This window comes from Salmo salar, chromosome 03 (assembly GCF_965601325.2).
Source record: "Salmo salar chromosome 03, fSalSal1, whole genome shotgun sequence".
NCBI lineage: Eukaryota > Metazoa > Chordata > Actinopteri > Salmoniformes > Salmonidae > Salmo > Salmo salar.
The window spans coordinates 56,401,701-56,467,500 of record NC_138293.1 but is presented as its reverse complement, the minus strand read 5'-3'; the positions used below and the strand labels follow the sequence as shown (position 1 = coordinate 56,467,500).

The 65,800-nt window shown below is 42.5% G+C and overlaps 2 protein-coding genes and 1 long non-coding RNA gene across 4 annotated transcripts in view; all 3 read left to right on the top strand.

Annotated features, from left to right (window-relative positions):
• Positions 1 to 22,436, top strand: part of LOC106600905 (membrane-spanning 4-domains subfamily A member 12) — a 33,312-nt gene extending 10,876 nt beyond the window's left edge. Inside the window, exon 7 of one of the 2 annotated variants that reach the window (XM_082973612.1) lies at positions 22,154 to 22,436. In XM_082973612.1, coding sequence (XP_082829738.1) covers positions 22,154 to 22,195 — 42 coding nt within the window. In that variant the 3' untranslated portion in view covers positions 22,196 to 22,436. Of the gene's footprint in view, positions 1 to 1,575; positions 2,029 to 22,153 lie in introns of those variants that run through there. The other variant, XM_014192674.3, reaches the window with a different exon arrangement.
• A 4,158-nt stretch (positions 22,437 to 26,594) lies between these two features.
• Positions 26,595 to 36,891, top strand: LOC106600907 (uncharacterized). The gene is made up of 6 exons (XR_001327913.3): positions 26,595 to 26,697; positions 35,085 to 35,133; positions 35,363 to 35,569; positions 36,095 to 36,222; positions 36,350 to 36,467; positions 36,647 to 36,891. It is a non-coding gene; the product is annotated as an uncharacterized LOC106600907 (long non-coding RNA).
• Positions 36,892 to 49,228: 12,337 nt separating this feature from the next.
• LOC106600904 (membrane-spanning 4-domains subfamily A member 4A) lies at positions 49,229 to 63,340 on the top strand. Its single transcript, XM_014192673.3, has 7 exons — positions 49,229 to 49,537; positions 49,641 to 49,757; positions 50,193 to 50,249; positions 50,547 to 50,708; positions 51,025 to 51,147; positions 57,292 to 57,381; positions 62,883 to 63,340. Exons 1-7 carry the CDS (start codon positions 49,367 to 49,369, stop codon positions 62,976 to 62,978), a joined length of 816 nt encoding a protein of 271 aa, XP_014048148.1. The 5' UTR covers positions 49,229 to 49,366; the 3' UTR covers positions 62,979 to 63,340.
• Positions 63,341 to 65,800: the final 2,460 nt, after the last annotated feature.

Here is a 65,800-nt window from a genome sequence, read left to right as displayed (position 1 = left end):
TTGTTTTTTATGTTAGGCCACTCTGGTAGGCCTACATTATGATCAAATAGCCACACTAGCCTACTTGACCACTGTTAGAACTGTAACTTAAAGCAGGTACAGCCTCAGTGTTCACAGTAAACATGCGGCAGAAGTTGCAAAGAACTTTCAGAAGTTCTGTGCAGCAGACCTGAAATTTGTCATTGCCGATTTGAGGGAGCATTCCTGGACATTGTACTTGCAAATATAGTTCAGATGTTGTACTTGTAGTTTCATCTGACTGGTAGCTTAGCAGGTAGAGTAGGGGACTATAGAACTTTCAGGGACATGAGGGCATGAGGTCAAATTCTGGTAAAGGCACCACTTTTTTTTGTGAAACCACACTGTCTGCAAATTTTTGTTAAAAAATGTGTTTATTTAGTATACAGTAGTATAAGCTTCTGTCTTAAGCATCCTAAATAATGCCATAGATTCCTTTTTTTTTTTTTAAATGGTCAACTGGAAGGCAAAAAATGGAAGCATGATGTGAATCTGGTTTCCAACTGATTTGTAAGCTACTAAAGCCAACCATTTACTGCTGCGCCACAAGAGTTTTGCTGAAAATAGTGGAGGGAAAAACATCTGTTAATCAAACTCTGCTATTTATTGTTGACCAGCAGATGTCACTAATGTGCATTGTGAACCGATAATGAATCTCTGAGTAATGAACCGTTTATCTGCACAATTTGGTGAAAGCTTCGAAGCCTTCAGAAATCCTTGATTTCCCATCACTATTAATGATTGGCCTAGTAAGTGGCCTAGATTTACCCTAACGCAGTGGTGTTAGGAAACTCCTGGTTTACAGGCCACATCAGGCCTGCAAGTCGCATTATACTAATTATGTGTAATTCCTATTGGAATTCAGCCAGAGTTAGGATATCCAACAGCTATATTTTTTATTCACCCTCAACCGACATTCAGAATGACTGTCAGGATTAGGAAACCTGATTTTTTTTAAAACACTACCTAAATAAATCAAACCAGAACAACCATTTCAGTAATAGACTAATAAATCTAACTAACTGATTGGATTATTTCAGAAAAATGTATGTAATTTATCTTTGTGTAGCATAAGATTAATCAATCAATCAATCAATCAATCAATCAATGTACATGCAAAAACACATATGAAAATGAATCATAAAAAAAACATCCTGCAGAAGAGCATGCTTGGAAATATGATAATGATGGGTGTGGTTTTGATGGGACTATTTTACTCTCCACAGTGTAAAACAATAACTCTGGTTATTAACTCCAACACCGAGGGTTATTTAACACCACTGAGTGTTAATATCACTCTTACAGAGTGATTGTAAACACTACAAATGTTACACTGAAAAATCAACACTGGCCAATTTGCTGTGTAGTATGTCTATCATTTGATGCATCTCAAATGGCATCATATTCCCTATACTGCACTATATTTTTGACCAGTGCAGTATAGGGGATAGGGTGCAGGCTCTGGTCAAAATTAGTGCACTATATAGAGGAGGGGGTGCAATTTGGGACATAACCATAGTCAAGGTCATATGATGTCCTGTGTTGTTTTCTCTACAGACTGGGAACTACCCAAAGGGTCCTGAGGGAGATGGTATGGGTACAGGGTTTCAACAGAACCACCTGCCTCCTCAATACATTGCCTGAGAAACGGGCCTCAGTGAATCCATTGTTATTTTTCTTGTTGAAATCATGTTCTTATGTAGACCTATGTTTCCGATGCAAGCCAGGCAATGGTTAGCACCACCACATCACTGATCTGAATAATTTGACAGTTAAATACTGTTAGTGTATTGTAATGTTATATATGATCTTTTGGCTACTTTATGGTTAATATTTTAATGTGTTTTCTGTCTCTCATAATTTTCTATAGAAAAATAGTAGCCTTCATTTATCAACGAAAATCAACCACAGTGTATCCTTTGTCAATGTTTGTAAATGACACGGGCCTATAATGATGACATTTATTGCAAATACATATCACTGAATAAACGGGAAAAAAATTACAAAGAATCGTGTTTGGAGTCACTTTTGTCTTCTATAGGGTACAATGTAAGTAATGACAAAGTAATAAAGTAAATAAAATGATATTTTCGGAAGAGTGGTTGAAGGGTCTGAAACATCTTGATAAGGAGGGAGCGTTGGATGTTGGCATTGGGCATTAAATCCTTTCTGTACTGAGTTTGTGCAATATTAAGCCTGGAGCCGAGGCTAGTGCAATCAGAGCATGTTGACTTGAATGGGAATATATGTTTTAAATTATACTGTCAATCCTCCATAGACAAGCTATTGAAATCATAGAAATATAGATATTAGAATAGACATGACCATTTAAGTTGACATTCGATGGTGAGTGGACCAGCAGTCATCTTTGTAGTAGTAATTCAAACTTAAAATGTAAATTAAATTTGTATGGTGTACCAGCTAGGTCAATCCTATGGATTATATTTCTATGATTGAAATGACACCAACCCTGTATTAAGGAGCATGGTGTGTCCCAACCAATAGCGGGCATAATACAAAAACCTCCGATTTTTGAAAAAAAAATAAAGCTACTGTAGAACATATGCGAATATTTAAAAAAATCGGAGTTTACGAGTTTTTAGATAATTTACCTTAAAGACGCATTATGCAGAAATCGCTCCGCCATGTCCTGGTTGCTAAAATTCAAATAGTGTGCCTAATTTCAGTTTATGTGACGAAACAAGAAAATATAGTGTATAGAATCATTGTACCATGTAAACCGTTGTGAAATATATACTGCTCAAAAAAATAAAGGGAACACTAAAATAACATCTGAATGAATGAAATAATCTTATTAAATACTTTTTTCTTTACATAGTTGAATGTGCTGACAACAAAATCATACAAAAATAATTAATGGAAATCCAATTTATCAACCCATGGAGGTCAGGATTTGGAGTCACACTCAAAATTAAAGTGGAAAACCACACTACAGGCTGATCCAACTTTGATGTAATGTCCTTAAAACAAGTCAAAATGAGGCTCAGTAGTGTGTGTGGCCTCCACGTGCCTGTATGACCTCCCTACAACGCCTGGGCATGCTCCTGATGAGGTGGTGGATGGTCTCCTGAGGGATCTCCTCCCAGACCCGGACTAAAGCATCCGCCAACTCCTGGACAGTCTGTGGTGCAACGTGGCCTTGGTGGATGGAGCGAGACATGATATCCCAGATGTGCTCAATTGGATTCAGGTCTGGGGAACGGGCGGGCCTGTCCATAGCATCAATGCCTTCCTCTTGCAGGAACTGCTGACACACTCCAGCCACATGAGGTCTAGCATTGTCTTGCATTAGGAGGAACCCAGGGCCAACCGCACCAGCATATGGTCTCACAAGGGGTCTGAGGATCTCATCTCGGTACCTAATGGCAGTCAGGCTACCTCTGGCGAGCACATGGAGGGCTGTGCGGCCCCCCAAAGAAATGCCACCCCACACCATGACTGACCCACTGCCAAACTGGTCATGCTGGAGGATGTTGCTGCTTTGCTCTGGCAGTGCTCCTCCTGCTCCTCCTTGCACAAAGGCGGAGGTAGCGGTCTTGCTGCTGGGTTGTTGCCCTCCTACAGACTACTCCACGTCTCCTGATGTACTGGCCTGTCTCCTGGTAGCGCCTCCATGCTCTGGACACTACGCTGACAGACACAGCAAACCTTCTTGCCACAGCTCGCATTGATGTGCCATCCTGGATGAGCTGCACTACCTGAGCCACTTGTGTGGGTTGTAGACTCCGTCTCATGCTACCACTAGAGTGAAAGCACCGCCAGCATTCAAAAGTGACCAAAACATCAGCCAGGAAGCATAGGAACTGAGAAGTGGTCTGTGGTCCCCACCTGCAGAACCACTCCTTTATTGGGGGTGTCTTGCTAATTGCCTATAATTTCCACCTGTTGGCTATTCCATTTGCACAACAGCATGTGAAATTTATTGCCAATCAGTGTTGCTTCCTAAGTGGACAGTTTGATTTAACAGAAGTGTGATTGACTTGGAGTTACATTGTGTTGTTTAAGTGTTCCCTTTACACATATATATATATATATACATACACACACACACACACACACACACACACACACACACGCGCACACACACGCACACACACACACACACACACACACACACACACACACACACACACACACACACACACACACACACACACACACACACACACACATATATACACTGCTCAAAGGGGGGACTTTACCTAGCAGGGTCTTGTAGATGACCTGGAGCCAGTGGGTTTGGCGACGATTAGGAAGCGAAGGCCAGTCAACGAGAGCGTACAGGTCGCAGTGGTGGGTAGTATACGGGGCTTTGGTGACAAAACGGATGGCACTGTGACAGACTGCATCCAGTTTGTTGAGTAGGGTATTGGAGGCTATTTTGTAAATGACATCGCCAAAGTCGAGGATCGGTAGGATGGTCAGTTTTACGAGGGTATGTTTGGCAGCATGAGTGAAGGATGCTTTGTTGCGAAATAGGAAGCCAATTCTTGATTTAACTTTGGATTGGAGATGTTTGATGTGAGTCTGGAAGGAGAGTTTACAGTCTAACCAGACACCTAGGTATTTGTAGTTGTCCACATATTCTAGGTCAGAACCGTCCAGAGTAGTGATGCAGGACAGGCGGGCAGGTGCAGGCAGCGATCGGTTGAAGAGCATGCATTTAGTTTTACTTGTTTTTAGGAGCAGTTGGAGGCCACGGAAGGAGAGTTGTATGGCATTGAAGCTTGTCTGGAGGGTTGCTAACACAGTGTCCAAAGAAGGGACAGAAGTATACAGAATGGTGTCGTCTGCGTAGAGGTGGATCAGAGACTCACCAGCAGCAAGAGCGACATCATTGATGTATACAGAGAAAAGAGTTGGCCCAAGAATTGAACCCTGTGGCACCCCCATAGAGACTGCCAGAGGTCCGGACAACAGGCCCTCCGATTTGACACACTGAACTCTGTCTGAGAAGTAGTTGGTGAACCAGGCGAGGCAGTCATTTGAGAAACCAAGGCTATTGAGTCTGCCGATGAGGATGTGGTGATTGACAGAGTCGAAAGCTTTGGCCAGGTCAATGAAAACGGCAGCACAGTATTTTTTCTTATCGATTGCGGTTACGATATTGTTTAGGACCTTGAGCGTGGCTGAGGTGCACCCATGACCAGCTCTGAAACCAGATTGCATAGCGGAGAAGGTGCGGTGGCATTCGAAATGGTCGGTAATCTGTTTGTTGACTTGGCTTTCGACGACCTTAGAAAGGTAGGGTAGGATGGATATAGGTCTATAGCAATTTGAGTCTAGAGTATCTCCCCCTTTGAAGAGCGGCATGACCGCGGAAGCTTTCCAATCTATGGGAATCTCAGACGACACGAAAGAGAGGTTGAACAGGCTAGTAATAGGGGTTGCAACAATTTTGGCAGATCATTTTAGAAAGAAAGGGTCCAGATTGTCTAGCCCGGCTGATTTGTAGGCGTCCAGATTTTGCAGCTCTTTCAGAACATCAGCTGAGTGGATTTGGGAGAAGGAGAAATGGGGAAGGCTTGAGCGAGTAGCTGTGGGGGGTGCAGTGCTGTTGACTGCGGTAGGGGTAGCCAGGTGGAAAGCATGGCCAGCCGTAGAAAAATGCTTATTGAAATTCTCAATTATAGTGGGTTTATCGGTGGTGACAGTTTCCTATCCTCAGTGCAGTGGGCAGTTGGGAGGAGGTGTTCTTATTCTCCATGGACTTTACAATGTCCCAGAACTTTTTGGAATTTGTGTTGCAGGAAGCAAATTTCTGCTAGAAAAAGCTAGCCTTAGCTTTTCTAACTACCTGTGTGTATTGGTTTCTAACTGCTGGTTCTGGAGGTGGCTCTATGGCTGGTTCTGGAGGTGGCTCTACACACCACACCTCCAACTGGGCCACCAGCTTAGCAATCTGAGTACTCAGACCAAGCCACCACACCTCCGACTGGGCCACCAGCTTGGCAATCTGAGTACTCAGACCAAACCACCACACCGACAGGTAGCTGGATCAAATCCCCGAGCTGACAAGGTAAAAATCTGTCGTTCTGCCCCTGAACAAGGCAGTTAACCCACTTTTCCCAGGTAGGCCGTTGTTGTGGATAAGAATTTGTTCTTAACTGACTTGCCTAGTTAAATTAAAGGTTAAATAAAACAAACGTCAGAGTATCGTCAGACCATCTTCTGCCAACTTGCTACCCATGGTCCAGCTAGCTGTCTGAATCGCCGTGACCACAACCGACCTCACTACTCACTGGACCCTTTTGATCACCTGGCTAAGCATGCCTCTCCTTAATGTCAATATGCCTTGTCCATTGCTGTTCTGGTTAGTGTTTATTGGCTTATTTCACTGTAGAGCCTCAAGCCCTGCTATTATACCTTATCCAACCTCTCAGTTCCACCACCCACACATGCGATGACATCACCTGGTTTCAATTATGTTTCTAGAGACAATATCTCTCTCATCATCACTCACTGCCTAGGTTTACCTCCACTGAATTCACATCCTACCATACCTTTGTCTGTACATTATACCTTGAAGCTATTTTATCGCCCCCAGAAACCTGCTCCTTTTACTCTCTGTTCCGGACGTCCTAGACGACCAATTCTCATATCTTTTAGCCGTACCCTTATCCTACTCCTCCTCTGTTCCTCTGGCGATGTAGAGGTGAATCCAGGCCCTGCAGTGCCTAGCTCCACTCCTATTACCCAGGCGCTCTCTTTTGATGACTTCTGTAACCGTAATAGCCTTGGTAGCCCAAGTTTGTTTTATTCACTGCTTTACCACACTCTGCCAACCCGGATGTCCTAGCCATGTCTGAATCCTGGCTTAGGAAGACCACCAAAAACTCTGAAATCTCCATCCCTAACTACAACGTTTTCAGACAAGACAGAACAGCCAAAGGGGGCGGTGTTACAATCTACTGCAGAGATAGCCTGCAGAGTTCTGTCCTACTATCCAGGTCTGTACCCAAACAATTTGAACTTCTACTTTAAAAAATCCACCTCTAAAAACAAGTCTCTCACCGTTGCCGCCTGCTACAGACCATCCTCTGCCCCCAGCTGTGCTCTGGACACCATATGTGAACTGATTGCCCCCCATCTGTCTTCAGAGCTCGTGCTGCTAGGTGACCTAAACTGGGACATGCTTAACACCCCAGCCACCCTACAATCTAAGCTTGATGCCCTCAATCTCACACGAATTATCAATGAACCTACCAGGTATCACCCCAAAGCCGCAAACACGGGCACCCTCATAGATAGCATCCTAACCAACTTGCCCTCTAAATACACCTCTGCTGTTTTCAACCAAGATCTCAGCGGTCACTGCCTCATTGCCTGCATCCGTAATGGGTCAGCGGTCAAACGACCTCCACTCATCACTGTCAAACGCACCCTGAAACACTTCAGCGAGCAGGCCTTTCTAATCGACCTGGCCCGGGTATCCTGGAAGGACATTGACCTCATCCCTTCAGTTGAGGACGCCTGGTTATTTTTTTTTTTAAATGCCTCCCTCACCATCTTAAATAAGCATGCCCCATTCTCTCCAGACCTGACTGCCCTTAACCAATACAAAAACATCCTGTGTTGTTCTGCATTAGCGTCGAACAGCCCCCGTGATATGCAACTTTTCATGGAAGTTAGAAACCAATATACACAGGCAGTTAGAAAAGCAAAGGCTAGCTTTTTCAAGCAGAAAATGTACTTCCTGCAACACAAACTCAAAAAAAGTTCTGGGACACTCTAAAGTCCTTGGAGAATAAGAGCAGGGGTCTTCCTCCACCATCCTCCTTCTTTACTTACGGGTTACCAGGTGCACACAGTAGGGCCAGAGGCCAGACAGTGTGAGAGATCCCAGGCAGACGGGTAGAAGGCATAAGACATGGACAAGGGGCTCAAGGAGCTGTACACTCTCAGGCCCAGGGAGAGGGCAGGGAGTGGAGGCCTGGAGTCAGAGGTCACCAGGTCAATGAATAGGTGTGAGTGACACTGTCCTTCAGGGGGGCAGAGCAGGCAAATTAATGTAAAATCATGTGAGATGAAAATGGACAAACAAAAAGCGTGTGCAATGTGTAGGCCCAATGAGTGTACATTCTGAACCTTGTTTGAGGTCAGTAGGTCACATGACCAAGGAGCTATTGAAATGAAACATTTTTTAAAATTCATTTTAAATCACCTGAGATGAAAAGGGACAAACTAAAGGGTGTGCAATATAGAAGGGTAGTCAGTGGACATTCTGAACTGTGTTTGTGGTCAGTAGGTCACATGACCAAGGAGCTATTGAAAATTGAATGTAAAAAAAAGTTTGTACTTTGTTTACCCTCCATAACTAATTCAACTAGGAATACGGAATGCTGCTCACATTTCCTACTGTTTATTAGCTTTGGAAATTGTGAAAATAAGAATAAAATAAGGTAATGTTGTGCGCAATTTTTCCAACATCATGACGCTTATTTGGAGAGTGCGGCTCAAGTGGTTTGAAATCTATTGAGGTTTGAAAGCGCATATATCCAACCTGAAACTGTCTTTACCTCGGTCTAACTTGTTCAGTAATCGTAAGTAATTTAGTCAGTGTGATTATAGATAGCTGAGAATGGTCAACTATCAACTCCACAATTTCTATTTTTTTATTTCACCTTTATTTAACCAGGTAGGCAAGTTGAGAACAAGTTATCATTTACAATTGCGACCTGGCCAAGATAAAGCAAAGCAGTTTGACACATACAACAACAGAGTTACACATGGAGTAAAACAAACCTACAGTCAATAATATAGTAAAAAAATAAGTCTATATACAAAGTGAGCAAATGAGGTGAGATAAGGGAGGTACAGGCAAAAAAGGCCATGGTGGCGAAGTAAATACAATATAGCAAGTAAAACACTGGAATGGTAGATTTGTAGTGGAAGAAAGTGCAAAGTAGAAATAGAAATAATGGGGTGCAAAGGAGCAAAATAAATAAAGACAGTAGGGGAAGAGGTAGTTGTTTAGGCTAAATTATAGATGGGCTATGTACAGGTGCAATGATCTGTGAGCTGCTCTGACAGCTGGTGCTTAAAGCTAGTGAGGGAGATAAGTGTTTCCAGTTTTAGAGATTTTTGTAGTTCATTCCAGTCATTGGCAGCAGAGAACTGGAAGAAGAGAGGAGGAAGGAGGAATTGTCTTTGGGGGTGACCAGAGAGATATACCTGCTGGAGCGCGTGCTACAGGTGGGTGCTGCTAAGGTGACCAGTGAGCTGAGATATGGGGGGACTTTACCTAGCAGGGTCTTGTAGATGACCTGGAGCGAGTGGGTTTGGCGACGAGTATGAAGCGATGGCCAGCCAACGAGAGCGTACAGGTCGCAGTGGTGGGTAGTATATGGGGCTTTGGTGACAAAACGGATGGCACTGTGATAGACTGCATCTAGTTTATTGAGTAGGGTATTGGAGGCTATTTTGTAAATGACATCGCCGAAGTCGAGGATCGGTAGGATGGTCAGTTTTACGAGGGAATGTTTGGCAGCATGAGTGAAGGATGCTTTGTTGTGAAATAGGAAGCCAATTCTAGATTTAACTTTGGATTGGAGATGTTTGATGTGAGTCTGGAAGGAGAGTTTACAGTCTAACCAGACACCTAGGTATTTGTAGTTGTCCACAGAACCATCCAGAGTAGTGATGCTGGACGGGCGGGCATGTGCGAGCAGCGATCAGTTGAAGAGCATGCATTTAGTTTTACTTGTATTTAAGAGCAGTTGGAGGCCACGGAAGGAGAGTTGTATGGCATTGAAGCTCGTCTGGAGGGTTGTTAACACAGTGTCCAAAGAAGGGCCAGAAGTATACAGAATGGTATCGTCTGGGTAGAGGTGGATCAGACACTCACCAGCAGCAAGAGCGACATCATTGATGTATACAAAGAAAGGCCCAAGAATTGAACCCTGTGGCACCCCCATAGAGACTGCCAGGGGCCCGGACAACAGGCCCTCCGATTTGACACACTGAACTCTATCAGAGAAGTAGTTGGTGAACCAGGCGAGGCAATCATTTGAGAAACCAAGGCTATTGAATCTGCTGATGAGGATGTGGTGATTGACAGAGTCGAAAGCCTTGGCCAGGTCAATTAATACAGATGCACAGTCCCCTGTGGCTCAGTTGATAGAGCATGGTGTTTGCAACACCAGGGTTGTGGGTTCGATTCCCATGGGGGACCAGTACGGGGGGAAAAAATGTATGAAATGTATGCATTCACTACTGTAAGTCGCTCTGGATAAGAGCGTCTGCTAAATGACTAAAATGTAATGTAAATGTAACTTCCCTGAAAAGTTGCATACCACGGGGGCTGTTTGATGCTAATGCAGAACGCCATAGGATGTTTTTGTGTTGGTTAAGGGGAGTCAGGTCTGGGGAGAACCAAGGGCTATATCTGTTCCTGGTTCTAAATTTCTTCTAAATTTCTTCCTCACCATTAAGATGGTGAGGAAGGCATTTAAAAAAAATATCCAGGCATCCTCTACTGACGGGATGAGGTCAATATCCTTCCAGGATACCAGGGCCAGGTCGATTAGAAAGGCCTGCTCACTGAAATGTTTCAGGGAGCGTTTGACAGTGATGAGTGGAGTTCGTTTGACTGTAGACCCATTACGGATGCAGGCAATGAGGCAGTGATCGCTGAGATCTTGGTTGAAAACAGCAGAGGTGTATTTAGAGGGCAAATTGGTTAGGATGATATCTATGAGGGTGCCAGTGTTTACGGCTTTGGGGTGGTACCTGGTGGGTTCATTAATCATTTGTGTGAGATTGAGGGCGTCAAGCTTGGATTGTAGGATGGCTGGGGTGTTAAGCATGTCCCAGTTTTGGTCACCTAGTAGCACGAGCTCTGAAGATAGATGGGGGGCAATCAGTTCACATATGGTGTCCAGAGCACAGCTGGGGGCAGAGGGTGGTCTATAGCAGGCGGCAACGGTGAGAGACTTGTTTTTAGAGAGATGGATTTTTAAAAGTAGAAGTTCAAATTGTTTGGGTACAGACCTGGATAGTAGGACAGAACTCTGCAGGCTATCTCTGCAGTAGATTGCAACACCGCCCCCTTTGGTCGTTCTATCTTGTCTGAAAACGTTCTAGTTAGGGATGAAGATTTCAGAGTTTTTGGTGGACTTCCTAAGCCAGGATTCAGACACGGCTAGGACATCCGGGTTGGCAGAGTGTGCTAAAGCAGTGAATAAAACAAACTTAGGGAGGAGGCTTCTAATGTTAACATGCATGAAACCAAGGCTATTACGGTTACAGAAGTCATCAAAAGAGAGCGCCTGGGGAGAAGGAGTGGAGCTAGGCACTGCAGGGCCTGGATTCACCTCTACATCACCAGAAGAATAGAGAAGTATGAGGATAAGGGTACGACTAAAAGCTATAAGAATTGGTCGTCTGTGACGTCCGGAATAGAGAGAAAAAGGAGCAGGTTTCTGGGGGCGAAAAAATAGCTTCATGGTATAATGTACAGACAAAGGTATGGTAGGATGTGAGTACAGTTGAGGTAAACCTAGGCATTTGATGATGATGAGAGAGATATTGTCTCTAGAAACATAATTGAAACCAGAAGATGTCAAAGCATGTGTGGGTGGAGGAACTAATAGGTTGGATAAGGTATAATGAGCAGGGCTAGAGGCTCTACAGTGAAATAAGCCAATAAACACTAACCAGAACAGCAATGGACAAGGCATATTGACATTAAGGAGAGGCATGCTTAGCCGAGTGATCAAAGGGTCCAGTGAGAGTTAGATAGCTAGCCGAGCCATAGGTAGCAAGCTGGTAGACGATGGAGGAGGTCTGTTTTTAGCCACCTCATGCGATTCCGTCAGTAGATTAGTGGGGTTCCGTGTGGTAGGGGGGACCAGTCCAATTGGCAAAATAGTTAGTTATAGTTGCCCAAGAAAATTGTCCGATAGACCTATTCAGATAGCAGCCGATAAGAAAGCTATCGATTAGCGGGCCGCAGATGGGCATTCGGGTTACGTCGCGACGGAGGGGCCAGTTGGATAACTCCCTCGGGCAGATAACGTCAGTGGTCCAGTCGTGAAGGCCCGATGGGGCTCCGCATCGGCAGTAAAACGGGTCCGGATAGGTGATTGTATCCCAGGAGAGGCTGATGGAACTCTTCAACTGGCTAGCTCCGGAATAGCCCAGGAGTGGCTGATGAAACGCTTCAGCTGGCTAGCTCCGGAATAATTTATGTTAACTCCGGGACCAACGTTGCCAATAGTCACTCAGGTAGCAGCTAGCTAGCTGCAAGATCCAGGTGTAAATGTCCAGAGCCTGTGGTAGAAATCCAGGGATATGGAGAGAGAATAGGTCCGGTAAGCTCTGGTCTGAGTCGCGCTGTACAAAAATTGGCGATAGCTTATCGAGCTAATGGATAGATGAGGACCGCTAACAGTGGCTAGCTGAACTACAACGTTAGCCAGTGAACTGGCTAACCTCTGGCTAGCTTCTGTTGTGGATTTCAGATGAGGTAAATAATACTTGTATTTTTTAAATTGGTGAGGCGGGTTGCAGGAGAGTGTTTTCAGGTTGAGTTTTTAGAAAAAAAAATAAGTAAAAAGATATGCGAAGAAAATATGTAAATATATATATACACGGGACAAGACAAGAGGAAGACAAAGGACGTCTGAACTGCTACGCCATCTTGGGAATTAAGATTAACGAGAGTCTTATCTTTAAAATGGTGTAAAATAGTCATATGTTTGAGAAATTGAAGTTATAGCATTTTTGAGGTATTTGTATTTCGCGCCATGCGATTCCACTGGCTGTTGACTAGGGTGGGATGCAAACGTCCCACTGGCCCAGAGAGGTTAAGCACCAGCTGTCAGAGCAGCTCACAGATTACTGCACCTGTACATAGCCCATCTATAATTTAGCCCAAACAACTATCTCTTCCCCAACTGTATTTATTTATTTTGCTCCTTTGCACCCCATTATTTCTATTTCTACTTTGCACTTTCTTCCACTGCAAATCTACCATTCCAGTGTTTTACTTGCTATATCGTATTTACTTCACCACCATGGCCTTATTTTGCCTTTACCTCCCTTATCTCACCTCATTTGCTCACATTGCATATAGACTTATTTTTCTACTGTATTATTGACTGTATGTTTGTTTTACTCCATGTGTAACTCTGTGTTGTTGTATGTGTCGAACTGCTTTGCTTTATCTTGGCCAGGTCGCAATTGTAAATGACAACTTGTTCTCAACTTGTCTACCTGGTTAAATAAAGGTGAAATAAAAAATTAAAAAATAAAACTTGTATGATGTAGAAAGAGGTTGTTTGACAGGGTCAGACAGGTTGGACAGGAATGGGTGGTATTTTTGGGATGGGGGGGATGGGAGAAGTGAGGTTTGTAGGGAATTATTTTATTTTATTAGAAATTCGAGAATATAGTGGTACTCACACTCCAGTACAGTAGGTGGTATGCACCTGTCAGTTGATTGCGATCCACCAATAAAAACTTAAAGAAGATGAAGCACAAGATTGAACTTTCCAGAGTTTTCTCCGTTAGTTAACACTATCAACGTTTCCCTTTACTGTGGGAATTGTGATCGAATCAATGCAATATTAGCCACTTTTAGTGCAACATACCGAAACAAAACAAACTAGACAGTATGCAAAACTAACTATGCAAGAGATTTTGTTGTAGGCAGAATGCATCAGAGTAGGATTCTATTGCATAGAGCCCCACAGTGGAGGTGTCATAATACCAGTAAAACCTAGCAGTTAAACAGGGAAACGGTTCCAACCGTTTTACCACCATTCATTTTTCCCATAGGGGATTTTAGAAACACTTCAAATAAGGGCTGTGTTTCGTGTAGGCTGAATTAACTATCTAATGTTAGCTAAATGTAGTAATTAATACATTGCCAACATTTCTTTAAAATATTGGACAATTCTGTGAACTGTCTTGTTCAAGTTTTAAATTTTCACAAAAAAATAAAGGGAACACTTAAACAACACAATGTAACTCCAAGTCAATCACACTTCTGTGAAATCAAACTGTCCACTTAGGAAGCAACACTGATTGACAATACATTTCACATGCTGTTGTGCAAATGGCATAGACAACAGGTGGAAATTATAGGCAATTAGCAAGACACCCCCAATAAAGGAGTGGTTCTGCAGGTGGGGACAACAGACCACTTCTCAGTTCCTATGCTGCCTGGCTGATGTTTTGGTCACTTTTGAATGCTGGTGGTGCTTTCACTCTAGTTGTAGCATGAGACGGAGTCTACAATCCACACAAGTGGCTCAGGTAGTGCAGCTCATCCAGGATGGCACATCAATGCGAGCTGTGGCCTTAGGTTTGCTGTGTCTGTCAGCGTAGTGTCCAGAGCATGGAGGCGCTACCAGGAGACAGGCCAGTACATCAGGAGATGTGGAGGAGGCCGTAGGAGGGCAACAACCCAGCAGCAGGACCGCTACCTCCGCCTTTGTGCAAGGAGGAGCAGGAGAAGCACTGCCAGAGCCCTGCAAAATAACCTCCAGCAGGCCACAAATGTGCATGTGTCTGCTCAAACGGTCAGAAACAGACTCCATGAGGGTGGTATGAGGGCCCGACGTCCACAGGTGGGGGTTGTGCTTACAGCCCAACACCGTACAGGACGTTTGGCATTTGCCAGAGAACACCAAGATTGGCAAATTCGCCACTGGCGCCCTGTGCTCTTCACAGATGAAAGCAGGTTCACACTGAGCACATGTGACAGAGTCTGGAGATGCCGTGGAGAACGTTCTGCTGCCTGCAACATCCTCCAGCATGACCGGTTTGGCGGTGGGTCAGTCATGGTGTGGGGTGGCATTTCTTTGGGGGGCCGCACAGCCCTCCATGTGCTCGCCAGAGGTAGCCTGACTGCCATTAGGTACCGAGATGAGATCCTCAGACCCCTTGTGAGACCATATGCTGGTGCGGTTGGCCCTGGGTTCCTCCTAATGCAAGACAATGCTAGACCTCATGTGGCTGGAGTGTGTTCAGCAGTTCCTGCAAGAGGAAGGCATTGATGCTATGGACTGGCCCGCCCATTCCCCAGATCTGAATCCAATTGAGCACATCTGGGACATCATGTCTCGCTCCATCCACCAAGGCCACGTTGCACCACAGACTGTCCAGGAGTTGGCAGATGCTTTAGTCCAGGTCTGGGAGGACATCCCTCAGGAGACCATCCGCCACCTCATCAGGAGCATGCCCAGGCGTTGTAGGGAGGTCATACAGGCACGTGGAGGCCACACACACTACTGAGCCTCATTTTGACTTGTTTTAAGGACATTACATCAAAGTTGGTTCAGCCTGTAGTGTGGTTTTCCACTTTAATTTTGAGTGTGACTCCAAATCCAGACCTCCATGGGTTGATAAATTGGATTTCCATTGATTATTTTTGTGCTGGAGGTCATATTGCAGGGCTTTGGCAGTGCTCCTCCTGCTCCTCCTTGCACAAAGGCGGAGGTAGCGGTCCTGCTGCTGGGTTGTTGCCCTCCTACGGCCTCCTCCACGTCTTCTGATGTACTGGCCTGTCTCCTGGTAGCGCCTCCATGCTCTGGACACTACGCTGACAGACACTGCAAATCTTCTTGCCACAGCTCGCATTGATGTGCCATCCTGGATGAGCTGCACTACCTGAGCCACTTGTGTGGGTTGTAGACTCCGTCTCATGCTACCACTAGAGTGAAAGCACCGCCAGCATTCAAAAGTGACCAAAACATCAGCCAGGAAGCATAGGAACTGAGATGTGGTCTGTGGTCCCCACCTGCAGAACCACTCCTTTATTGGGGGTGTCTTGCTAATTGCCTATAATTTCCACCTGTTGTCTATTCCATTTTTATTTTCACAGAAGTGTGATTGACTTGGAGTTACATTGTGTTGTTTAAGTGTTCCCTTTATTTTTTTGAGCAGTGTATATACATATATATACATATACATAGTTGAAGTCAGAAGTTTACATACACCTTAGCCAAATACATTTAAATTCAGTTTTTCACACTTCCTAATATTTAATCCTAGTAAAAATTCCCTGTCTTAGGTCAGTTAGGATCACCACTTTTTTTTAAGAATGTGAAATGTCAGAATAATAGTAGAGAATGATTTATTTCAGCTTTTATTTCTTTCATCACATTCTGATCCCAGTGGGTCAGAAGTTTACATACACTCAATTAGTATTCGGTAGCATTGCCTTTAAAATTGTTTAACTTGGGTCAAACTTTTCGGGTAGCCTTCCACAAGCTTCCCACAATAAGTTGGGTGAATTTTGGGGCCCATTCCTCCTGACAGAGCCAGGTTGGTAGGCCTCCTTGCTCGCACACACTTTTTCAGGTCTGCCCACAATTTTTTTTATATGATTGAGGTCAGGGCTTTGTGATGGCCACTCTGACACTGACTTTGTTTTCCTTAAGCCATTTTGCCACAACTTTGGAAGTATGCTTTGGGGTCATTGTCCATTTGGAAGACCCATTTGCGACCAAACTTTAACTTCCTGACTGATGTCTTGAGATGTTACTTCAGTATATCCACATAATTTTCCTCCCTCGTGATGCCATCTATTTTGTGAAGTGCACTAGTCCCTCCTGCAGCAAAGCACTCCCACAACATGATGCTGCCACCCCTGTGCTTCACGGTTGGGATGGTGTTCTTCGGCTTGCAAGCCTCCCCCTTTTTCCTCCAAACATAACGATGGTCATTATGGCCAAACAGTTATATTTTTGTTTCATCAGACCAGAGGACATTTCTCCAAAAAGTACGATCTTTGTGCAGTTGCAAACCGTAGTCTGGCTTTTTTATGGCGGTTTTGGAGCAGTGGCTTCTTCCTTGCCGAGCGACCTTTCAGGTTATGTCGATATAGGACTCGTTTTACTGTGGATATAGATACTTTTGTACCTGTGTCCTCCAGCATCTTCACAAGGTCCTTTGCTGTTGTTCTGGGATTGATTTGTACTTTTCGCACCAAAGTACATTCATCACTAGGAGACAGAATGCGTCTCCTTCCTGAGTGGTATGACGGCTGCGTGGTCTCATGGTGTTTATACTTGCGTACTATTGTTTGTACATATGAACGTGGTACCTTCAGGGGTTTGGAAATTGCTCCCAAGGATGAACCAGACTTGTGGAAGTCTACAAAAAAAATTCAGAGGTCTTTTCTGCGGTCTTTTTTCTGAGGTCAATCAAAGAGGCATTGAGTTTTTACAGTAGGCCTTGAAATACATCCACCGGTACACCTACAATTGACTCAAATTATGTCAATTAGCCTATTAGAAGCTTCTAAAGCCATGACATCATTTTCTGGAATTTTCCAAGCTTTTTAAAGGCACAGTCAACTTAGTATGTAAACTTCTGATCCACTGGAATTGTGATACAGTGAATTATAAGTGAAATAATCTGTCTTTAAACAATTGTTGGAAAAATTACTTGTGTCATTCACAAAGTAGATGTCCTAACCGACTTGCCAAAACTATGGTTTGTTAACAAGAAATTTGTGGAGTGATTGAAAAAGGTGTTTTTTTTATGACTCTAACCTAAGTGTATGTTAACTTCCGACTTCAACTGTATATGTCCTTAGAAGCTGTGTTAATATAAAGTCATTGCAAACTTAGATGGCTGCTCCAGACCAGTTGATGGCACTATAGATGTAATTGGCACCAGTGGCACCATTGGATTCTAGAGCAATAACTATTGATCAAGTGTTAGATTTAAATTATGCAGACAAACAACATGAAATATCGTGATTAGTATATCTGTATAATCACCAGTGGCAGTCGGTGCCATTTAAGATGAGGAAGAATTATTGTATTTTTTATGAGATTGGCCTTATTTCTATTACAGCTTATTGGATGACTGTCATTCATATTCCCTTCACCCAGTTCAATATAACATCAATAGGTTTATGCTACTAAATGATACTAGAATTTTCCCTGTACCCATCATGAGGTTGCTACAACCTAGCCTAGGAATGAAAGTTTACAACTTAGGTGCACAGGTCGAGAGAATTTTGAGTAATCAAGGTGACAGACATTCAATACCGCCTTGCACACTTTTGCCTCCATCTGGCTGATCTAAGGTGTAATCATTAGTCCAACACCTGCAAATTAGAGTTTCTATTGGACAAATTCAGGTATGTTTATCCCCGTTTCGTTCTGTTTGCTTCCGTTTAATTAAGAAAAGTTTTTCAACTGAATCGGTGATTGAATACACCCCTGATCACGCGTAAACACAGTTCTCTTTCATAGCAGCCATATAAAAACAGCATGATTACTTTGCTCGTTGTATATATAATTCCTTCTCGCACCTATACGCTCTCCTCCTCTCACCTTTTCCTGTCGTTTGGGGACTTCAGAGCACAACACATCAGCTGTCTGTGACCAGGCAAAATAACTTTTCCAAGCCAAACCTTCATAGCATGACCGCTAACCTCTACACACAATCTACATCGTTGTCACGTCATAGTCAACTAGAACTACTAAACCTGCTACAATCATGCAGTACAGTGTACAGTCAGAAAGCAGTGTAGCAGTTGCACCGGAGGGCCCCGGTGGTAATAAATTCATAAAACCAAAAGCATACCTTGACTTGGAAGAGTCCCACTGTTGGATAGCCATAGCCAGCTAGCTAACATAGCATCCCTCTCTGTTTGAGTAGGCTAAACTAGCTAGCTAAGTGATGTGATACCTCACATCTCAAAATAGGACTACTTAATGTTAGATCCCTCACTTCAAAGGCAGTTATAGTCAATGAACTAATCACTGATCATAATCTTGATGTGATTGGCCTGACTGAAACATAGCTTAAGCATGATGAATTTACTGTGTTAAATGAGGCCTCACCCCCTGGTTACACTAGTGACCATATCCCCCGCGCATCCCGCAAAGGCGGAGGTGTTGCTAACATTTATGATAGCAAATTTAAATTTACCAACAAAAAAAAACAACAACGTTTTCGTCTTTTGAGCTTCTAGTCATGAAATCTATGCAGCCTACTCAATCACTTTTTATAGCTACTGTTTACAGGCCCCCTGGGCCATATGCAGCATTCCTCACTGAGTTCCCTGAATTCCTATCGGACCTTGTAGTCATCGCAGATAATATTCTAATTTTTGGTGACTTTAATATTCACATGGAAAAGTCCACAGACCCACTCCAAAAGGCTTTCGGAGTCATCATCGACTCAGTGGGTTTTGTCCAACATGTCTCTGGACCTACTCACTGCCACAGTCATACTCTGGACCTAGTTTTGTCCCATGGAATAAATGTTGTGGATCTTAATGTTTTTCCTCATAATCCTGGACTATCGGACCACCATTTTATTACGTTCGCAATCGCAACAAATAATCTGCTCAGACCCCAACCAAGAAGCATTAAAAGTCGTGCTATAAATTCTCAGACAACCCAAAGATTCCTTGATGCCCTTCCAGACTCCCTCTGCCTACCCAAGGACGTCAGAGGACAAAAATCAGTTAACCACCTAACCGAGGAACTCAATTTAACCTTGCGCAATACCCTAGATGCAGTTGCACTCCTAAAAACGAAAAACATTTGTCAGAAGAAACTAGCTCCCTGGTATACAGAAAATACACGAGCTCTGAAGCAAGCTTCCAGAAAATTGGAACGGAAATGGCGCCACACCAAACTGGAAGTCTTCCGACTAGCTTGGAAAGACAGTACCGTGCAGTATCGAAGAGCCCTCACTGCTGCTCGATCATCCTATTTTTCCAACTTAATTGAGGAAAATAAGAACAATCCGAAATTTATTTTTGATACTGTCGCAAAGTTAACTAAAAAGCAGCATTCCCCAAGAGAGGATTGCTCTCACTTCAGCAGTGATGAATTCATGAACTTCTTTGAGGAAAAGATCATGATCATTAGAAAGCAAATTACGGACTCCTCTTTAAATCTGCGTATTCCTCCAAAGCTCTGTTGTCCTGAGTCTGCACAACCCTGCCAGGACCTAGGATCAAGGGAGACACTAAAGTGTTTTAGTACTATATCTCTTGACACAATGATGAAAATAATCATGGCCTCTAAACCTTCAAGCTGCATACTGGACCCTATTCCAACTAAACTACTGAAAGAGCTGCTTTCTGTGCTTGGCCCTCCTATGTTGAACATAATAAACGGCTCTCTATCCACCGGATGTGTACCAAACTCACTAAAAGTGGCAGTAATAAAGCCTCTCTTGAAAAAGCCAAATCTTGACCCAGAAATTATAAAAAACTAAATCGGCCTATATCGAATCTTCCATTCCTCTCAAAAATTTTAGAGAAAGCTGTTGCGCAGCAACTCACTGCCTTCCTGAAGACAAACAATGTATACAAAACGCTTCAGTCTGGTTTTAGACCCCATCATAGCACTGAGACTGCACTTGTGAAGGTGGTAAATGACCTTTTAATGACGTCAGACCGAGGTTCTGCGTCTGTCCTCGTGCTCCTAGATCTTAGTGCTGCTTTTGATACCATCGATCACCACATTCTTTTGGAGAGATTGGAAACCCAAATTGGTCTACATGGACAAGTTCTGGCCTGGTTTAGGTCTTATCTGTCGGAAAGATATGTTTGTCTCTGTGAATGGTTTGTCCTCTGACAAATCAACTGTACATTTCGGTGTTCCTCAAGGTTCCGTTTAAGGACCACTATTGTTTTAACTATATATATTTTACCTCTTGGGGATGTCATTCGAAAACATAATGTTAAATTTCACTGCTATGCGGATGACACAGAGCTGTACATTTCAATGAAACATGGTGAAGCCCCAAAATTGCCCTCGCTAGAAGCCTGTGTCTCAGACATAAGGAAGTGGATGGCTGCAAACTTTCTACTCTTAAACTCGGACAAAACAGAGATGCTTGTTCTAGGTCCCAAGAAACAAAGAGATCTTCTGTTGAATCTGACAATTCATCTGGATGGTTGTACAGTCGTCTCAAATAAAACTGTGAAGGACCTCGGCGTTACTCTGGACCCTGATCTCTCTTTTGAAGAACATATCAAGACTGTTTCAAGGACAGCTTTTTTCCATCTACGTAACATTGCAAAAATCAGAAACTTTCTGGCCAAAAATGACGCAGAAAAATTAATCCATGCCTTTGTTACTTCTAGGTTGGACTCCTGCAATGCTCTACTTTCCGGCTACCCGGATAAAGCACAAAATAAACTTCAATTAGTGCTAAATACGGCTGCTAGAATCCTGACTAGAACCAACATTTGATCATATTACTCCAGTGCTAGCCTCCCTACACTGGCTTCCTGTTAAGGCAAGGGCTGATTTCAAGGTTTTACTGCTAACCTACAAAGCATTACATGGGCTTGCTCCTACCTATCTTTCCGATTTGGTCCTGGCGTACATACCTACATGTACGCTACGGTCACAAGACGCGGGCCTGCTAATTGTTCCTAGAATTTCTAAGCAAACAGCTGGAGGCAGGGCTTTCTCCTATAGAGCTCAATTTTTATGGAATAGTCTGCCTACCCATGTGAGAGACGCAGACTCAGTCTCAATCTTTAAGTCTTTACTGAAGACACATCTCTTCAGTAGGTCCTATGATTAAGTGTAGTCTGGCCCAGGGGTGTGAAGGTGGACGGAAAGGCTGGAGCAACGAACCGCCCTTGCTGTCTCTGCCTGGCCGGTTTCCCCTCTTTCCACTGGGATTCTCTGCCTCTACCCCTATTACGGGGGCTGAGTCACTGGCTTACTGGTGTTCTTCCATGCCGTCCCTGGGAGGGGTGCGTCACTTGAGTGGGTTGAGTCACTGACGTGGTCTTCCTGTCTGGGTTGGCGCCCCCCCTTGGGCTGTGCCGTGGCGTAGATCTTTTTGGGCTATACTCGGCCTTGTCCCGGGATGGTATGTTGGTGGTTGGAGGTATCCCTCCAGTGGTGTGGAGGCTGTGCTTTGGCAAAGTGGGTGGGGTTATATCCTACCTGTTTGGCCCTGTCTGGGGGTTTCATCGGATGGGGCCACAGTGTCTCCTGACCCCTCCTGTCTCAGCCTCCAGTATTTATGCTGCAGTAGTTTATGTGTCGGGGGGCTAGGGTCAGTCTGTCACATCTGGAGCATTTCTCTTGTCTTTTCCGGTGTCCTGTGTGAATTTAAATATGCTCTCTCTAATTATCTCTTTCTTTCTTTCTCTCTCTCGGAGGACCTGAGCCCTAGGACCATGCCTCAGGACTACCTGGCTTGATGACTCCTTGCTGTCCCCAGTTCACCTGGCCGTGCTGCTGCTCCAGTTCCAACTGTTCTGCCTGTGGCTATGGAACCCTGACCTGTTCACCGGACGTGCTACCTGTCCCAGACCTGCTGTCCCAGACCTGCTGGAACCCTGTCCTATTCACCGGACATGCTACCTGTCCCAGACCTGCTGTTTTCAACTCTCTAGAGACAGCAGGAGCGGTAGAGATACTCTCAAAGATCGGCTATGAAAAAGCCAACTGACACTTACTCTTGTGTTACTGACTTGTTGCACCCTCGACAACTACTATGATTATTATTATTTGACCATGCTGGTCATTTATGAACATCTGAACATCTAGGCCATGTGCTGTTATAATCTCCACCCGGCACAGCCAGAAGAGGACTGGCCACCCCTCATAGCCTGGTTCCTCTCTAGGTTTTGGCCTTTCTAGGGAGTTTTTCCTAGCCCCCGTGCTTCTACACCTGCATTGCTTGCTGTTTGGGGTTTTAGGCTGGGTTTCTGTACAGCACTTTGAGATATCAGCTGATGTAAGAAGGGCTATATAAATAAATTTGATTTGATTTGAAAGTGAAAAACATACATCCAAATATAGCTCTATCTTGCTTCTCCTTAATTTTTGGAAGAAATACATTTTTTCAAAACTGTTCAACTATTGTCTTTCTCTGAGTCAACTACTCGCCACATTGTGTTCACTGCAGTGCTAGCTAGCTGTAGCGTACGCTTTCAGTACTAGATTCATTCTCTGATCCTTTTATTGGTTGGACAACATGTCAGTTCATGCTGCAAGAGCTCTGGTAGGTTGGAGGACATCCTCCGGAAGTTATCATAATTACTTTGTAAATATATGGAAGGGGGTGGGAACCACGAGCCTCCTAGGTTTTGTATTGAAGTCAATGTACCCAGAGGAGGACGGAAACTAGCTGTCCTCCAGCTACGCCATGGTGCAACCCTACAGAGTGCTGCTGAGGCTACTATAGACCGTCAGTGCAGAACAGTGTGTTTTAATCTAATATTTGTTGACGTGAATGTATTTAGCATAGTTTTATCTAAAAAGGATCACTTTAATGTTTCACTACATTTATGAAAATCACTGAGGAGGATGGTCCTCCCCTTCCTCCTTTGAGGAGCCTCCACTGATAATCACATATTTTTGCCCTATTATGAACGTAGTGAAAATATTTTTATTAGGGGAAATTAGAAACCGGAAGTCCTGCCCCTTGCACAGTCAGCATATTACACCTGTGAGAATGTGGCTTGGCGGTTGGGAGCTTGAGCCGGTGGCCGAGAGGTCGCTGGTTAAGTTCCCCGATTCGACTGGGTAGGGGATCTGTACTTATGCCCTTGGGCGGGGCGTTTGACCCTGGTTACTGCTGTGGGTCGCTCTGGATGGGAGTGTCTGCTAGATGACTGAATGGAATGGAAATGTTGAGCGGCTTCACTGCAGGCAGATTGTATATTTTAAAATTAAACTAAATAAAATACAGTAAAAAATATGCTGAAAATATTTCACAAATGTTAACATAAACCATTAGTCAAATTAACCCCAGAATTTGTATATCATTTCAATACATTAAGTAATGACTTTAATAATTACCTGTTGCATTTAAAGATGCAGTAGACTAAACTTCACTTGGATCATCCTTGTGATATTGAGAGAAACATGGTAATGAGTGCACATAAAGGAAGATGGGCAATTTACTTGATGTTTTTTTTGTGTCCAAGGATAAGACTTTGTTTAAAAAAAATAATAATGAATACAAAACAGCTCCTCCGTTTGGCACCACATCAATTTATCATAAAGCATGATCCATTTTTACAGTTTTGGCATGTCAAAGAGTGAAAATGTAATATGCTGTAACCGTCCAAGGTTGAATTTGAACAACAAAAGTGTTGTGAACTGGTGTAATTCGTAACAGCAGTAAATATCTATAACTTTGGCATACATTTACAAGGGTATGTGATGATATTATGAAATGTGTAAATATTTACCTAGGAAGGAATAATATTCTTTAAAATACTTTTGTCTGCACATTTGAAAAACACAGAAAGCATATGGTGCAACCAAAATTAAAATGCAATTTGACCACAACATAATTTTTCTCCATGTGTTGATACGACATCAAAGCATACACTGTAGTGAACTCCCTAGTTTAGAAGATAGATAATTGCATCTCCAAAAATGTTCACACATTTAACATCTCTATCATCTGTCATGACAGGGGCTCATTTTCAATGGTGGTGCAACCACTAAAAACTAGGGATGTGCATCTCTCCTTTCATGAACAATTCGATACGCATCTAGATACATGGGCTCCAATTCGATACAGGAATGATATGTTTTAGTGTGAAACGATTCGGTGCGATTCTGTTTGATTTAGGGGAACGAATTGATGCGATTTGGTTTGATTCAATATAATTTGATGCACTAACAGGATGTGCATTGTAGGATGTAAAACAGGAGTGAGCACATATACTCAAAAGAAGGCAAACGGCATAAAAATATATATAAATATATACAATTTGGACAGTACAAATTACTTTTGAGCTTAATTCAGTGATATACAGACATATAAAAATCTTTAGAATGGAATCAAATGTAAATAAACAGTATGGTGTAAAACTCAACAATAAAATTCCAAAACAAAACCAATCAGTATTGTATCATGGAAGAGAAAAGGCTTCAATCAGTATGGTACAGGGTTTCCGTTAGCGACATTTGACTGGCAGAATTTTAATTTACAGGACATTTGAGACATGTACCTGACCCATATGCATTGGGTGCATGACCTAATTAGGGCGTCCACCCACGGTGCTCAGAATAACAGAAATCACATTTGGATTATTGTAATTCATATTAACAGAAATTGTATATCGAGTATGCAACGATGTGCGGTCCTTTTCTACCGAATTCTGATGTACACTTTGAAGATGTGGACAGTTATTCTAACGAACATGTACTTTTCCTCAGCCAGCCAGAAAGGCAAGTAACGAACAGCATCATCGCTAGCCTGTCAATATACCATCTGCCATAGTAGAAAGTTTACCTATTCTATTGGTCAACTTGTCGAGAAAGAAATGGCCTATTCCAAAACAGACTCTGGGACAGTAGATCCCAAAGTCATACAACCAGTAGGTCTAGGCTACATAAAAAAGTTAAAAGCAACGAGTATGCACCAACTAGCATGGGTTGCTAATATGATTAGGATAGTGCCTTTGGCTACTGTACAATGAAAGAAAGTTGATGTAAAATAATGGTCTGATTTTGTCTTGGCTACTTTGAGGCAAGGTAAGACATGCCTCTTAAGCCAAATAATACAATATACAGTGCATTTGGAAAGTACTCAGATCCCTTGATTTTTTCCAAAATGTTATGTATTGTAACACAAAATTCAAAAAGGCACTCGCACATCTGAGCAATCTTGTTGCAGGTGCATGGCAACATTTGAAACAGGATGAAGGAAAAAAAGGTAACCGCACACTGCTCTTGATAGCGTCACTGATATTTAATAAGCTTAGGTATCGGCCTCACGGCCTTTGTCAGAGTTTTTGTGAATTTTTTTAAAGCAGCACCCCTATGTAAACCTAGCTCCACCCACATCCGTTCCACGCATGGAAAGGGGTTGGAGGCAAACGGAAAAATAAACAAGTGCTACCAAACATAATATGCATTTCAAACACTACAAACGAGTATAAATAAGACGCATTAAAACACGTCCATAAAACCACAATGAGGACATAGCAAGTTCATTAATCAAACACAGCTGTGGTTGTTTTAGACTATGAAAAATATAAAGAAGAAATTCAGAGACAACTCAGTAATGAACGTTTCTATAGAAAACTGAGTGTTGATCCCACACAGGTGTTCCAAAGGGATATGCGCTAATCTGGAGCAAGCCCTATTAAACCACCTTCTCAAAACCTGAATATCTTTGCTGTAAATGTGCCATACCGCCATGCCTGTACATTTGACCGAAATTACACAAACCTAAAACAAGGCAATTATCCAGGCAGACCAGTGGTTGCAGGAATAGGCTCAATGTTAGAGCCATTGTCGAACTTTGTAGACTCTTTTATTAAAACTCATGTGCAAGCATTGCCATCATATTATATATATTTTTTTCTTAATTTGGTTTGGTTTTTAACCTTATGGCCCAGCCTACAAGTCACAGTAAAACAGGAACATTTTTAACCATACAATGTTTTGTATGCAATCTAAATGGACCAAAAATAGACCATATACATTTAAAAAAAAAGAAAGAAAAAAAAGTCAATGGCAATGTGAGAAAATGGTAACTAGTCTGGCCCTACTTCAGGTTCATTGTTTTTTTTTTTAACGTTAGCCAGGGCGGGATCAGCCAGCGGCGGCTTCCCGCATGCGCGATTCATTTGCAGTCTGGACGCGGAAGGGTGAACGTCTCCTGCTCTGACTGCAGCACGAGGACTGGGACGGGGGTGGGGCCAACGGCAGCACCCCCTGCTTGTTGAGAAGAGTAAGAACGATAAGTGCTTTCACGTCAGAGCCTCCAGAAGTCTCCAACACCAGAAAAAGTCGCTAGATTTTAGCTAGTTGTTTTTTGAAAATGTGTCGCTAGAGGGGTCTGAAACGTCGCTAAGTTGGCAACACTGAAGTACTCACAATACAACTGTTTCTGCCTCTTACAGGGCGGGCTTGCTAGGGTAGCTAGTGTGCTAGCTAGCTTGATTCGGCTAGCTAGCGGCTAACATTAATAGAAGCTAACTTGTAGCAGTGTGTCGTATCTTCAGACGAGACCCAGACGAAACTCTATAGTTTCCGGTATCCAGAGTCAATATGTGGACTTGTCACTCGATGATCAACTCTTCTTAGCAACAGGGGTCTTCAACAAGTAGATTACGAGCTACCAGCCCACCTATGAGTAGCTTGCCAATCAATTCTGAAAGTGCATGCATTTTTTTTTTTTTCATATGTTCCATCGCAAACTGTCATGAACATAAAGCTCCCGGTTACTATTCTATCAAAGCCACATTGACATGATCCCACCTCTGATTAGCCACTACTGGCTTAAAAAGCCAAACTTGACATTATCTGCCAAATAATTTCCAGCATTTTCCTGTCTGGTGCGTGTGTTTGTATTTCACTCTGTATGTACTGTAGCCAGTTAGCGATGCTTATGATAACCGTCTTGTGTGTAGACAGAAAGGTTGTGTTTGAATACCCATATTAACATACTGTATACTACATTCTTAATGAGAATATACTACATACTATTAGTTAAATTTAGTATACTGTAAACGAACGGCATCATTTCAGTTGAGCGTACTAAAGCTTAACCAGTCTACCGGAAGTTGATGCTGTTGCAATGCAACTTCTTGCTAGTTGTTAACATATCAAATGACTAGCTAAACATTTTACGATTTCGGGTGTGTTCAATCTGCAGTGCCAGAGTGCGCTCTGGGCGTTATTAAAATCCAGAGCATTGTCAGATTAATTTCAGTGCTTTTCACACTCTGGGAGCGTTCAGAGGGCACACTTGACGCTCTGGCCAAGGAGTAGGGTTGATCCGAGCGTTCAACGGCAGTCAAGCACCCAAGCTAACTTTGGCTAGCTACTTCCAGAAACAAATGAGAGAACACCTCTGACCATTTTACTCGCCATAGCAGTGCTGGATAGGCAGTTCTAAGTCAAATCAAATTTTAATGGCCACATACACATGGTTAGCAGATGTTAATGCGAGTGTAGCGAAATGCTTGTGCTTCTAGTTTCTACAGTGCAGTAATATCTAACAATTCCCAACAAGTACCTAATACACACAAATCTAGCAAGTAATCTAACAATTCCCCAACTACTACCTAATGCACACAAATCTAAAGGGGTGAAGGAGAATATGTACATATAAGTATATGGATGAGCGATGGCCGAGCGGCAAAGGCAGGGTGCAGTAGATGGTATAAAATACAGTATATGCATGTAATATGAGTAATGTAAGATATGTGAACAATATTAAAGTGGCATTATTTAAAGTGACTAGTGATCCATTTGTTAAAGTGTCCAGTGGTTGGGTCGCAATATAGGCAGCAGCCTCTGAGCTAGTGATTGCTGTTTAACAGTCTGATTGGCCTTGAGATAGAAGCCGTTTCTCAATCTCTCGGTCCCAGCTTTGATGCACCTGTACTGACCTCGCCTTCTGGATGATAGTGGTGTGAACAGGCAGTGGCTCGGGTAGTTGTTGTCTTTGATCTTTTTGGCCTTCCTGTGACAATCGGTGCTGTAGGTGTCATGGAGGGCAGGTAGTATATCCCCCGGTGATGCGCACCACCATCTGAAGAGCCTTGCGGTTGAGGGCGGTGCAGTTGCCGTACCAGGCTGCAATACAGCCCGACAGGATGCTCTCGATTGTGCATCTGTAAAGGTTTCAGGGTTTTGGGTGACAAGCCACATTTCTTCAGCCTCAGGTTGAAGAGGCGCTGTTGCGCCTTCTTCACCACACTGTCTGTGTTGGTGGACCATTTCAGTTTGTCTGTGATGTGTACGCCCCGGAACTTAAAACTTTCCACCTTCTCCACTGCTGTCTCTTCGATGTGGATAGAGGGAGTGCGCCCTCTGCTGTTTCCTTAAGTCCACGATATTCTCCTTAGTTTTGTTGACGTTGAGTGAGAAGTTGTTTTCCTGACACCACACTCCGAGTGCCCTCACCTCCTCCCTGTAGGCTGTCTCGTCGTTGTTGGTGATCAAGCCCACTACTGTTGTGTCGTCTGCAAAACTTGAGGATTGAGTTGGAGGCGTGCATGGCCACACAGTCGTGGGTGAACAGGGAGTACAGTACCGGGCTGAGCACACGCCCTTGTGGGGCCCCAGTGTTGAGGGTCAGCGAAGTGGAGATGTTGTTTCCTACCTTCACCACCTGGGGGCGGCCCGTCAGAAAGTCTAGGACCCAGTTGCACAGGGAGGGGTTGAGACCCAGGGCCTCCAGCTTAATGATGAGCTTGGAGGGTACTATGGTGTAGAATGCTGAGCTGTAGTCAATGAACAGCATTCTTACATAAGTATTATTTTTGTCCAGATGGGATAGGGCAGTGTGATGGCGGTTGCGTCATCTGTGGACCGGTTGGGGCGGTATGCAAACTGAAGTGGGTCTAGGGTGACAGGTAAGGTGGTGGTGATATGATCCTTGACTAGTCTCTCAAAGTACTTCATGATGACAGAAGTGAGTGCTACGGGGCGGTAGTCATTTAGTTCTGTTCTCTGCCTTCTTGGGTACAGGAACAATGGTAGCCATCTTGAAGCATGTGGGGACAACAGACTGGGATAGGGAGCGATTAAATATGTCTGTAAAGACACCAGCCAGCTGGTCTGCGCATGCTCTGTGGACGCGGCTAGGGATGCCGTCTGGGCGAGCAGCCTTGTGAGGGTTAACATGTTTAAATGTTTTACCCACACCAGCCACTGAGAAGGAGGGGGAGGGTGCTGCAGTTTTTGTTAACGAGCCGCAACGGTGGCACTGTATTATCCTCAAAGCTGGCAATGAAGGTGTTTAGTTTGTCTGGAAGCGTGACGTCGGTATCCGTGACGTGGCTGTTTTTATTTTTGTTGTCTGATTTCCTGTAGACCCTGCCACATGCGTCTCGTGTCTGAGCCGTTGAATTGCGACTCCACCTTGTCCCTGTGCCGGCATTTCGCTTGTCTCGCTGAGGGAATAACTACACTTTATATTCAGCCATATTACCAGACCTCTTTCCATGGTAAAATGCGGTGGATCGCGCTTTGTTTTTCGCAAATGCCGCCATCCATCCACGGTTTCTGGTTAGGGGCGGTTTTAATAGTCACAATGGATACGACATCTCCAATGCGCTTATTTATAAAACGCACTCACTGAGTCAGCATATAGATCAATGTCATTCTCTGAGGCTGCCCAGAGCATATTCCAGTCTGCGTGATCAAAACAATCTTGGAGCGTGGCTTCTCGATTGGTCAGACCAGCGTTGAATGGTTCTCGTCACTGGTACCTCCTGTTTGAGTTTCTGCCTATAAGTCGGGAAGAGCAAGATGGCATCGGATTTGCCGAAGGGAGGGCTTTGTATGCATCGCAGAAGTTCGAGTAGCAGTGGTCGAGAGTATTAGCCCTACGTGTCGTGCAATCAATATGCTGATAAAATTTAGCTAACATTGAGCTCAAATTTGCTTTGTTAAAATCCCCAGTTACAATAAATGCAGCCTCCGGGTATATAGTTTCCAGTTTACATAGAGTCCAGTGAAGTTCCAGAGCGTTAGTGACTAACTGTGCTGCTGGCAACAATTTATGTTTTTTTTTGCCAACGTTGACTGTCAATGTTGCGCGAGAGTGCTCTGAAATCAGAGTAGATAGCCAGAATGAACAATATCCATTGAAACGTACAACAACTATACCACTTACCTAAGAATGATGTGAATAATCAAGTCAATAAACTTTGGCTAGTTAGATAACATATAGTTAATATACACTTCTGGTCAAAAGTTTTAGAACACCTACTCATTCAAGGTTATTTTTTGAATTTTTTACTATTTTGTACATTCTAGAATAATAGTGAAGACAAACTATGAAATAACACATATGGAATCATGTAGTAACCAAAAAAAAAAGTGTTAAACAAATCAAAATATATTTTATATTTGAGATTCTTCAAATAGCCACCCTTTGCCTTGATGACAGCTTTGCACACTCTTGGCATTCTCTCAACCAGATTCACCTGGAATGCTTTTCCAACGGTCTTGAAGGAGTTCCCACATATGCTGAGCACTTGTTGGCTGATTTTCCTTCACTCTGCAGTCCGACTCATCCCAAACCATCTCAATTTGGTTGAGGTTGGGGGGGTTGTGGAGGCCAGGTTCTGATGCAGCACTCCATCACTCTCCTTCTTGGTAAAATAGCCCTTACACAGCCTTGTGGTGTGTTGGGTTGTTGTCCTGTTGAAAATCTAATGATCATCCCATCTGGTTTGGGCTTAGTGGGACTGTGTATCGCTGCAGAATGCTGTGGTAGCCATACTGGTTAACTTCTATGCGCTACGTGGGACGCCACCTGCGGGACACAGCCAGTGAAATATCAGGGCGGCAAATTCAAAAACATAATTCAACTTTCTCAAACATACAACTACACTGCTCAAAAAAATAAGGGAACACTTAAACACATCCTAGATCTGAATGAAAGAAATAATCTTATTAAACACTTTCTTTACATAGTTGAATGTGCTGACAACAAATCACAAAAATAGTCAATGGAAATCCAATTGATCAACCCATGGAGGTCTGGATTTGGAGTCACACTCAAAAGTAAAGTGGAAAACCACACTACAGGCTGATCCAACTTTGATGTAATGTCCTTAAAACAAGTCAAAATGAGGCTCAGTAGTGTGTGTGGCCTCCACGTGCCTGTATGACCTCCCTACAATGCCTGGGCATGCTCCTGATGAGGTGGCGGATGGTCTCCTGAGGGATCTCCTCCCAGACCTGGACTAAAGCATCCGCCAACTCCTGGACAGTCTGTGGTGCAACGTGACGTTGGTGGATGGAGCGAGACATGATGTTCCAGATGTGCTCAATTGGATTCAGGTCTGGGGAACGGGCGGGCCAGTCCATAGCATCAATGCCTTCCTCTTGCAGGAACTGCTGAACACACTCCAGCCACATGAGGTCTAGCATTGTCTTGCATTAGGAGGAACCCAGGGCCAACCGCACCAGCATATGGTCTCACAAGGGGTCTGAGGATCTCATCTCGGTACCTAATGGCAGTCAGGCTACCTCTGGCGAGCACATGGAGGGCTGTGCGGCCCCCCAAAGAAATGCCACCCCACACCATGACTGACCCACCGCCAAACCGGTCATGCTGGAGGATGTTGCAGGCAGCAGAACGTTCTCCACAGCATCTCGACTCTGTCACGTCTATCACGTGCCCAGTGTGAACCTGCTTTCATCTGTGAAGAGCACAGGGCGCCAGTGGCGAATTTGCCAATCTTGGTGTTCTCTGGCAAATGCCAAACGTCCTGCACGGTGTTGGGCTGTAAGCACAACCCCCACCTGTGGACGTCGGGCCCTCATACCACCCTCATGGAGTCTGTTTTTGACCGTTTGAGCAGACACATGCACATTTGTGGTCTGCTGGAGGTCATTTTGCAGGGCTCTGGCAGTGCTCCTCCTGCTTGCACAAAGGCGGAGGTAGCGGTCCTGCTGCTGGGTTGTTGCCCTCCTACGGCCTCCTCCACGTCTCCTGATGTACTGGCCTGTCTCCTGGTAGCGCCTCCATGCTCTGGACACTACGCTGACAGACACAGCAAACCTTCTTGGCACAGCTCGCATTGATGTGCCATCCTGGATGAGCTGCACTACCTGAGCCACTTGTGTGGGTTGTAGACTCCGTCTCATGCTACCACTAGAGTGAAAGCACCGCCAGCATTCAAAAGTGACCAAAGCATCAGCCAGGAAACATAGGAACTGAGAAGTGGTCTGTGGTCTCCACCTGCAGAACCACTCCTTTATTGGGGGTGTCTTGCTTATTGCCTATAATTTCCACCTGTGGTCTATTCCATTTGCACAACAGCATATGAAATGTATTGTCAATCAGTGTTGCTTCCTAAGTGGACAGTTTGATTTCACAGAAGTATGATTGACTTGGAGTTACATTGTGTTGTTTAAGTGTTCCCTTTATTTTTTTGAGCAGTATATTTTACACCATTTTAAAGATCCACTTCTCCTTGATGTAACCACATTGTCCGATTTCAAAAAGGCTTTACAGCGAAAGCAAAACATTAGATTATGTTAGGAGAGTACATAGAGAAAAATAATCTCACAGCCATTTTCCAAGCAAGGACATGTGTCAATAAAACCCAAAACACAGCTAAATGAAGCACTAACCTTTGACGATATTCATCAGATGACACTCCTAGGACATTATGTTACACAATACATGTATGTTTTGTTCGATAAAGTTCATATTTATATACAAAAACAGCATTTTACATTGGTGCGTGAGGTTCAGAAAATGTATTCCCACCAAAACAGCCGGTGAATGTGCACATCAATTTACAAAAACACTCATCATAACGTTGACAAAATATATAACAATTATTTAAAGAATTATAGATGGACTACTCCTGGATGCAACCGCTGTGTCAGATTTTAAAATAGCTATATGGAGAAAGCACATTTTTCAATATTCTGAGTACATAGCTCAGCCATCACGGCGAGCTATTCAGACACCAGCCAAGTTCGGGGCAACCTAAACTCAGAATTAGTATTAGAAATATTCTCTTACCTTTGCTGATCTTCGTCAGAAGGCACTCCCAGGACTGCTACTTCCACAAGATGTTTTTGTTCGAAATAATCCATATTTATGTACAAATACCTCAGTTTTGTTCGTGCGTACAGATCACTTATCCAAAGGCATAACGCGCGAGCGCGGAACCAGAGACGAAAAGTCAAAATGTTCCGTTACCGTACTTAAAGAATGTCAAACGCTGTTTAAAATCAATCTTTATGGTATTTTTAACGTAAAATTGCGATAATATTCCAACGGACAATAGCATATTCATTCAAGAACAAAAAGGAAAGGTGTGCTCGCATGACCGCGCATATCCAATCCCTTTGTTGCCAGGCAGACCACTCAGTAATTGAGCTCCTATTATCTGCCCAGTGACAGGAAAATGCTCAAACCACTTTCTGAAGGCTGTTGACAGCCTTAGGAAGTGCAACGTCCCCCACAGACACTGTAGTTTTGATTGAGAATTGTAGATCTTCTTTTGATTCTCTGACTTTCCACTTCCTGCTTGGATTTTTCTCAGGTTTTTGCCTGCCGTATGAGTTCTGTTTTACACAGACACCATTCAAACAGTTTCAGAAACTTCAGAGTGTTTTCTATCCAACTCTACTAATAATATGCATATTCTAGTTTCTGGGCCAGAGTAGTAACCTGTTTAAATTGGGTACATTTTTCTTCCGGCCGTGAAAATACTGCCCCCTAGCCCAGACAGGTTAAGTGTGCCTTGAATTCTAAATAAATCACAGACAGTGTCACCAGCAAAGCACCATCACACCACCTCCATGCTTCCCGGTGGGAACCACACATGAAGAGATCATCCGTTCACCTATTCTGCGTCTCACAAAGACACGGCGGTTGGAATCAAAAATCTCAAATTTGGATCAGACCAAATGACAGATTTCCACCGGTCTAATGTCCATTGCTCATGTTTCTTGGCTCAAGCAAGTCCCTTCTTATTATTGGTGTCCTTTAGCAGTGGTTTCTTTGCAGGAATTCGACCATGAAGGCCTGATTCAGTCTCCTCTGAACAGTTTGTTGAGATGTGTGTTACTTGAACTGAGGCTGGTAACTCTAATGAACATACTTGACTGACCTTCATGTCTTAAAGTAATGGACTGTCGTTTCTCTTTGCTTATTTGAGCTGTTCTTGCCATAATATGGACTTTGTCGTTTACCAAATAGTTCTCTTCTGTATACCACCCCTATCTTGTCACAACACAACTGATTGGTTCAAAAGCATTAAGGAAAGAAATTACACAAATTAACTTAAGGCACACCTGTTAATTGAAATGCATTCCAGGTGACTACCTCATGAAGCTGGTTGAGAGAATGCCAACAGTGTGCAAAGCTGTCATCAACGCAAAGGGTGGCTACTTTGAAGAGTCAAATATATTTTGATTTGTTTAACACTTTTTTGGTTACTACATGATTCCATATGTGTTATTTCATAGTTTTGATGTCTTCACTGTTATTCTACAATGTACAAATAAAGAAAAACCTTGGAATGAGTAGGTGTCCAAACTTTTGACTTGTACTGTACATATTATTACCAAAGTAAATAAACTGTCTATTCAGTGTTAAACTTATCTGTCACTTTGGTCCTATTTTAGGCCAAGAAAGCACTGTTCCCCTCCAACCAATCAGCGAACTCAATCACAGGTATTTACAGCAATCTCTATAGAATCTTTCTGAATTCTTCAGACATGACTCTGGTAAAGGGGATTGTGTTGTCTCTCTAACTATCAATTGTAAAGATAATGCAACTGTGTGTTGTTGTTACAAGGTTTCATGAATAACACAAACTTGACTCTTCAAACTCTTCAATTGATATAGTAAGCCATCTTTCCCTAAACCTTTGAAATATAAACTAACTTTACTTCAATGTTAGACTCAATACCTGAGGAAGATGATGCGTTTGAGGATGAAGAAGAGGAAGCTGAGCAGCAAAGACAGAAGATGCAGGGAGGAGAGCAGGCAAACACACCTGGAGGAGAGAGCAGTGCAGGACACAGCCATGGTGTTGTGGAAAAGTCAGTCTTCAAAGTCACCTGTGGGGCCATCAATGGAACGCTACATAAGGATCGGTTTGCATCTGGTAGATATACGATTTTCAAAGTGTAATAAACATAGCCCTATGTAGTAGCTACATAATTGTGATACTCCATACCCGTTACTGATTGTTTAATGGAAAGTCTCAAGGAATCTTTCAGCTAAGCTGTTTTTTGGCAATACTTTGTTCTCGATTCGGTAAAAAGTGTTTTACAAATGTCAGTGTCCATTTGCAAGTGGTTCTCCAAAACCAGAAAGATGTTAAAGCCGCGTTTTGTAGCGAGTGATAAGTGTGTCTTGCATGTGTGTAGATCTTTGTTTTGGTTGCACTGTTTGACGCCCTGACGTCTACACATGGTCACAGAAACAACTAGTCCCTGCAAAGATGTTGGGAAATACAAGATTTATGGCAGCTAAAATGGCGAGGGAACTCCTCACTCGGTGCAAACCTTGAATATAGTCTGTTTTTGGAGAACCACCTGAAACTGGACACGGACATTTATAAGATAAGTGTATCAGCAATAACAGATTAACCAATTCCTTCTCACCTTCCTCTCTTCTGTCTTGGCAGCACGATCAGGATAACGATGACGACTGCTTCATCTGTAGAAGCCAGGGCAGCTTGATATGCTGTGATGAGTGTCCTCGCTCCTTCCATCAGAGATGTCATCTTCCTAATGTGGATGATGCCATGATGGGGTGAGAAGAGTTCTGGGAGAGGGAGGAGAGGTCTGTTTGTTCTGTGTGGGGACACTCAACTGTCAGTTTATTAGTGCACTTCTGTAATGTTTGTGTGAGCGTGTGTGCATGTGGTGTATCAACACAGGGATAATAGTCAGTGGATGTGTACATAGTGTGTACAGAGGACCAGTCAGCCGTGTCGCTACCCAAAACAAATTACCTACCAGGAAGCCTTGACCTGCCGAATCTCTGACCACCAACTGGTGAGAATCAAGCAATCATTTATCAGTGAATCATTCAATCATGAGTGTCACAATATCCATGACATGAAATATTACATTGAGTGAATTCTGTTTGAACTGTGTATTTAAGTAGCAATCGTTTAGAGCAGTAGTGGTATATGACACGTACGGGTGTAATAATGGTGTGTTTACTCTGACAGGAATGCCAGGACCTCCTGCTGTGTCGCTACCATGCAGATGAGGACCACATCTTTGTGAAAGATCCTTGCATGTTTTGTTTAGTTCTCTCTGTGTGTGTGAGAGAGAGAGAATGTGTGCGTCTGTGCATGCATGCTTGCCTGTGTAGGTTTTTAGTGTCTTGAGTTTGTATGCGTGTCAACATTAACTTATTTTGCTGTCTGTATACATCACTGCCTTTCAACGCCAGGTGAGAAACTACTCCAGTGTGATAAAGACTGATGTGGCTGGACAGGGTTGTGGAGAAGCTGCAGCAGAATCTCTACCAGTCAGTGCAACACTTTGAGTCTGACGTGCAGCTTATCTTCACCAACTGTGCCACATTTAACAGGGTAAGACTGCACTACTGCAGTATGAATGTGTAGACTGGGGCTGAAATCTGATACAAATTCTTAAGGAAATCTTAGAGTTATGCTCATCAGCTTTACTTGAAAGTGTACTTTTGTTTGAACCACAACAAAGCTGTATTAGGCTAAATGAGTTGCGTTAATTGCATTTCTAGCTTTTTTATTGTGTTTCCTTTTAAAGTGGCAATATGTCACCTTTTTGGAAATTGACCAAATTCACATAGGACATAGACACAATGTGAGTCATAGATCTATAATTCTACATGAAAGCAAGTGTAAGAAGCGGTATATATATATATATATATATATATATAATATATATATATATATATGTGCGCTATTTCTATGCTTCCCGTTATTACGTTTTGTTTTTGCATCTTTTACTTTCGGTTTTGTACACCAGCGTCAAACAGCTGAAAATACAATATTTTTGCATATGGAAAATATATTTCACAGCGATTTAGACGGTGCAATGATTATCTACACCATCTTATTTTGTCAAATAAACTACATTTAGGTAAACGACTAGTTTTAGCAACCAGGAAATGGAGGAGCAACTTTTGCATAGTGCAACTTTAATACAATTGTGTGTGTCCTTTTTTCCCCTGAAGGATAACGCAGAGTTCCGTGGGATGTGCGAAAGTTTGAAGGATCCATTTAAGCAGGAGTTCAAGTGTACATCCAACTGCAGCATCTAACTACATCCAACGTCCAGTAGAGCCTTCATGAAGTCTGCAACATTATTTTACTATGAAATAGGGAATACCCAAGATGCCATGAGAAATATGCTTCAAAACAAGATCACTTAGTTATTTAGTCAGCTAACTTTGATGAGCAACCAGAAATAACTACAGAATTTCTGGTTCATTAAGAAGGATAACATTTGATACATGTGTATTTTTGGTTGTTGAGTCAATTAGACCATTTCAAGCTTTAAAGTGGGACTGAATCGAACAACCAACCTCTTTGAAAATGGCATATGTGACATCGATATTTATTCAAGTGCCTGACTAAAAAGTGCAAGTAGGTTAATTTTGGTCTTGGTATAGTCCAAAACTGAGATTTGTGGACAAGAGTTCATCAGGATGTAGCTGAGGGTTGGGTTTTGATTTCGACAATGTCAATTTGTTCACTAACACGGGATGAACAGATGCGGTTATTACCATCTAGCCAATGGCACAGACAGTGAGACAGTCCTGCCCAGCAGCTCAGACTTTGTTTACATAAAACAAGTCACACATTTTTTTACTTGATAAATACTGCACCAAACACCTTAGTAGGATGTAAAATTGCACAACTAAAACCACCTTGGTTTCCCACTCCATCTTTCTATAAAATAAAGTTATTTCAAGATATTTAGGCAATTCAACACAATCTCACAGTTAATGTGGGGATCCATTTTTATGATGGGAAATTATAATACAGACATTTACACTCACTTTGTACTCATGTTATAGCCAACTCTTGACTTTTGTATGAATTCTTTTTAATAAAATATTTGTATCAAGTTGTCATGTATTCATCTATCAGTAATAATTAACATGGTTAAACAGTCGTACAACTATCCTTGATTTATCTTTTGGTATATTTGTCATTTTTATACAAATTCTGTATTTCCACTGAAGAAAGCAATAATTAATCAACACCCTACTGTAAATAAATGGAAATGGCTCTCCGTAAATTGTGAGAAATGCTCAGTCTGAAACAATTCAGCTATGGGTTTCACAGCCCTATAATAGTGGTACAAGTTATATCATCTTTAAAAGGGTTTATTTACAACCTATAGGGTATAATATGTTGGGAATAATGGCATGTGAGAGTCTGAAATTAATTACATAGCTTAGTTTTAGCATATGTTCAACGTCAACAGCAATTCAGTGAGAAATGCTAGGTCTGAATCCATTCAGCTACGGGTTTCACAGCCTGTTAAATTAGTTTATGTATGTAACGCCCTGGCCATAGAGAGGGGTTTTTTGTTCTTTATTTTGGTTAGGCCAGGGTGTTACATTGGGTGGGCGTTCTATGCTCATTTTCTATGTTGTCTGTTTCATTGATTTTGGCCGTGTGGCTTCCAATCAGGCACAGCTGTTGGTTGTTGCTGATTGGGAGTCACACATAAGTGCCTGTTTTTCCGTTGGGGTTTTGTGGGTAATTGTTTGTTAGATTATTTCCTAACAGGACTGTTTTGCTGTCGTGTTTTTGTTCAGTTTTGTACAGTGTTCTTACGTTAATTAAAATCATGATGAACACTAACTCCGCTGTGCCTTGGTCTACTCTCTCCCGACAGCCATTACAATGTACGACTGTGATGTGGTTGTCTCACCTAGCTATCTTACGATGAATGCACTAAGTTATAGGAAAAGTGTCTGCTAAATTACATAGTATCGCTGTGGAATAGGAGCACAACAATTTTCTATTTAATCTCTGAGCCTATAAAAAGGCATGACAGAAACCCAAAACTCTGTCTGCATATCTCAAGACATGGCATAAAAACCTGGAAATCAACCAATCTGCCGAGTTTATATAGGCAGCAGCCTCTATGTGCTAGTGATGGCTATTTAACAGTCTGATGGCCTTGAGATGGTTTTTCAGTCTCGGTCCCAGCTTTGATGCAACTGTACTAACCTCGCCTTCTGGATGATAGCGGGGTGAGCAGGCAGTGGCTCGGGTGGTTGTCTTTGATGATCTTTTTGGCCTTCCTGTGACATTGGGTGCTGTAAGAGTCCTGGAGGGCAGGTAGGTTGCCCACGGTGATGTGTTTGGCAGACTGCATCACCCCTTGGAGAGCCTTGCGATTGCAGGCAGTGCAGTTGCCAAACCAAACGATGATGCATGGTACTATGGTGTTGAATGCTGAGCTATAGTCATTGAACAGCATTCTTACATAGGTATTCCTCTTGTCCAGGTGGGATAGGGCAGTGTGATGGCGATTGCATCGTCTGATTCTATTTGGGCGGAAAGCAAATTGAAGTGGGTCTAGGATGACAGGTAAGGTAGAGGTGATATGATCCTTGACTAGTCTCTCAAAGCACTTCCTGATGACAGAAGTGATAGTCATTTAGTTCAGTTACAGTCTGAAGTTAATACACCTTAGCCAAATACATTTAAACTCAGTTTCACAATTCCTGACATTTAATCCTAGTAAAAATTCCCTGTATTAGGTCAGCTAGGATTACCACTTTATTTTAAGAATGTGAAATGTCAGAATAATAGTAGAGAATGATTTATTTCAGCTTTTATTTATTTCATTACATTCCCAGTGGGTCAGAAGTTTGCATACACTCAGTTAGTATTTGGTAGCATTTCCTTTAAATTGTTTAACTTGGGTCAAACGTATCAGGTAGTCTTCCACAAGCGTCCCACAATAAGTGAAATGAATTTTGGCCCATTCTTCCTGACAGAGCTGGTGTAACTGGGTCAGGTTTGTAGGCCTCCTTGCTCGCACACACTTTTTCAGTTCTGCCTACACATTTTCTATAGGATTGAGGTCAGGGCTTTCTGATGGCCACTCCAACACTGACTTTGTTGTCCTTAAGCCATTTTGCCACAACTTGAAGTATGCTTGGGGTCATTGTACATTTGGAAGACCCATTCGCGACCAAGCTTTAACTTCCTGACTGATGTCCTCCCTCATGATGCCATCTATTTTGTGAAGTGCACCAGTCCCTCCTGCAGCAAAGCACCCCCACAACAGGATGCTGCCACCCCCCGTGCTTCACGGTTGAGATGGTGATTTTCGGCTTGCAAGCCTCCCACTTTTTCCTCCAAACATAGCGATGATCATTATGGCCAAACAGTTCTATTTTTGTTTAATCAGACTAGAGGACATTTCTCCAAAAACTACGATCTTTGTCCCCATGTGTAGTTGCAAACCGTAGTCTGGCTTTTATATGGCAGTTTTGGAGCAGTGGCTTCTTCTTTGCTGAGGGGCCTTTCAGATTTTGTCAATGTAGGACTTGTTTTACTGTGGATATAGACACTTTTGTTCCCGTTTCCGCCAGCATCTTCACAAGGTCATTTGCTGTTGTTCTGGGATTGATTTGTACTTGTCGCACCAAAGTACGTTCGTCTCTAGGAGACAGAACACGTCTCTTTCCTGAGCGGTATGACAGCTGCGTGGTCCCATGGTGTTTATACTTGCGTACTATTGTTTGTATAGGTGAACGTGTTATCTTCAGGCGTTTGGAAATTGCTCCCAAGGATGAAGCAGACGTGGAGGTCTACATTTTTCTGAGGTCTTGGCTGATTCCTTTTGATTTTCCCATGATGTCAATCAAAGAGGCACTGAGTTTGAAGGTAGGCTTTGAAATACATCCACAGGTACACCTCCAATTGACTCATTATGTAAATTAGGCTGGCATCATTTTGTAGAATTTTCCAAGTTGTTTAAATGCACAGTCAACTTAGTGCATGTAAACTTCTGACCCACTGGAATTGTGATACAGTGAATTATAAGTGAAATTCTGTCTAAACAATTGTTGGAAAAATGACTTGTGTCATTCACAAAGTAGCTGTCCTAACCGACTTGCCAAAGCTATAGGTTTTGCGGAGTGGTTGAAAAACGAATTTTAGTGACTCCAACCTAAGTGTATGTAAACGTCTGACTTCAACTGTACCTTTGCTTTATTGTGTACAGGAACAATGGTGGCCATCTTGAAACATGTGGGGACAGCAAACTGGGATAGGGAGAGATTGAATATGTCCGTAAACACACCAGCCAGCTTGTCTGCGCATGCTCTGAGGACGCGGCTGGGAATGCCATCTGGGCCGGCGGCCTTGCGAGAGTTAGCATGCTTAAATGTTTCTCACATCAGCCACGGAGAAGGAGAGGCCAAAGTCCTTGATAGTGGGCCGCGTTGCTGGCACTGTGTTATCCTCAAAGCAGGCAAGGAAGGTGTTTAGCTTGTCCGGATGCAAGACGTCTGTGAAGACGTCGGTCTTGAAGGGAATGCTACAGACTTTGTGGTGCAGCAAAAAGATCAGCCTACCCAGGGCCGGATTAAGAAATCATATAGGCCCCACCCCACACAAATGCCTGAAATGAGTGGCTACTCTTGACTGACAATCTGAGATCAATCTGTGTGTGTAATATATATATATATGCAAGAGGACAAGTACATTAGAGTGTCTAGTTTGAGGAACAGACACCTCAAGTCCTCAGCTTGCAGCGTCATTAAATAGTTGCCGCAAAACACCAGTCTCAACGTCAACAGTAAAGAGGCGACTCCGGGATGCTTTTGTACGGAAACTTTTGAACGGTAGTGTACTTGAGCCCTTAAAAGGGAACCTGAGCAATTTATTTAAATTACCAGAAAGATGAGTTGCAGACCTTTCTAAAACTATGCTACATTACCATTTATTGTTTGTGGCCATCTCATGAAAAATAAAGTTTTGGTATGTCTATTTAGGCGGAAATCGAAATATTGCCCTGTCATTCAAACCCATTTAAAATACTGAAAACGTCATGATTTGTGTTCAGTTTGGGGATTTCAAGCTTTTTTTTCTAGTGGAGTTTAAGCTTCTGAAACTGGCAGGTCACACTAATTTAAAGGTAGAATAAGCATGATGATGTTGCAGCACCACAGATTTAGATGAGCGCGATGCAAGAAGTTGTTCAGTCTCCGAGCATGTGCACGTCACGCTGCTTCACTGTGGTAGCTACCAGATCAAAAGAGTGGAGAAGTTTAGTCTCGCCTTCAACGCTTCTGGTTGTTGCGGAAATGTACCTAATACAACTCAGTGGAGGATGGCTCATAATTTCCCGGAACGGCGAAAATGTAATGGCATCAAAAACATGGAGACCATTCCACCCATTCCACTCCAGCCATTACCACAAGCCCTTCCTCACCAATTAAGGTGCCACCAACTGTGCTACAACTGTTTACTTTGTGTGTCTACATCATCTCGCTGAATCTAACTTTAAACCTAAACTATGACCTGACCATTCGCCTTATGCTGCGTCAGAGTTCTCGGAAGCTCCTAGAAAACTCCACTTCAATGACCCTCCAGGTCAGAATTACAAGTGGGAAACTCTGATAAAAATGTCCCCCCCCCCGAGTTGAGATGTTTCTCCACTGACCTTTTACCCACTTTCAACCAAAAGATTACAACAAATCCATTTTTGACAATGACCAAACTTATGGATAATATAGCTAGTCTGACCATACTGTCAATGTTAAGCAAGCTAGCTAACTTTAATATGAATTGTTCAGACTTCAAAAGCACTTGAACACAATCATGTCAGATGACCCCATCCGATCCAAAGCAGGAAGGCCCAGAAAATTGTTAAAGACTAGCCACCCAAAATGTAGGCGTTTCAACCTAGCTCAGTGCTTTCTGTGGTGGCAGCCAGCAGGAATATACGGAGCGAAGGTGTTGGTAATGTTTTCTAGTTGTGCCGTGATTAGCTCAGTGTTCTGTCACTCATGGGGGCACAACATCACTGCCAAGTCTAAGGGTAGAGCTTGAAAATTCAAGCCCCATGGGTTCTGCAATAGAGTTACATTAGATGTGCCCATCCAAGAAGGCTCAAGGTCATTGGCCACAGATAAAAGGATGTCAAATCACGTTATATCTACAGTAGCATTGATTGGACTGATCATGTAAAAAATCATACTTTCGAATCTTAGCTAGCAGTCATCATGAATCAAGTTGACAATCTACTGGCAAATATTTTTAATCCTTGTCATATGAAGAGAAACTATAGCCAAAACATATCGGTGCTCATCGGCCATAGGATATAAACATTACACAACAAGTTGGAAATCGCAAATTGAACAATGAGTAGTTTGGAAGGAGTCGGTGGCTAACTGCAAGCATTGCAAAGCAATCTCTAGCCTGTTCTTCAGTGGAGTGGCTGTGTGTAACCAAATCTGGGATTAAGGGTCTCTTTTCCAAGTTTAAAATAAACATGCAACATTGGCCATGCTGTCAATGAAGCATGATTAGTGCCGCGCTCAAAACAGTTACCTCGGATCTGCGAAAACTTGATTTCAGTGAGTTCAAGACAACTGGGAACCAGGGGGGAAAAAACGAGCTCCGACTGGGAAAATACATTTTGAATGGTCATCCAACTCGGAATTTGAACTGATTCCAGAGGCCGACCCAAAACAACGCTGCCGGAGGAGAGGGAGCTGGAGGAGTCTTCTAGTCAGACTTAAGAGGCGCACACACCATCCACCGCTTCCGAGTATATTACCCGGTAATATCCAGTCCTTAGATAACAAAGTTGACAAGATCAGGGCAAGAGTTGCTTTCCAAGGAGACATCAGGAATTGTAACATACTCTGTTTCACAGAAACATGGCTCTATCGGGATATCTTGTCGGAGTCGGTACAGCCAACTGGATTCTCAGTGCATCGCGCCGACAGGAATAAACATCTCTCTGGGAAGAAGAAGGGCGGGGATGTATGTTTCATGATTAACGACTCATGGTGTAATTGTAACATACAGGAACTCAAGTCCTTTTGTTCACCTGACCTAGAATTCCTCAATCAAATTCCGACCGTATAATCTCCCAAGAGAATTCTCTTCGTTATTGTCACAGCCGTGTATATCCCCCCTCAAGCCGAAACCATGACGACCCTCAAGGAACTTCACTGAACTTTATGCAAACTGGAAACCAAATATCCTGAGGCTGCATTTATTGTAGCTGGGGATTTTAACAAAGCAAATTCTAACAGTATATTGACTGTAGTACTCTGGGCCACTGCTACTCCAACTTCCGGGATGCATACAAGGCCTTCCCCGCCCTCCTTTTGGCAAATCTGACCACAACGCCATTTTGCTCCTCCCTTCCTATAGGCATGAACTCAAACAGGAAGCACCTGTGCTAAGGACTATTCAACACTGGTCTGACCAATCAGAATCCACACTTCAAGATTGTTTCGATCACACGGACTAGGATATGTTCCGGGTAGATTCCTAGAATAATATTGACGTGTAGACTGAGACGGTTACTGATTTCATCAAGAACTGTATAGGAGATGTTGTACCCACTATGACTATTAAAACCTACCCTAACCAGAAAATGTGGATAGATGGCAGCGTTTGCACAAAACTGAAAGCACGAAGCAACACATTTAACGATGGCAAGGTGACGGGGAATATGGCAGAATACAAACAGAGTAGTTGTTCCCACCGCAAGGCAACCAAACAAGTAAAACATCAATATCGAGACAAAGTGGAGTCGCAGGTCAATGGCTCAGACATGAGAGGTATGTGGCAATGTTTACAGTCGGACTACAAAAGGAAAACCAACCACGTCGCGGACACCGACGTCTTGCTGCCAGACAAGCTAAACATGTTCTTTGCCTGCTGCGCCACCGATGCGGCCAGCAACCAAGGACTGTGGGAGCTCCTTCTCTGTGGCTGACGTAAGACATTTAAAACGTGTTAACACTTTCAAGGCTGCCGGCCCAGATGGCATCCCTAGCTGCATTCTCAGAGCATTCGCAAACCAGCTGGATGGTGTGTTTACGGACATATTCAATCTCTCCCTATTCCAGTCTGCTGTCCCCACATGCTTCAAGATGGCCACTGTTACGAATCCCTTTGGCCCTGCAGTCTAGGGGGGGGGGGGGATGGAAACGAGACCCGTAACACAACTCATGCAAATTATAACAGTGAAAAGGAACAGTGAGAACAAAAAACAGACAACTTAAGTCTACCGTCAAACACGCATGGATTATTTTTAAACACACGGTAAAGGGGGGCGGGAAAAGGGGCTGAGCTGGACCCAAGGAAAGAAATAATAAGTATTCAAAAACACCCCTAACCTACTCTACCTGCTTCAACAACAGCTAGCTCACTAACCAATAAAATACAGTGGGTGGTCCCCCCCAGTTCTAACTAGTGTTCTTTAGAACACTACCTATGGGTAGTGTATGCCCATGGGCAACTTGTCTTGGTACCCTCTTCTTCCACCATCAAACAAACAGTCAAACACCAAAACAATACTCACAGGATAATGGCCACCGTGACATGTAGTTGCAAAAACAAAAGAGAGATCTCCAGAGAGAACTGATTGGGATATTTTTAAACCAAGGGAAAAGGGATGTGATTGGGTAAGAGAAAAGGAGCAGGTGTGTCTTCAGATTAGTGACTGATTGGTGACTGATTGGCGGCACCTGTGAATAGGGCAGAAGGAAAAAAAATACACACACAGGATACACACACGGGATACCTGTATCCATAACAGCCACCATTGTTCCTGTACCCAAGAATGCAAAGGTAACTGAACTAAATGACCATCATCCCGTAGCACTCACTGCTTTGAGAGACTAGTCAAGGATAATATAACCTCCACCTTACCTGTCACCCTAGACCCACTTCAATTTGCTTACTGCCTCAATAGGTCCACAGACGATGTAATCGACATCACACTGCACACTGCCCTATCCCATCTGGACAAGAGGAATACCTATGTAAGAATGCTGTTCATTGACTATAGCTCAGCATTCAACACCATAGTACCCTCCAAGCTCATCATTACGCTTGAGGCCCTGGGTCTCAACCCCGCCCTGTGCAATTGGGTCCTGGACTTCCCGACGGGCCGCCCCCAGGTGGTCCGTCGTCCCCAACACCAGGGCCCCACAAGGGTGCGTGCTCAGCCCACTACTGTACTCCCTGTTCACCCATAACTGCGTGGGCATCATCAAGTTTGCAGAGCAACAATGACGAGACAGCCTGCCAGGAGGAGGTGAGGGCTCTCGGAGTGTGGTGTAAGGAAAATAACCTCAAGAAAATAACAGCAGAGGGAACCTCAGGAGGATGAAGAAATGTGTTTTGTCAATTAAAACCCTCACAAACAGCCCTCCAGGACACCTACAGCAGCCGATGTCACAAGAAGGCCAAAAAGATCATCAACGACAACAACCACCCGAGCCACTGCCTGTTCACCTCGCTACAATCCAGAAGGCGAGGTCAGTACAGGTGCATCAAAGCTGGGACCGAGAGACTGAAAAACAGCTTCTATCGCAAGGCCATCAGAATGTTAAACAGCCATCACTAGCACAGAGAGGCTCCTGCCTACATATTGACTTCAAATCATTGGCCACTTTAATAAATGGAATACTAGTCACTTAAATAATGCCGCTATAAAATGTTTACATATCTTACATTACTCATCTAATATGTATATACTGTATTCTATACTGTCTATTGCATCTTAGCCTATGCACTCTGACATTGCTCATCCATACTGTATATTTATATGTTCTTAGTCCATTCCTTTACTTAGATTTGTGTGTTTTAGGTATTTGTTGTGGAATTGTTAGATATTACTTGTTAGATATTGCTGAACTAGAAGCACAAGCATTTCGCTACACTCGCAATAACATCTGCATGTGACCAATACATTTGATTTGATTCGATTTTTGATTTGAATTGTAAATCCGGAAGTCAGGCCTTTTTCTAGAGCTATGAGCTGAAGATCACTGACGTCATCATGATTCAACCTTGTTTTTTTCAGAGTTCCCAGTTGTCTTGAAAGCACCATAAATCCAGAGAATGACAGACTTGATGACAAAATTTGCCCACAAGAAGGACCTCCATGTCACCTTCCTTTTCAAGTGAGCACAGCACAACAAGATGAGTCCAAAAATGTATTGTAATATGAAGTAATGTGCTGGGAAGATATGTATACTGTAGCTAAGAAAGTAATAGTAAGTGTATGTTGTGTAGTAAGTTGTTAGTAGCCCATGTGTCTCACCCTAAGAATTTGGTCCCTCTTTCCCTCAGGACTTAGCCTACTGTTCTGACTAGGTGGTGCACATGTAACCTGTAGGCTGTTTTCGAGATATGTCATCTATTGAATATTGTAAGAGCTTTCATTGTCTGCTTATATGCCCCCGTTATTTGTCCTACGGTTCTGACTTGGTATACAGGGAGAATATTGTAAGAACGACCCATGTTCTGAATTCTGTCGCTGTACATTTAAAAAGTGCTGAACAAATAGTTACAGTATATCGACGACTCACTCATTAACATCTTAAACAAAATTACGGCTTGCCTCTTATCCGCTCATCGTTCCCTTATGCAATAGTTTGTACATCTCAATTGTTATATTGCATATATAGGTCTATATCATTAGTATCTTATTCATCATTTTAGGCAATGTTGGAATGATTTCATTGCTTTGCTTACTTTGTGTATTATAATTAGCTGATGTGCTTTTCTTGATGAGGAGGAGATACTATATAATGTTGTTGGGTCTGTAACCATGTTTGCCAGTGACAGTCTCTTCACAATCAAATATTTGTTTTCAACACAAAGTTCAGTAATAGACCCAAGTTATTCCAGTTGATATTGTGAGGGTTGTTTTATTTGCGCAATGCACTGTCTGTGCATCAATATATTGTCTACAAAAGTGGATACTCGTGATTGTATTTTCCTTCCTTTTTAGACCAGACAGTGCATTTGGAAAGTATTCAGACTCCTTCACTTTTTACACATTTTGTTACATCCTTATTTTAAAATTGATTAAATCATTTTTTTCCTCATCAATCTACAAACAATACCCCATAATGACAAAGTGAAAACAGCTTTTTTGAAATTTTTGGTAATTTATTACAAATATAAAACAGATATACCTTATTTACTTAAGTACTCAGACCCTTTTCTATGAGACTCGAAATTGAGCTGAGGTGGATCCTGTTTCCATTGATCATCCTTGAGATGTTTCTATTTTAAAACACGAGAGAGAGAGAGAGAGAGAGAGAGAGAGAGAGATTGTTTGTCATGCTTATCTAACGTCCATTCACCAATAATTCAACATTCACTAATAAACAGTTGTTCAGGTTATTTCGCCTACTTCTTTATTTCAGGATGTCTCCCCACAGAGGGGCAAAGTATTTGGTTAAATTACTTTATTATACTACACCTTGAAGATGGTTACTTATACAGCACCGAACAAAATAAATGTGTACACTTCCATGCTATGTAGCATGAAAAAGAAACTTATGCAACTTTCATGGAAGTGTATGAGTTTATTTTATAGCCTGTGTTCTATAGACAAGGAACTTCATGCCCAAGATTGGAAGTTATGACAATAAAGAAGGACTAAAGGTCGCTCAGCAATGAGGAAGTTATTCAACTAAACAGATGATACAGCAACCACAGACACACACAGCCTACCACCCACCCATATTTAATGGTGAGCGTTCAAAGTCTAATGATTGGCTGATGCACACACCTATTGTGCATTACATTGCCAGGTAAATTATTATCTGGAAGTCCCAGGTAGAGTACAAACTTTGCAGGAGGCTCAACAATACAACGCTGACCAGTCATATCACCTCTTACTGTACTACAAACATCCTTCTGTCCTCTGTGAAGATGTCCAGCTCTCAAACAACCACCACTAATGGGGTGGTGGTCATCACCCATGTCTACCCCAATGGGAACGGGGTGGGGGTCGCGGGGGTCGCTTCTACCCCTCACTGTCTGGGACAGACGGTCTCCTCAGTGCTGGGAAGTTTCCGGGCAGGGCATCCAAAAGCGCTGGGAGTAAGAATTTATGTTTTGTATCATTTGAAAATTATTTTTCATTTTGGTTGAACGTATTAGAAGAGGGGAAAAATGAATTTCCTGCTTTGTTTTTCTCTCACAGACCATACAGATCATGATTGGTTTGATGGTGCTGTTGACAGGAATCGTGATGACTGCAGGACCACAAGTAGACAATATTGGAGTACTTAGTGGAATATTTGTCTGGGGGTCTATCATTGTGAGTGAGCTGCTTTGTCTAATAATAATTTCTTACATTTCCTGTCTGTTGTGATGCAAACAAAACATCCTAATAATTGAATCATGTCATATAATTAAAGAAATGCATTAAAAACAATACAGTATGTGCAAAACAATATGTATATATATATATATATAAACTTTAATGTATAATGAATGACTTAACAAATTACTTTTATCAATGTACATGTATTTGGCTAGGTCGTTTATACACTCATGCATTTCAGTTTCTGTTGACTTCTATGTGGGAGTAATTAAACTTGATTTTGAACTTTTGGTCATACTGTAGAAATATGTTTGTCCCACATGGTACCCTACTCCCTATATAGTGCACTACTTTAGTAGTGTACTATGTAGAGAATAGGGTGCCATTTGGTACGTAGGCTTGTATAATCTCTTCCTTGTTCCTTCTCAGTATGTAGTTGCAGGCTCTCTAACTGTTGCTGCTGACAACAAACTGGACAAATGTCTGGTCAGTATCAACTATTTTTGCCTCAATAAAGTTTAGGCTTTTGATTTATAAAGTTCCACTCTATTTCAAAACATAGAATGTACTTTACATATAGGCCCTCATGTTTTCATTCAACCTGTTTGTTTTCCTCCCACAACACAAGCAGTGGGGTGGGCACTGGAAATTCAGCAACTGCGAATTGCCCCTTTAATAAAGACTTGCAATAATGATTGTCAACACAATGTATTTATTATTGCATTTCATTCTTCACAACAAATCATTCATTCCCATGTCCTCTTTCTGCTCTCTGTCCCTCAGGTAAAAGGCTCCCTTGGAATGAATGTTGTCGCCACGGTTACTGCTCTTACTGGCACCATTCTGCATTCTTTAGACAGTGCTGGGATCTTGTACTACTACTACTGTGACAATCCAGGCTATCCTTCATACTACCCTCCATCCTATGTCTGTCAACAGTATTGGGTATATACCAAATGCTTATTCCTTTGGTCAGGAGATATTTGTAAATCGGTAAAGGGGTATTTATCATATACAATCCTATTACTAGACTAATGTACGTACTGTTTAATGTTTTTTATTTGTTTAAATTATACCCCATTTGGAGCATATATGTGACATCTCGAACATGCAAGCAATAGTGAATTAGATGCCATTGAGTTCAATTATACTTCTTGTTAGCCCACAGTGAAACGGGAGTCAAAGTTCAATTGTACATAATTGCTCCAAAATGGCGGTGTAGTCTAGTTAACTACTGTTTCCTGTTCCGCTCTGTCTATAGGTCAGGTCCCAGGGAATATCAGGTGTTTTGGCTGTTTTCTCCTTGCTGGAGTTTATAGTGTCCATCTGTGTCTCGTCATTCGCCTGCAGAGCTGTCTGCCTGTGCTGCTGTTCCACCCCTGAGGTGAGTCTTTGGACATAGATTTCTGTCAAAATGTTGTACAACATTTAGACAGAAATCTAGTTCCATATACAGTGTGGTCCGAAATTATTGACACCCTTGATAAAAATGAGCAAAAATGACTGTTTAAAATAAATAATACAATACTGAGATACATCGTATGCACCCAAAAATGTGTATTAATAAAATTGCTCAGATAAAGACGTTTTTGCTTAACAAGTCATATTTTTATTTCAAACAGGTATGGGTCAATATTAATGACACCCCTGTTTTCAATACCTCACTGTGCAAGGATAACAGCACTGACACGTTTTCTAAAATGTTTTATGATTTGGAGACCCCATTGGGAGGGATCTTAGACCATTCATCCGTACAGAATCCTTCCAGATCATTGATATCCTTCGTCTGCACTTATTTTATGGGGTTCTTTTCTGCTTAATGTATTCTTATTTCAACGTCAAACCCACCACTGGTGTGTGTGGTGACAGAGCTCTATGTTCATGTCATCTGACCAAATCACAGTGTTCAATCCAAGTGCCAATGCCATTTAGTAACCTCCAGGGGTTTACATTTGTTGGATGACATGAAAATAGCTCATTGACCACAGTTTGGCATCGAAATGAGAACGCAACAGCAGAAAATAACCCCATACCTACTGTAAAATATGGTGGTGGATCTTTGATGCTATGGGGATCATTTTCTTCCACTGGTCCTGGGCCCCTTGTTAAGGTCAAATGCATCATGATCTTTACCCAGTGTAAGAGCCAATTTGGGTGTATCTTTTATTATGGTATTATTTGGGCAATTACACTCCTGACCACTAGGGGATGACAAATGGTGGTGGTAATCACACAGGGTGATGTATAAAGACACATGTGTTTGAACATATGGCGTGTGTGGATGGTGGGAGAGCTCACAGTTCTCACTTTTGTTATGACAATTTCCTGCCAGCAGCTGTGAGCTCAAGCCTAGAAAGGGTTTATGATTCATGGGAACAACTCTCCCGGCATGAACGGAAGATGCACAGTACCAGCCAAAAGTTTGGACACACCGACTCATTTCAGGATTTTTCTTTATTTTTACTATTTTTTACAATGTATTTAATAACACATATGGATTCATGTAATAACCAAAAAAGTGTTAAACAAATCAAAATATATTTTATATTTAAGATTCTTCAAAGTAGCCTCCGTTTGCCTTGATGACAGCTTTGCACACCCTTGGCATTCTCTCAACCAGCTTCATGAGGTAGTCACCTGGAATGCATTTCAATTAACAGGTGTGCCTTGTTAAAAGTTCATTTGTGGAATTTCTTTCCTTCTTAATACATTTGAGCCAATCAGTTACCTTGTGACAAGGTATGGTTGGTATACAGAAGATAGTCCTATTTGGTAAAAGACCAAGAGCATATTATGACAAGAACAGCTAAAGCAAAGAGAAACGACAGTCCATCATTGCTTTAAGATGTGAAGGCCAGTCAATGCGAAAAATTTCAAGAAAGTTTCTTCAAGTGCAGTCACAAAAACCATCAAGCGCTATGATGAAAGTGGCTCTCATGAGGACCTCTACAGGAAAGGAAGACCCAGAGTTACCTCTGCTGCAGAGGATAAGTTTATTAGTTACCAGCCTCAGAAATTGCAGCCCAAATAAATGCTTCACAGAGTTCAGGTAACAGACACATCTCAACATCAACTGCTCATTGGAGACTGTGTGACTCAGGCCTTCATGGTCAAATTGCTGCAAAGAAACCACTACTAAAGGATACCAATAAGAAGAAGAGACTTGCTTGGGCCAAGAAACACGAGCAACGGACATTAGACAGGTGGAAATCTGTCCTTTGGTCTGATGTGTCCAAATATTACATTTTTGGTTGCAACCGCTGTGTCTTTGTGAGACGCAGAGTAGGTAAACAGATGATCTCTGCTTGTGTGGTTCCCACCATGAAGCATGGAGGTGGTGTGATGGTGCTATTCTGGTGACACTGTCAGTGATTTATTTAGAATTCAAGGCACACTTAACCAGTTGTCACGGGCTGGCTCGAAAAAACAACAGGAGAGGTAGAGTCAGGCGCAGGAGACAGAGAGTTCTTGACCACACTTCTTTATTCAAAGCAACTGGATGTGGTCGCCAAAAGTATAGGGGCGCAGCCCTTAAATTATTCTGCGGTGGTGTACACAATGAAAATAAACCACAGGCAGAGGGAAAAACCCAGTACACGTTCCTCTAGCACAAAAACCCGGACAAGAAACACAATCACGCACAAACACATACATCCTACGCTAAACTAAATAACCCCCCCTACTAATGACTAACCCAAAGCAGGTGCGTGCCTACCTAGACCTAACCAACAGAAAGTGAAACAAAAAGGGATCGATGGTAGCTAGTAGGCCGGCGACGACGACCGCCGAGCTCCGCCCGGCCGAGGAGGGGCGCCACCATCCGTCACTGTCGTGACACCAGTATGGCTACCACAGCATTCTGCAGCGATTCGCCATCTCATCTGGTTTGCTCTTAGTGGGACTATCATTTGTTTTTCAACAGGACAATGATCCAACACACCTCCAGGCTGTGTAAGGGCTATTTGACCAAGAAGGAGAGTGATGGAGTATGTTGGGGTATGTCATTATCCCAGCTGTTGGAGCAGCAGTTTTGGAGATAGAATAAACGGTGATAGAAAGCATAAGGGGTCGTATATTGAGCTGGTCACCGAGAGGGTCATGGCTGATGGGAAAGATGTTGGAAACCTACCCTGACAAGAAGGGTCTGGTCCGGTCTGTGAGACATAAACTAGAACAGGAGAACTGGACAGACCTGTTACCAAGAACTGGCTACTCCAAGAGGGTTCAGAGGGACCTATGATGAACTCTGACCCACAGAAGAAGTGAAGGAAGATTCACTCGCATTTCACTTTATTGGGTCATTTTTGTTCGCAATTAGGGGCCGGTGTGTTTGGGTGTACCTTATGGTATTATTCGGGCAATTACACTCCCGACCACTAGGGGCAGACAAATGGTGGCGGTAAACACACATCAGGTGATCTATAAAGACACAGGTCTTTGAACATGTGGTGTGTGTGGATGGTGAGAGAGCTTACAGTTTCTACCGCAATCAAATCAACACAAACTAATGCAAGAAAACGAAATGAATGCCAAACAAGATTCAAAGGATTACTACAGTCGTAGCCAAAAGTTTTGAGAATGACACAAATATTCATTTTCACAAAGTCTGCTGCTTCAGTTTGTATGATGGCAAATTGCATATACTCCAGAATGTTATGGAGAGTGATCAGTTGAATTGCAATTAATTGCAAAATTCCTCTATGCCATGCAAATAAACTGAATCCCCCCAAAACATTTCCACCGCATTTCAGCCCTGCCACAAAAGGACCAGCTGACATAATGTCAGTGATTCTCTCGTTAACACAGGTGTGAGTGTTGACGAGGACAAGGCTAGAGATCACTGTCATGCTGATTGAGTTCGAATAACAGACTGGAAGCTTCTAAAGGAGGGTGGTGCTTGGAATCATTGTTCTTCATGGTTACCTGCAAGGAAACACGTGCCGTCATCATTGCTTTTCACAAAAAGGGCTTCACAGGTATTGCTGCCAGTAAGATTGCACCTAAATCAACCATTTATCGGATCATCACGAACTTCAGGGAGAATGGTTCAATTGTTGTGAAGAAGGCTTCAGGGCGCCCTAGAAAGTCCAGCAAGCGCCAGGACCATCTCCCAAAGTTGATTCAGCTGCGGGATTGGGACACCACCAGTACAGAGCTTGCTCAGGAATGGCAGCAGGCAGGTGTGAGTGCATCTGCACGCACAGTGAGGCGAAGATTTTTGGAGGATGGCCTAGTGTCAAGAAGGGCAGCAAAGAAGCCACTTCTCTCCAGGAAAAACGTCAGGGACAGACTGATATTCTGCAAATGGTACAGGGATTGGACTGCTTTCCGATTGTTTGGTGCAGCCGGAAAAAAGCTTGTCCGGAGAAGACAAGGTGAGCGCTACCATCAGTCCTGTGTCATGCCAACAGTAAAGCATCCTCAGACCATTCATGTGTGGGGTTGCTTCTCAGCCAAGGGAGTGGGCTCACTCACAATTTTGCCTAAGAACACAGCAATGAATCCTCCGAGAGTAACTTCTCCCAACCATCCAGGAACAGTTTGGTGACGAACAATGCCTTTTTCCAGCATGATGGAGCACCTTGCCATAAGGCAAAAATGATAACTAACTGGCTCGGGGAACAAAACATAGATATTTTGGGCCCATGGCCAGGAAACTCCCCAGACCTTAATCCTATTGAGAACTTGTGGTCAATACTCAAGAGGCGGGTGGACAAACAAAAACCCACAAATTCTGACAAACTCCAAGCATTGATTATGCAAGAATGGGCTGCCATCAGTGAGGAAGTGGCCCAGAAGTTAATTGACAGCATGCCAGGACGGATTGCAGAGGTCTTGAAACTACATTTAATTGTCAATAAAAGCCTTTGACACTTATGAAATGCTTGTAATTATACTTCAGTATTCCATAGTAACATCTGACAAAAATATCTAAAGACACTGAAGCAACAAACTTCGTGGAAATTAATATTTGTGTCATTCTCAAAACTTTTGGCCACGACTGGACAGTCAACATTGATTCATTCAAGGTAACCACTATTGCTAAGTTTGAGGCTTGTAAAGAGCGAGTCTATTTGCTACCATTCACTCACCTGGTGACATTGAATCCTTAGAAATCTGAGATTTTCCGAAGCAAATTGTCATGACACCAGTACCAGGACATTTTAGTAAAAGGCTCAGTGTCGTTATCTTCACAAGGTGAGATATTGAAAGGTATTGGAAACAGTGGTGTCAATAATTTTAACCACTACCTTTTTGAGAGAAAAAAGTATCTCTATCACTTTGCATTTGTATTAGCATAAAATAATAGAATTTCTCCATTGTTTTGAGCATACATTATAGATGAGTCATTTTTACTAATCTTTATCAAGGGTGTCAATAATTTCAGACCCCATTGTAAGTCTTACTATATTGAAAACATTATAAATATAAAGCAAAGTTAAGTACACATGACCAAAATCATGGACATTAATATGAAGTTGGTCCCCATTTTGCTGCTATAACAGCCTCCACTATCCTGGGAAGGCTTTCCACTAGATGCTGGAACATTGCTGCGGGGACTTGCTTCCATTCAACCACAGAGCATTAGAGAGGTCGGGCACTGCTGTTGGGTGATTAGGCCATGGCTCACAGTCTGAGTTCATCCCAAAGGTGTTTGATGTGGTTGAGGTCAGGGGTCTGTGAAGGCCAGACAAGTTCTTCTGTATGGACTATGCTTTGTGCACGGGGGCGTTGTCTTGCTGAAACAGGAAAGGGCCTTGCCCAAACTGTTCCCACAAATTGGGAAGCACAGAATCGTCTAGAATGTCATTGTGTGCTGTCGCATTAAGATTTCCCTTCACTGGAAGTATGGGGCCTAGCCTGCCCCAAGCCATGAAAAACAGCCCCAGACCATTATTCCTCATCCACCAAACTTTACAGTAGGCACAATGCATTCGGGAAGGACCCTTAGCATTGCGCATGATGATCTTAGGCTTGTGTGAGGCTGCTCGGCCATGGAAACCATTTCATGAAGCTCCCGACGAACAGTTCTTGTGCTGACATTTCTTCCAGAGGCAGTTTGGAACTCGTGGTTAGTGTTGCAACCGAGAACAGCACTTGGCTTGTGTGGCCTACCACTTTGTGGCTGAGCCGTTGTTGCTCATAGACGTTTCCTCTTCACAATAGCAGCACTTACAGTTGACCGGGGAAGCTCTAGCAGAGCAGAAATTTGATGAACAGACTTTTTGAAAAGATGGCATCCTATGACGGTGCCACGTTGAAAGTCACTGAGCTCTTCAGTAAGGCCATTTTATTGCCAATGTTTGTCTATGGAGATTGCATTGCTGTGTGCTCGATTTTATACACCTGACACAGCAACAGGTATGTCTGAAATAGCCGAATCCACTAATTTGAAGGGGTGTCCACATACTTTTGTATATATAGTGTATGTTCTGGCAACTGTAAGAGCACTGAGCAGTCATGACACCTGTATATTCGATAATTAATTACTAGAAATGGATTTAAAATTGACATGTCTGTCTTTTAGCAAGTGTTCATCATTGGGAATCAAATACCGGGACCTCATGGCAGCATGACTACAAGCAACGCACCTTTCCCTCCTCAGAACAACAACGAGGTATGACATCTTTTGGAGGTTGAGCTGCAGGGTCGCCATATCAAATAGGCTGCTCGTTATCTAAAATTTGAATTAAAAAGATCTCACCAGTGTCCTAGTAACTGAGTTTATGGAGTAATTTTTTCCATTTCCACTGCAAAAACTTTAATTTCAAATTGTGTAATCACCAAAACATTGGTCACTGTATGAAATTCTGTGGTTCCGAACTTGCGAACATTAGAAAACGTTTGAGTTGAAGTTTAAGCATCGTCCAATTAAAATCGTTGACGTAGTTGCATGTGATAGAACCAATGTGTATAAACCCTGTATGAGTGACAGGGGTTGCCATCTTGGCATTCCTCCTCCAATGTAAATAAGATTTTGCAAGCTATCGAAATGTATTTATTAATGTCTACATTCGTTTTTGACATGTTTATTCTATTACAGACACCTTAATGCATACTTTCAAATAATATTATGTGAGCTAAACTTCAAAGCTTTCCATTGCTAATACAATCCAGGGTTTATATACATCATTAGATAAAACACTTTTCCATTCTCCTTAAAAACAGTCACAGAATTATCTGCTAATCAAAGTTACTAAAACACAACAATTTTCAACTGAACGATTAGCCCCTGGTGATTTTTGCCATTTGTGACTTTATAATTTTAACCTAACCTAACCTTAGCTCTTGAGAACCCAAGCCCATACAGCCATCGGGATCTCATTTGAACAATTAACCACAGCAGGGCCAACGTGTTAAACTTTCCCGATTCTCTGTCTAATCGTTAATAATCACTGCGTGCAAAACGGTTTTGGAAAATTGTACTTTCATATCACCCCAAAATGATTTTACAAAAACAAAAGACACACTTACTCTGCGCCATTTGAACACAGATTCCCACAGAGGTGTTTTGCATTGCACTTCCTGAGCTAATGGAAACAAAAAAACCTTTCACCTGTGTTATTTCCTTCCCTATATCTGTCTGTCCCCCAGCTCTGATTCCCGCTTTTGCATTAATGTTCGTATGCCGTTTTGTTACTTGTGTGCTGACGCTGTTCCTGTCTTGTTCCTTGTCTGTTGCTCATTAAATGTTTGACACCACACCCCGTACCTGCTTCTCGACTCCAGCGTCGGTCATTACATTATTATTAAAATATTTATGTGGTACTGACTCAAAACTAAATGAGGTCACACAACTCTATTTTTTTAAGTTGTGATTTTTTTTCCCCCAGCATGCTCTACTGCATGTAGATTTTTTGGGGGGAGGATTTAAAAAAAAAAATATCTATGTTTTTGCATGTACATTGAGAGATTGATTGATTCATCTTGTGCTACACAAAGATAAATAATATAACACATTTTCTAAACTAATCCAATCATTTAGTTCGATTTTTTTGCTACCATTACTGAAATGGTTGTTCCAGTTTATTAAATGGCTTAGGTTGTCTCCTAACCCTGGCAGTAGTTATTCATTCAGGTTGCAGGCGATTAAAACTTTAAACTGTTGGATATTGTAACTCTGTAACATCACATTGCAAGCCAGCATAATCTGATTAGCAGGTAGAGTGGCAAAATTCTGGTAAATTTCCCAGGTTTTCCAGAAATCTCAGTTGGAATCTGAGAATTGTGGGAATGTTACTGGAAATTTGTAACCTTGCAGGCCCGATGTGGCCTGTAAACCATGCATTTCAGGCCACTGAAATAGGGTAAACTGTTGGATATTGTAACTCTGTAACATCACATTGCAAGACACCATAATCTGATTAGCAGGTAGGGTGGCAAAATTCTGGTAAATTTCCCAGGTTTTCCAGAAATCTCAGTTGGAATCTGAGAATTGTGGGAATGTTACTGGAAATTTGCAACCTTACTTGCAGGCCTGATGTGGCCTGTAAACCATGCATTTCAGGCCACTGACATAGGGTAAAGCTAGGACTAAAAATAAGGCCTCATGTGGCCTGTAAACCATGCATTTCAGGCCACTGAAATAGGGTAAAGCTAGGCTTCAAAATAAGGCCTCGTGTGTTTTCATGAAGTTTAAATATAATGATAACATTTGCCTAGCAACTCACTTGGTGAGGGCCACAGGAGTGAAAATGAAAAATGTAACAACCACATCTCTGTCACTAACAAATACAGTTATGGGTGGTAGCTCTACAATTCACTTCAAAACTACACAGTCCACATTTGAGTACTGACAACAAAACCACCAAGTAACTGTACTCTGGCATATTAAGTACAACAGGTTTCTTAAAATAAAATAATAATGACAGCACATTGGGGTTTACAGGTTGTGTTACACATAAAACCTAAGTGGAAATGTGTGGTAAAACAGTAAGTGTATCTTTTGTATTTCTACAGTTGTTTTTGGATGATAATTAAACTGAGTGTTCACGGTATCCAAAACCGCATTGCTATCAATAATCAATTGTTTGTAGATAGAGCATTTTACACTTGACCAAATCACCTCAGCTATTCAAAAGGGACATGGGATGACTCCAATGTACAGAATTGTAGTCATGATTTTTAAAATGTTTATTTAACCTTAATTTAACTAGGCAAGACAGTTAAGAACAAATTCTTATTTACAATGATGGCCTGCACCGGCCAAACCCAGACGACGCTGGGCCAATTGTGCGCCGCCCTATGGGACTCCCAATCACGGCCAGTTGTGATACAACTGGATTCAAACCAGGGTGTCTGTGGTCTAACACTGAGACGCAGTGCCTTAGACCGCTGTGCTACTCGGGAACCCAAAAGGGCTAATCAAACCTATGACCTGACCCATCACATGATGTGTTACTTCCCCCCATTTGCAAGAAGTGACATCCCAAAAAGCACTAAAAAACTATACAATCCAAATGGCTCCTAACCTCCCACTCCATGATTTCTGGGTACCAGATGGCACTGCATTGGATAGCAGACATTTTACGGGGTACTGACCAATTCTGCTTATTTGTTTCATTTTTTTTACATTGATGGTAACTTTTGCTGTACATAATGTCTCCGTCATCATTTCCTATGACCGAAAACAGCTTCTTGACATCAGAACAGAGATCACTAACCTCGAATTAGATGGCAATTTCTACTTCTACAAGTCGTAAACTCTGGACGTTCTGCTTACTCCAGATTAGGACCCGGGACTCAAAAGAGAAAGTGACGGCACAAGAGAAGCAAAACGAGCCGGCATCCTGACAAGACAAGACTATGTTGGCAAGCAAATAAACCGCCCCTAACCTCTGTTCTATATCTGACCATAACTCTATCCTTCTGATTCCTGCTTACAAGCAAAAACTCAAACAGGAAGTACCAGTGACGAGCTTAATATGAAAGTGGTCCGATGAAGCGGATGCTAAGCTACAAGACGATTTTGCTAGCACAGACTGGAATATGTTCCGGAATTCATCGATAACATTGAGGAGTTTATCACATCAGTCACCGGCTTTATTAATAAGTGCATCGACAACGTTGTCCCCACAGTGACTGTACGTACATATACCAACCAGAAGCCATGGATTACAGGCAACATCCATACTGAGCTAAAGGCAAGAGCTACCACTTTCAAGGAGCGGGACCCTAATTTGGACGCTTATAAGAAATCCCGCTACCACCTCAAGTCATCAAACAGGTAAACCATCAATACAGGAACGAGATTGAATCTTACTACGCTCTGCAGGGCTTGCAAACTATCATGGACTACAAAGGGAAACCCAGCCGCAAGCTGCCCAGTGACTCAAGCCTACCAGATTAGCTAAAGTTCTTCTATGCTCGCTTCAAGGCAAGAAACACTGAGCCATGCATGAGAGCACCGGCTATTCTGGACGACTGTAAGTAAGACCTTTTAAACAGGTTAACATTCAAAGACAGATTCACAGATAGATTACCAGGGTGCATACTCAGAGCATGTTCTGACCAGCTGGCAAGTGTCTTCAATTACATTTTCAACATCACCCTGACTCAGTCTGTAATACCTACATTCCCTGAAGCAGACAACCATACTCCCTATGCCCAAGAACGCCAAGCTAACCTGTCTAAATGACTAGTGCCCCTTAGCACTCATATCTGTAGCCATGAAATGCTTTGAAAAGTGGACCATGTCTCAAATCAGCACCATCATCCCAGACACCCTGGACCCACTCCAATTTGCAAACCGTCCCAATAGATCCACAGATGACGCAATCTCTATTCAACATGATAGTGCACTACAATCTCAGGTCCCTGGGACTGAACACCTCCCTCTGCAACTGGATCCTGGATTTCCAGACGGGCCGCCCCAGGTGGTGAGGGTAGGGAACAACACATCCGCCATGCTTACTCTCAACACGAGGGCCCCTCAGGGGTGTGTGCTTAGTCCCCTCCTGTACTCCCTGTTCACCCACAACTGCGTGGCCATGCACAACTCCAACACCATCATCAAGTTTGCTGACGACACAACGGTGGTAGGCCTGATCACTGACAACGATGAAACAGCCTATAAGGAGAAGAGCAGTGACCTGGCGGGACCTCTATACCAGGCGGTGATAGATGAAGGCCTTAAACATATACAGACTGCAGCCACCCAGGTCATAAACTGTTCTCTCTGTTACCACATGGCAAGCGGTACGGACGCACCATGTCTGGAACCAACAGGACCCTGAACGGCTTCAACCCCCAAGCCATAAGACTGATAAATAGTTAACCAAATAGCTACCCGAACTATCTGCATTGACCCCCTTTTTCACAAACTCTTTTGACTCATCACATACACTGCTGCTACTGCTTATTATCTATTGTGTTGCCTAGTCACTTTACCCCTACTTATATGCACATATCTACCTCAATTACCTCGTACCCCTGCACATTGACTCTGTGCAGGGTACTGGTACCCCGTGTAAATAGCCATGATATCATTACTCATTGTGTATTTATTCCTCATTTTATTATTTTTCAACAATTTTATTTTATTTCTCTCTCTACATTGTTGGGAAGGCCCCATAAATAAGCATTTCACTGATAGTCGACACCTGTTGTTTACGAAGCATGTATCAAATCAAATTAGATTTGATTCTGTCCGTAACACTAAAAATAAATAATATAAAAATGAAATATAAATATTTTTATACAACTTAAACTAAATAAAAACGAACAATAAAGGTCTGAAAACTAACTGCCACTAAATTCAAAATTAACATTTAAAATGAATAGATGTAACTTAAAACTTAAAAATGATATAATAATGATGCAATATTGGCACTCTACAGGCTCAACCCAGTAAGTAATCAGTTTAAGTTATAGATACTGAGCATGTGTACTGTAGCTTTTTTGTTAACATCTCTTTATTGTAGAATTTCTATCATAGGATGCAACCCAAACGGCATCCTAATCCCTGTATGGTGCACTACTTTGGCCCAGTATACTATATAGGGTGCAGGCTTTGATCAAACATAGAGCACTATATATTGGAAATAGGGTGCCATTTGGGACATAGCTATAGTTAAGGTCATACATGTCCTATTATGTACTGTGTTGTTTTCTCTACAGACTGGGAACTACCCAAAGGGTCCGGAAGGAGACGGTATGGGTACAGGGTTTCAACAGAATCCCCTGCCTCCTCAATACACTGCTGTCATCCCTTGAGAATTGGGCCTCCGTGAATACATTGTTCTTTTTCTTGTTGAAATTGTGTTCTCTAGGCCTATTTTTCTGATCCAAGCCAGGCAACGGTTTGCACCACATTACTGATCTGAATAATTTGACAGTTAAATATTGATAGTGTATTGTAACGCAATGTGTCAGTATAATATTTAGGTTACTATATGGTTGATTTTATAACTTCATGTTTTTGTCATTGCTATCTTTAATTGATATAATTTAATCAGAATTTCTTATATAAAAGTATAGTAGATTTATCAACTAAAATCAACCACTGCTATATGACAAAACAACACACAAATGCATATTTAACTTAATGTCTTGAAACAATAAAACTCATAGAATTCTTTGGGGGTTTGAACTCACTTTTATCTTCTATGCAATGTAATTAATGACATTCATATTTCGGGTAAATATTGATCTTTAAAGTAATGCTAGACCTAAATAAATGTGTATATTTTTGGAGAAGTGATTGAAGGGTCTGAAAACATCCTTATAAGGAGGGAGTGGTGCGTGGATGTTTACATTGGGCATTAGCCTATATCCTTTCTATCTTGAGATTGTGCAACATTAAAGTTCATGAACAATCAAAACCATGTGTTTCATGAAATGTTATGATCTTTTAATAAGAAACCAGATCAAAGTATGAAAAAGTGCCGTGAAAAAGTATTTGCCCCCTTTATGATTTTCTCAATTTTTGCATATTGTTATACCTAATGTTATCAGATCTTCAACCAAAGTCAACTATTACATAAAGAGATTCTGAGTTTACAAAAAAATATACACCACCGTTCAAAAGTTTGGGGTCACTTAGAAAAGTCCTTGTCGTGTACACAGATTATGATTTTTTTGTCCGTTTAAAATAACATCAAATTGATCAGAAATACAGTGTAGACATTGTTAATGTTGTAAATCACTAAAGTAGCTGGAAACGTCCGATTTTTTTATGGAATATCTACATGGGCGTACAGAGGCCCATTATCAGCAACCATCACCCATGTGTTCCAATGGCACACTAGCTAATGCAAGTTTATCATTTTAAAAGGCTAATTGATCATTAGAAAATCCTTTGCAATTATGTTAGCACAGCTGAAAACTGGCCTTCTTTAGACTAGTTGAGTATCTGGAGCATCTGCATTAGTGGGATCGATTACAGGCTCAAAATGGCCAGAAACAAAGAACCTTCTTCTGAAACTCGTCAGTCTATTCTTGTTCTGAGAAATGAAGGCTATTCCATGCGAGAAATTGCCAAGAAACTGAAGATCTCGTACAACGCTGTATACTACTCCCTTCACAGAACAGCGCAAACTGTCTCTAACCAGAATAGAAAGAGGAGTGGGAGGCCCCATTTTGCCACATTTTGGGCAAAAATCGAATGGGATTTTCAAGATTTGTTTTCTAATGGAGTTTTCAAGCTTCTGAAACTGGCGGGTCACACTAATTTAAAGGTAGACTAAGCGTGATGATGTTGCAGCACCGCAGATTGAGATGAGTGAGACGCAAGACGTTGTTCTCACACAGTCACACAGAGTAACCGAGCATGTGCACAGGTGTGCTTCACGCTGCTTCACTGTGGTAGCTACCAGATCAAAAGAGTGGAGAAGTTTAGTCTCGCCTTCAACGCTACTGGTTGTTGCGGAAATGTACCTAATACAACTCAGTGGAGGCTGCTGAGGGGAGGATGACTCATAATAATTTCGCGGAATGGAGCAAATGGAATGGCATCAAACACATGGAGACCATTCCACCTATTCACTCCAGCCATTGCCACGAACCCTTCCTCACCAATTAAGGTGCCACCAACCTTGTGTGCTACAACTGTTTACTTTGTGCCTCTACGTCATCTCGCTGAATCTACGTTTAAACCTAACCTATGACCTGACCCATCGCCTTATGCTGCATCAGAGTTATCGGAACCTCCTAGAAATTCCACTTGAATGATCCTCCAAGTCAGAATTACAAGTGGCAAACTCTGATAAAATGATGAAATGTTGTTTTTCCGAGTTGAGATGTTTCTCCACTGACCTTTTACCCACTTTCATCCAAAAGATTACAACAAATACGTTTTTGACATACTGTCAATGTTAAGCAAGCTAACTGACATTATAATGAAGAATTGTTCAGACTTCAAAAGCACTTGAACACAATCATGTCAGACGACCCCATCCCAAATCAGGAAGGCCCGGAAAATTGTTAGACTCCAGCCACCTAAGCTCAATGCTTTCTGTGGTGGTGAGGCAGCCAGCGGGAATATACGGAGCGTCGGTGTTGGTAATGTTCTCTCGCTGTGCCGTGATTAGCTCAGTGTTCTGTCACTCATGGGGGCACAACGTCACTGCCAAGTCTAAGGGTAGAGCTTGAAAATTCAAGCCCCTTGGGTTCTGCCATAGAGTTACACTAGAAGTGCCCATCCAAGAAGGCTCAAGGTCATGGCCACAGGTAAAAGGATGTCAAAACACGTTATATCTACAGTAGCATTGATTGGACTGATCATGTCAAAATCATACTTTCAAAATCTTAGCTAGCAGTCATCATCATGAATCAAGTCGACAATCTACTGGCAAATATTTTTAATCCTTGTCATATGAAGAGAAATTATATCTTAAATGTATCGGTGCTCATCGGCCATAGGATATAAACATTACACAACAAGTTGGAAATCGCAAATTGAACAATGAGTAGTTTGGAAGGAGTCAGTGGCTAACTGCAAGCATTGCAAAGCAATCACTAGCCTGCTATTCAGTGCAGTGGCTGTGTGGAACCAAATCTGGGATTAAGGGTCTCTTTTCCAAGTTTAAAATAATAAA

What these genes read in the sequence shown, in the direction of transcription:
- LOC106600904 (XM_014192673.3), top strand. Translation starts at nt 49,367, where the DNA reads ATGTCCAGCTCTCAAACAACCACCACTAATGGGGTGGTGGTCATCACC. An exon ending in GCTGCTGTTCCACCCCTGAG is followed by an intron (nt 51,148 to 57,291) that starts GTGAGTCTTTGG and finishes TCTGTCTTTTAG; the next exon opens with CAAGTGTTCATCATTGGGAA. An exon ending in CTCCTCAGAACAACAACGAG is followed by an intron (nt 57,382 to 62,882) that starts GTATGACATCTT and finishes TTTTCTCTACAG; the next exon opens with ACTGGGAACTACCCAAAGGG.